The sequence below is a fragment of the Myotis yumanensis genome, unplaced genomic scaffold (assembly GCF_028538775.1).
Source record: "Myotis yumanensis isolate MYYU_CA2020_CCGP unplaced genomic scaffold, mMyoYum1.0.hap1 SCAF_13, whole genome shotgun sequence".
Lineage (NCBI taxonomy): Eukaryota > Metazoa > Chordata > Mammalia > Chiroptera > Vespertilionidae > Myotis > Myotis yumanensis.
In genome coordinates, this window is record NW_027223764.1 from 13512681 (window position 1) to 13584769 (window position 72089).

The window sequence follows — 72089 nt, forward strand, 5'->3', positions numbered from 1 at the left end:
CCTCTTAGGTCATTTATCTTTAGCTATTTAATTGCTCTGTGATCATCTAAAGGCTCTTATTATTGCTAATTAAATAGGTGTGACTTGCTCAGAAAACACTTGGCTTTCCTTGAACATCTGGTAGGGATCCAAAATCGAGGCAGCTCTCTTTTGCTTTCATTGTTCCTTTATAATTGACTCCTGTCATTAGTGATTCTGAAATTGTAACATATGCCTGCATGTTCTGGTTTATTAAAGTTGTGGAGGCCTTTACAGAGAGCATTTGGCACGTAAATAAGTGCACACATATTGTTGTTTTTGTTGTTGTTTTGTTTTTTGAGTCCAGGCTAAGGGCTTTAGTTGGTCAGGGATGGTCAATTGAGCATAAGATATAATGGATTTAGAGTGAGTTTTCCCAGGAAAGTAGCTTCACATAGAGAAAAGCCCATTTCACCAGCACAGAATGCATGCACCCCAGTCAAGTCCAGCCTTCCATACTTCTAAGTAGGCTTGTTTGAGAGGGAGTAGGTGGTTCTATTCAAGCCCACCCACAGTGTGGCAGACTGACTGCTTGTTGGTAGAAATCCAATGTATTAAATCCTTTCTGCCAAAACAGCAGGGAATATAGAGATAGAGATTTTCTGATCCATGGTCCCAGGCAAATATCCCAAATCTTCAAGAGAGGTACTACTACAAACACCATTTAAACAGAGAGAGACACTGAGAGCTAGAGATAAAGTTATTACCCAAGAGAGCTAGTATGGAATTCAAACCTCAGTTTCCAGGGTTCTAAAGCTCAATAAATACAACACACTCTATCTTTCCTATCAGCATTACCATATGCAGAACAATCAATATTCCAGGAACTAGTTAAAACTGTTTAAGATCTAACCACATTTTACCTTTCCCCCCCTTCTTTTCCACGTTCTTGCTATCCTTTGCTAGGCAGAAGAGACATGAAGAGAAAATGTACGGCCATTCATATTTGTTATGGTATGTCATCAAGGTTGCTCTTTAGGACTAAGGTATCCACTAACCCAGCTTCAGGAAATGCTGCTCATGGACCTCCACCGAGCTTCTCCCTTAGAAAATGCCCTTGGCCAAAGGGAGCTGTTTCACCCAAGTTCAAAACCCCTCCACTGCACCCTCCATCTAATGGCAAGGCTAATGTAGGAAATACAGGTCTGGCCAGTGCCTCAATTAGGGATATCTTTGCCTATCCCAAATTTAGAGCTCCCTCTGTGATTAGCTGAGGCCTCTGTTGTAACTGGCTAAGAGTTCAACTTACTCCTCTGCCTGTCCCTGTGTTCCTTACTCCCAAGTAGGTGTTCTTATTGAATACACTACACCAAGTAAAAACAATAGCATGCCAATGTGACTCTGACTCTTATAACTGAAGAAATCAGAAATGGTCCTAGCGAACACACTAAAATGGTGTTTAGGAACAGGACCACCCCGCAGCTGGCAGGGAGAACCCCACCCTTGACGGAAGGGGGGATACTGACAGTCTCTGACATCTCTGCAGGGCATGTGTTAACCTTTCACAGTGGGAAATGGGATAAAAACATTGTAAGAGGGAATTTATTGGCAGGTTAAATAGCTTGGGTGTTTGAGAAGGACAGAGAAAGTAGTTACTGTAGGAACAATTGGGGCAGAATGGTTGTGGCTAGGGTTGCTCAATGTATCTAAGAAAGATAATGAAACGCTGATGGTGATTAATCACCAGTGTAAAGATAAGGGCGGTTGGTTTTTCAATTACAAGTCAGAAAATACCTAAGGATCAAGTCTGCTACTCAATTATAAGGGCAGAGAAGTCCAGAGAAGGTTAAATTATCAAAATATCAAGTCTGCTCTGCTAGGGCAGAGCCCTGAATGGTGAAACCCTGAGAATCAGATTGTAGAGGATGTAGGAATGGCCCCATTATATATACATTAGTCCCAATGACCCATTGGGGTTTCTATAGATCTAGAGATCCCTAATAATCCCACTTACTTTACATTGTTGCTGTGAGCATACAACTGAATGGGTAATTTCTGAGAAATGATTTTGCACTATGTTCAACACATCATAAACACATATGTAATGTGATTTATTGTTGAGATATTTAATTGAGCTGGGATAAAATCTCCCTTTTCATAGTTTGATGTTGATCTTGCATGCCAATTACCTTTGAAAAGGTAAAACAGAACAACAACCCATGTGGGTTCCCTCCCTGCTCTCTCTCAACAAACTTTGGTTTCTCTTTTGCTTAAAAAGAAAAGGTAAAATAGTTCATTCACTTAAGTTTATATTTTAAGTGCTTAATCTATTTTATTAAAATTCACACAATGATGAAAACGACTAAAAGCTGTATTTGCTGATGTCCTCACACTTTGTAAAGCTTCCATGTAAAAGAAGGAAACTGGGCAAAATTTTGTCTCCTGCAAACAACAACAACATGCTGAAGTCCTAGGAGTTAGGACTTTATTTGGAAGGTACTTATAAGGGATATTCTCTTAAAATGAAGTCATGAGGGTGGTTCCTAATCTGATATGACATCAGTACTTATAAGAAGAGAAAATTTGGACACAGATACATACAAAGGGAAGATGATATAAGACTCTGGAAGAAGACACTATCTACACACAGGCCAAGGAGAGAAGACTGGACCAGATCCTTCCCTCTGGGTCCTCAGAACCAACCCTGCTGAAACCTTGATCATGGACTTCTAGCCCCCAGAAGTGTGAGACAAACTTTTGCTGAATAAGTCACCCAATCTGTGAAACTTTGTAATAGCAATGCTGGTAATCTCAGACAAGGAGGCATTCTTGATTTTCTGATGAGGACCATTTTATTTTCCTCTTAACCTTGGGAGGGCAACTAAAGCCACTTTATTCTTGTTAGATGCACTTGAAGGAATTAAATCCAGATGGCACTTCTTGAGGCACAAGAAAGTTTTCTCCTGGACGATCAGAGCTAAATATTGGACCAGGAAAGAAAACAAGGAGGAAAAAAATGTTTCCTCAGCAGAGACACTCTATGTTTCATCGAAGAACAGAGCTGCTGATCTCTTGGTATATTTATGTTGATGTTTGCAAACATTTAATTGGATCTTTTTATTTTTAGTGTAAACTTCTGCCTTAAAATGTTTTTTTCTTGGTATTCGTTTGGTACTTCTTCTTTAACTATATCTTGGGTATTTCAGTAGAATTTCAAGTAAACAATGTAATCACAGGAGATGAAGGAACCAATCTGTTCTGTTGTATTTTGTTATGTTTTCTTCCAAATTGGCTGGGCTCTCTTCTGGCTTAGACAAGTAGGAAAAACAAAAGATGCATCTGCCTCCTCTGATGAACTATTCTGATAACGTCACTTACAGCTTAGACAAATAAAGGCAGGTGCTGTTTACTTGTTTTAAAGATGAGAAAATAGTAGTTCAGATATATTTAAAAGTTTCCAGTGGCCTGTAGCAAGCGGATGGTGGAGGTCACTGGACTCCAGGTCATGGCCCCCATCTGCCTTCGGTAGAGACAGAATGCTGCTGCCTCCGTGGTAATAGCAGGAGGAATGCAAGGTCTTGCTGCAACCAAACTAATTTTCTTTATTCCATAGCTCAGCAAATACAATGCCATTTACATGGCGAGGGACCCATTTTTGCTGAAAGATTTTACTTTCTTCACAAAAAGGAAAAAGGAGTTTCTAATAAAATACTAAAAGGATGAACTAGTTTCAGTTTCTGGATGGGACTTTTTCCAGCTCATTGTGAATAAGCAGACATTTTTTCTCTTAGATGTGAGTGATCTACTTTTGTGTTTTGCTTTTACCATTAACATTGCATAATCAATATTTACTCTTTCTTTCACTTGTTCAACCCCAGCTCCACCCTTGTCCTTATAGATATAGTGAAAGATTAAACACACTCTTTACCCTTACAAGTCTCACATTCTATGGAGAGTAAAAAGATATTGACAAGAATTAACATTGATACCTCTGCCTGCTCAAGTCCAGGAACCTTAGGACACATGAAAGAAGGTGGAAGTGGGAAAAGTATGAGAAAGCAATTGTAAATGGCTGGACTACTTACAGGGGAGGGATGCCAGATAGTACACTGGAGAGAAGAGTAAAGATCAGATTATTAAGCTGAAAATCAAAGGATTTGGATGTAAACAGTAAGCAAGAACTTTAACCTCTGCTGCTTGCTTTACAGCCTCTGTAATTGGCAGTCAATGAAAGTAGCCAGCTTTCTACCCTGCCCCATTCTGACATCTGGTGTAGTTACTCTACCACAGGGGGCAATAGAGTGATTTATTAGAAGTATAGAAATTTGATGACCATGTTTTCAGAGTAATTTTCAATTTATGCCTGACCACAAGCCAGAATATATTAAATTAAAATGGTTCGAGGGAATCTAGGATAATTTACTGCCTTTTAGTGTTTGCTAGGGCAGTGAAACTAGATTGCTCTTTTCTTGTTATTCTGTCCCACAGGTATTGTCCTATTTGGGTAATTTGAATATATATCTATCTGTTTCTGAAGTCTGAGTGTTGCAATTCTGATGTGGTTTCTAGGTCTAATATTATATAATTCTGTAGGGTTGCTATTTTGCTTGCTTCTCCTTCACAAAGTATGTGTTTTTATCACCACAGGGCTTGACAAATAAAGTCCTCAAGGCTTGTCTGCAATGATGTCTGAATATCAGAATCACCCAGAGGTTTTTAAAAGCCCCGATGCCTGGTTAAGAAGTACAAATTGCCAGCTATAAAAATAGTCTCAGGGAGGTAAAGTATAGCATAGGGGATATAGTCAAAAATATTATAATAACTATGTATGGTGTCAGATGGTAGTAGGCTTATCAGGGCGATCATTTCATAAGGTATATAAATGTCTAATCACTATGTTGTACACTTGAAACTAATATAATATTGTATGTCAACTGTAATTAAAAATAAATTTAAAAATTAATGAATAAATAGAAGCCCTGACACCCAAGCCAAATCAATGATAAATTAAATCAGAATACCTGATAGCTGGAGATGGAACAAAGGTATGTGTATAAGTATATCTATATAGATATTATATCTACATATAATATATTTATTTATATTTTATTTCTCAGGTTATTCTAATGGACAGTTAAGGTTAAAAATGACTTCTATGTGGTCATCAGCTATGAATATATATATTTAATATATATTTAATTCACACACTAGATGTTCACTGTGTAGCAGCTATGCACCTGTTAGCAGAATGTTAAGTAGTAATTAGGCCAACAAAAGGGAAAATACAGGGTCTCTGTTCTCTAGGAGTTGACATTTTTAGATTGAGGCCTAAGTCAAATGCATGAAATGATTACATGAAAAAATCAACATATAATGTGATTAGTTGCTACATATATAAGCTCATATATATATATATATATACACACACACACACACACACACACACACACACATATGCCCTTATTAATGTAAAGGGTGACTATACATTTATGTTTGTCCAGAGACAATAATGGCTTACACCTGTTTCCATGAAATAATTATTAATAGCAATCCATGCACTTTCAAGTTTCCAAGTTTAGCATATATGATCCGCCTAAATATTAAACAATGAAGCAATGAGGAATCATGGAATGGACCTGGGGAAGAGGCAGACATTGATGGGCAAGTGTGGAGGAACTGATCAGGAGAAAAGTGAGAAAAAGATAAAGCAAATCACATAAATAAGTACTTAGAGTTAGGAATAATCATGGCCAAGAGGAAGACAGTGAGTGGGAGTTCCAGCCAGCACAAAGGAGATTTGGGGAAATGAATCCATCCCCAGATATTGTAAGTTAAACACATTGAAAGCCAAAGCAAATTTGTAAGGAGTTTTCCTTATGCAGAAAAAGCTGTTGTCAGTATCTGAATGTGGGGTTCCCACAGTTAACCTCTCATGCTTTGACTTTACTCAATACAGTTCATCCTCTATTTTTCTTCCCTCCTCTTTTCTTATGCCCTTTATCAGGGCTACCTTTTATCCATTCTTTAAATATTAACTTAAATGTCACCTTTTCAGGTAGACATTCCCTAACTTTGAGGATAGGTTACCTCTGTGAGGAGTCAGAACTAAATCAAAACTTTGTCCTGGGAGTTAGCCTGGACCAGTGGGGGAAAATGCAATTCAGGACTCATATAGAGTTAACCTCCATTCTCATTTTTCTTTCATGTCTGCCTAAAGATGGTTTAAAGTTGGTATAGCTTCAATTTATACATAAGCCCTTTTTGTCTCTGTAAAGCTTAAATTCTTTTTTTAAAGCAACCATTAGGATCACCTTTTATATTCGGAGCAATAAAAATTCATTTTGCACAAATAAAAGGCAGCTTTGGCTACTGCTTTGAATTTTTTTCATTTTCTTGCAATAACTGTTTTCTGATCAGACTTTCATTCCCTGAGTGTGTACAACCTATTCTGGATTCCTGTTTTGGTTTGCTCAGCACCGACTGACCCTCCAAGGCTTTTAGAGGATTTTTGCATGATATGAATGTGAACCCCAAAATAATATGATTTGTTGAGATATTTTCAGCTCTGTCACTGACAATACAATGACCACATTTGTAATATGTTGACTTTAAGCAACACTTTGGGTGAAGTTGGTATTCAGTAGGCTGAAGAAGAAGCAAGAAGGTAAGTGAGTAACCAGGCATCTATTATGCATGATAACTTTTCAGGGTCAATACTTCTCCTTTACAGTCAAGATTAACATAGGAAGTCAATTAATTCAACTTACAGTTATTAAATACCAATAGAGTGCCAAGCCCTGTGCTCAATCCTAAGAACCCAGCATGGATCCCTAATCCCTACTGGACTTCATGGTCTAGCTGCCTCATGTTCTGCACAGAGATCTATATGAAGTTGTTAAATTATGAAACTAAGCTAACTATTTCCTACAACTCTGTCACTTTATACTCTTTCCACTGGCCCCATGATAAGCAGTCCATATGATGTGAAGCAGCTAAGAGTTGCTACATCCACAGCACTGGAGCTATATTATATTTATACAGAGCAATTCATTCCTCAACAACTTCGACAGGCATAAGTTCATACAGTTATTTGTTCAAGGATGATTTCTATGTTGACATCTCCAAGGACGCTTAATAAAATCATTGACTTCAATATGAAATTCCCCTAGGAACTTGAGAGGCTGGCAGGGTATAAGACTGTAACCAGCTGAAACCAAGGAATATCCAGGGCCTAGCTTGTCACAGAACATCTTCCTCAGGGGAAGATTGTCCCTGGGGTGAGCTGGTGTCTCTAGAAGATAACTTAGCTTAATTACTCTGTGTCAGTGAATAAATCATTTGTCATAAACTTGCATGCTGCATTGCTGTATTCAGAGGGTAAGATCAGACCAATCTTTTAGCTTGTTTTCCTCTTTGTTTTTTTCTATTTTTCTTTTTTCATTTTGTAAGCCTCTCATCATCTCTTAGACTTTAATTTTGTTTTCATTTTTAACCAAACTATTAGCTGAACAAGTAAATAGAAGTCAAGCAATTATTGTGCATTAAAAATATAGGTTCACTTAAAACCTATGGCACATAGCCCTAGTCAGTTTGGCTCAGTGGATAGAGCATCAGCCCATGGACTGAAGGATCACAGATTTGACTCTTGATCCCCTACCCTGGTAGGGGTGCATGCAAGAGACAATCAATCAATGTGTCTCTCTCACATTGATGTGTGTTTTTTTTCTCTGTCTCTCCCCCTCTCTTCTACTCTCTCTCAAAGTCAATTAAAAATCAATGGAAAAATATCTTCACATGAGGATTAACAACAACAACAAAACTATAGTGCATAAAACCTATACAATATTAGGTAAAGCCTGTGATGATAATGAATTTACTTATTGGAAATTCTTCTCTAGAGTTGGCTGTCCTTAAATTTTATTGGCATCTAGCTAGGCTTAAGGGCCAGGCTTATACTATAAGTAGCAATTGCATCAATAGCAATTCCTTTTCTGTTAACACATATTAAAAAATAGCACCATGAGGTATAGGATGTGAAGAGCCCCAATCAATCAGAAAATACAAGAGCAATAAAGTGGCAAAGGGATAATTTATTTATACCACACATATCCATCCTTCCTTCTGTATCTTGGGCAGTAGCCTAAACTGGGGATACAAGGATGTGTGACATAGAAACCTTTCTCCTCAAGGAGGTCATAGCCCAGAGGTGAACACAAACACTCAAATACGAAAGATACAGATACTGTAGGGTAAGGGGTGGCCATGGAAACGTAATCTCACCTAAGGAAATTGGAGACGTTTTCTTGGAAGAAGAGACCTTGGAACTCAGATCAGAAAGCAGAATGATGAAGATTAAAATTCAACCAAGAGGCAGGAAGAGGGAAGTGTTTTAGGCAGAGGTATAAACACAGAGTGAAAAGAGACCATGGAACAAAGAGAAGCATTAAAAAGCTCACTGTGGTAGGAACATGGAGTTGAAGGGGAGGAATGGGAGTGATGTGGCTGGAGCAGGCAGCAGGACCAGGTGACATTGGTCACTAGAGAGGCTACTAAGTGGAGAGTCACAACACCTTTATGGAGCTCATGTAATAAAAATGGACTTTCCCACATATAATATCATCAGCATATATTATAAATAGCAATGCCCATTGTCCACTCCTACAGGTGAGTATGGAGGAATGGAGATGAGGGTTGCAAAGGTCAAGGCTGGAGGAGGAATGCCTTCTACTCAAAACTGTGCCATTTCAGAGCATGTAGATCTAAGAACTAAGCCAGAGGGTAAATCAAGTCGGGCAAAGAAAAGACTCTAAATGTGTTGGGAGTTAGAAATACATATTATTGCAAAATAACATTCCTAAACAGGGAATTTCATAGAAAAAAAAAGTGCATGAAATCCATATTTTAGAGGACACATCAGGTAATTACTGACTCATAGGCTTGTGAATGAAAGAGGGGCTATGTAGTAAATCTGACAAACTCAGTGATCAAAAGTAACCTCAGAGGATGATATCATGGTCATGGGAAGTATTCATACCATAGGCCCATGAGTTCCTGGGCAGCGAAGAACCAGATGGAAGACATGTGAGGCCCATGCTGGGGATTCCAAGATATAATGAATGGAACTCTGAGGAGACTGACAGTTTTCTGTATCTGTGGATGGCAATAAGATGCAGATAAATCCTATTGATTTCTGTGTCTATTGATTTATGTGTCTACCTCATTTTTAACCCCATCCGGATATATTCTGGAGAGAAACAGTTTGTATTCATCAAAAGTATTGAATCCCTAAGATAATCACAGAAATAAATAATAATAATAATATCATTCAAGGTATCCAGATAGAATTTAGATTAGAAAAATATTTCTGATTCTATGTATCTATTTTGAAAGGAAAACCTTGTTTCTGAAAACTATGTCTTTCTGAGGCCCACATATAAGCATTCACTTATAAAACCAGAAAAATGTGAGTTAGATATGAAAAGTGACCTTAGGTGTGGGGTATAGTCTTGGTTTGAGTACACCAATAACCCCTTAGCGATAGCCCTGGTTTATGGAAAAAAAATAAAATGTTCTTCCTTAAATATCCAGTACCCCAAGTTAGGGTAAACTCTTCATTCAAAAATACAAGTAATATCAATGTCCTCTTATAATTCTGAAAAGACAAATGTACTCTTGATGGTGGGTAGTATCTGCTATGACACAATTCAAAATGTTTCTCTTATTTTTTTCCTTTTCCTCATATTCCCTCTATATCATATATTTGATGGTGTTCTCCAGCTAGTGTGTCTGGAAGATCTCTTTGTGGGTCCCTCTTAAGTGTCAAAGATCTCTAGCAGGTTTTACTACATTTTTATGATACATTCAGAATTAGTTTATGGACTTCAAATTCTGACAGGTTTCTTGGGTATCTAGAGGCATGAAGGTAGGTAATCCTATGAAGTTGTAAAGATTGTTGATTCACTTATTAAGAAAATACTATTGACAGATCATTAGGGTTCAGTACTAGGGTAGATACAGGGGATACAGAGGAGAGTAAGCATGGGTTGCATTCCTAATGTCGTAAAATATAAAGGGATGATAAGGAGGATTGTTAAAATGGTGATGAGGATTGACTAACCTCTTACCATGTAGAGATAGTGTCTTGATGAATTATAAATATAATCAATTCTTTATTGACCACAGTAATGTATTAGGTAGGGGAAATATCACCCTGTAGTGTTAAAAAAATTTAAGTACTGACTGTACAGGTTTTTATAAGGACTTGGCCACTTATTGGCTATGCGACTATCAACATGTTACCTGGTAAGTTGGGCTACCCTCTCCAGGAACTATGGCAGGTCATGAAATGATACACATGTACTAAATAATGTACTTTCTGAAATGGTCCTTTTATAAACATTCCCCACGAACCCGAGGGAGCCAAACATTAGGGTACCCTGACTCTCATTAATACATGACCTCTTATGATTAATATAGACAAACCAATTCTTGTCAAAGGCCTTGTAAACAACATTTCTATTTACAGAGTCTTAAATAAAACAGATTCACAGCTAAGAGCTTTTCTGAAAGGAAAGGTTATTGAGCCAAATGCTAGCCAGAAAAAGACCAGGTCTAGGGGCATGAAGTCTTGACCACCAGCAGCAGAGGTACCTGGAGAAGGCAATACCTCTGCCATCATGGAGTTGATGGACCCTGTTATACATTCTGGCTCGGGAAAGAAAGATGTAAGATGTTTTGAAAAAAATGGCATTATAGATAAAAGGTGAAGTGGGGGCAGTTCTATGATAGGTGCACAACCTGTAAGGAAGAAAAATTTACTGCTTTTCATTAATGGCAGGTGTCCTGAAGGTTCATGCATATGTAGGATGCAATGGCAACTGGTAGTCACTACAGAAGTTGACTCAAAACTCCAACATATATGCAGGAATGGGGAACGTCTATTGTTAGTTGACCCACAGCTATCGACCCAGGAGTCTCTTTCTCTCATTCTCAGGCCCATTGTTATTTAGTTTAGGACATCTCAGAAGTCATCTATTGTCAAGAACAATGCATACATACACATACAAACACACACACACACACACACACACACACACACACACACGGGCCTAATTAGTTCTAGGAAAAAGGCCTAATAATGTTTTGTATATTAAAAAAAAAAAAGGATGCTACTGTCTCACTGCCAGTAGACATTTCTTTTGAAGATTTCTCCTAATAGTGGGGATGAGCTTGCTCTGAATAATCTATACTTTCTAAGCTAGGTAAAAAATCTCTGGAAAGAAATTGGTTGGCCACTATCTGTATAGACTGTGGCATGCCCCCTCCGCGACAGTGAGTAACAAACTATTTTTTAATGGCAATTGTCTACTGATCTATTCACCTCACCATGCATACACAATAATAAAACCTACATCTAGCCCTGGCTGGTTTGGCTCAGTGGATAGAGCATCGACCTGCGGACTGAAGGGTCCCAGGTTCGATTCTGACCAAGGGCATGTACCTTGGTTGCAGGCACATCCTCAGAGGGGGGTGTGCAGAAGGCAGCTGATCGATGTTTCTCTCTCACCAATGTTTCTAACTCTCTATTCCTCTCCCTTCCTCTCTGTAAAAAATCAATAGAATATACTTAAAAAAAACACCCTACATCTAAAAACAGGTCCTGGGGCTCAAAGTCATTCATTTGCCTGATCTTTGACATTTGATTTTGGTTCCTTACATGGACACTTGTTCTTCTATTGGTGACACATTCAATCACAGTGACTATTTGCTTTTCCAATTGAGTGCCATGGACTTTCTCATGTCTATAGAAAATCTGAGTCACATTCACCACACATTTGCAACAAGTAAGACAGGGATGATTAGTTAATAACAATTATTTTAACATTACCTTAGGAGCAGTTTTAATATATGGAACAAAGTCTTCTTGTACTGCAGTTTAAAGTAACTTCAGAAGGAATATCTATTATCCATACTATTTCATAACCATGCCTATGACTTTTACTTTTTAAAGCACATCATGTCATTTTCTTATTAGATTATTATGGTAACAGGCTTATTATTCCCACTTTCTAGATGAAGGACATTAAGTTCAGAGAGGGTGTGATTCACTAGCAGCAAAGCTAACATTAGAACTCTGGTTGACTTGGTCCCAGTCTTGTGTTCCTGCCTTCATATCATATTGTCTCCCATTAATGACGTTACTTTTCATGATGAAACAGACATAATAATGATAATGATAATGATGGTAATGAGATGTATTCAAAGAGTTCCTGTCTGACATTTTTGTTTTTATTTCTGCAAAAGTAGCCTTTTCTTTATGCCCAAACATCAATAAAAGGTCATGTTTCATAATCTAGAGAAAAGAAATTGTTCTTTCCATTTTTCCCTAGGCTTTTTTCTTCCACGCTAAAAATATTTTTCAATGCTGTTTTCTTAACTGTGAATAAGGTTGCAAGAGTGTATTCAAGCAAAACAATGATAATTGGCTACAAACAGAATCCAATAACCTCGTCTCACCCGTATTGTTAAAAGAGTTAATTGGACCTGCAAATACAGCCACCAGCTAAATATATTGTTGTATGCAACCAGGAAATTCAATTTTCTCCATAACATCCCTCTCCAAAAGTGGCATATATAACAGTGGAGGGAGTGAGGATTCTGCAGTGTGAGTCCCAAAGTTTACCCATTTATCCATTCCGTTCTTACGTTCTATGTAATCCTCTCAATATAGAAGAGAGAGAGAGCTAGAGAGCAAGAGAGAGAGAGAGAGGGAGATAATATATATGTGTAGATCTATATAAATTTTCAAGCAAAACATGTAAAAGATAAAAAGAAATGTCTTTTACACTGCAGCCAATCTCAGCCCTAATCAGAGGATGCCCCCCCACCCTTTTCTGCCCAGACATCAGGGAAACATCGCACCTAACATCTATTCACATTAACCTGGATGGGATATGGTGACTTTTGTTGTGTCACATCAGCATATATTTTTCATTTTAAAAACTTAAACTATAGTGAAATCTTATTTTTTTTCAGACCTTACTGACTTAAAAGTATGGCATTCCTATCCATTGTTACCTCATCAGAGGTGCTACAGACAGACAGGATGCACCTAGATCCATGGTCCTACTGCACTGCTTACCCACATTGCAACCTGGGCAAGTCAGGAAGCATTTTGAGCCTGATTTTGTGTACTTCCAAAAGGGAGGCATAATCATGCTTTTCTTTTACTAATGAGGTCATGAATGGATGTGAATGGATTTTTAAGATGTGAAATACACACACACTTGGGAAAATATCAACTCAACTCAACTAATAATGTAAATAAGTGTAAAAGAGAAAAGTTCTCTCCTTATGACAAGCTTTTTTGTTGTTTTCTTGTTATTTTCAGGTTTAGTTTATTGGTTATGTAGATTAATTTTCCTCCTTAAATTTGAAAACTGTTGACTATTTTTTCCTTCAATTTATTTTTCTTCTTTCCTTCTTTTCTTTCTTTTTTTCTACCACCTTTCTTCCTCTCCTCCTTAGACTCCAATTATATGTATGAACAAAATCTGCTATTGTCATGGATTCTTTGGTTGTTTCTAGTCCTTATTTATGTCTCCTGGTTGCTTCAATTTAGACAATTTCTGTAACTATGAGGTCAGGTTCATTGTTCTATTTTTTTGGTTGTTTTGGGTTTGTTTGTTTTTTTCTGTGTCTTATGTACTGATGCACCAGTGATTTCTTTTTTCTACGTTAAAATATCTTTCATTTCTGGAAATTCTAACAGGTTACTTTTTACATCATCCATTTCCCTCTGCATTCTACTTGTGTTTTCTCCTTAATTCTTTGAGTATACTTATAAATTATATGGTGAAGCCCTTCTCTGCATATCCTGAATCTTATCTCTCATTCTCAGGTTTCTACTGATTGATTTTTCTCCTTATGAAGTTCTTATTTCTTCTTATACCTAGTCATTTTTGATTGGTGGCTGTATATGGTGTTTTCTGTAGTTTTTTTTGCTTGATTTTATTTTCTATCTATATTTACAGATTAGTGCACTTTGATCTAGAAGGCAATTAAGTTATTATGGAGCAACAATACTTTTAAGGTTAATTTTTAAGTTTTGCTAGAGGTTTAGAGCCTCAGTTTTTGTGCTAGTTTGACAATACAGACACGTCTTGGCCTCTGTTGTATGTACTAGATATTTAACAATGATTCCTCACTCTATGAATTGTTCTACTGTTTGGTAATTCTTTGCCAGGCATTATGGAGTTCACATAGATTACATAGTATTTATCCCCAAATTAAAGGGACTTGAATGTAGATTTCTGATCATTTTTTTTTTCTCTAGGAAGAAATCTATCTAGCACTCAGCTCCTCAAATTCTACTTGCCTCAATTACCCTGAATTCTAAACTCTAATCTCAGAGTTCAACTCAGCAAACCTGCCAGGTTCTATTGGATTTCTCCCTTGAGCCCTCAACTTGTGACCTGCAAAATATTTCTAGCCAGAACAATTATAGGACTTAATTATTAGGTTCTCTTCTAGCAGATGTTATAACATTGCACTGCCTGTTAGTATCTGGAAATAGTTGTTTTACCTATTTTGTTCTGTTTTTTCATTACTAAAAGCAGGAGGGTAAGTGTAGTTGCAGCTACAGAGCAGAAGTTCCAGTACCTCCTAGCTGATTTTTAATTCCTTGGTAACCCCCTGCCCCAAATACTTTAGGTAATTAATCATTTAAAATGCACTGAAAGATTTATTATAACAATAATAGCAAAGACATCAGTCTCTTGCTTAACCCTCCCCCATTTTCCATCAAGTCTTCCATAAACTATTACTTTTTCTTTTGAAACTGTCTCTTGAAACTGATTACCCAGTTGTTCCCTGGATTTTTCTTCCAATGTTCACACTGATTTGCTCCTTTGGGTTAAGAAAATTTCTCCTGCACATTAATAAGTCAGTCTTACTCTCTATACATTAACAATACTATAGTCAAGGACAAAACATGTAGCTAATTAATCACTTCAGCATGTACCAAGACCTCTGCATCAGAGTTCAGACACGCTTTCAGATGAGAGGTGGTAGAGCATAATGGTGGACAACCCAGGCTCTAAATTTAGAAAGATAACTCCATCTCTAGCATTTACATACTTTTTAGCTTTTGAAGTTGGAGAACTATTTAATTTTCATTTGTATAACACCTATAGTGAGAATGCCTACATCACAGAACTTTATTTTCTGAGAAGTCAATAAGATAATGTCAGCAAAATACTTAGCCTAGCATATGATGTATCTAGTATATGGTGCACACATATTTTATTAGTATGGTAAAGAAGTAGAAGGAGAAAGTGGGGGAAAGAGGAGCAGGAAGCGGAAGAGAAAGAAGGAAAGGGAAGAAAACAAAAAAAATGCCAAGAACTATCAAGGAATATGTAAAGGGGAGGGAACAGGGTGGAGGAGGATAAGGGGAGAAAGAGGGAACATCTGTAATACTTTCAACAATAAAGATACTTTTTTTAAAAAACGAGATACTTTCCAGAAATAGCCTCATTTCTTTATAAAATACAAACCAGTAAACTCAAATTCAGAAAGGTACTCTGAGATAAATGGGTTTGATTATGAATAGGTTATAGAAGTTTCAGGTAAATGTTACCTGAGTGTTTCCCCTGCCATTAATCTGCTTTAAAATTGCAAGTATTAATTGATTGTAGTATTTCTATATTTTGGCTGAAAATACAGAAACCATGATCAAATGGGGGGAAAAACCAGTAGGATCTTGTAAACATAGTTTTTTGAAAATATTTTTTATTGATTTCAGAGAGGAAGGGAGAGGAGAGAGAGAGATATATAAATATCAATTATGAGAGAGAATCATTGATCGGCTGCCTCCTGTAAGCCCACCAACGGGGATCAAACCTGAAACCGGAGCATATGCCCTGACTGGGAAGCAAACCATGATCTCCTGGTTCATAGGTAGATGCTCAACCACTGAGCCACGCTGGCTGGGTTAAACTTAATTTTTAATATGAGAGTTTACCTCTGCCATTACAATGGGCATTTATTTAGGCCACGACTATTGTACCATATAACTTGTCTTCTCTACCAGGGAAAATTGGGTCTGTCACTAGCCAATCACATTAGTGCAATACTTTGGTGATAGGAGAAATTCACTGGGACAAATATCTACCGCCTCTTCTGACATCTTTTTGTGGGTGAAGGTAAGGAAAATTGCATGATAAATTTAGTCACATGTAAATGTACACCGTGGCCCTGGGACTGCCACCAAAATCAAGCCCTAGGAAAATGACAGGATGCAAAGTAAAGGAGATGTATGTTTTTAGTAGCTTCCTAAGAAATAGTTAATCTTCAGGGAGTATAATAGAAAAGTTTTCTGAATCAGACTGATCATTCAGATAAATAAATATCATTAACTTCAGATACATTGAGATTGTCTTCCTTCCTCTGTCTTCTGGCACCTCTTTTTTCCTTCTGAGTGCTGTTAAGGCTCCAAAGTATGACACAGAGTCACCTGCTCTAAGTACCCAGATATTCTGTGGACACAGTGGGTGTACTTCACAACCCAGCTCACAGGTAAATCACAGCCAGGGGTGGCTATGCAGCTACATCTTTCTGAGGCTCCCACAAAACTTCCGGCTAATGCTTCAGACATAGAACACATACCCTGTTCCCAAAGATACCCTGGCCCCTGAGTACATACTAGGTAACAGAATCAAGGCTTTATGCAAGTGGACAACTACATAATGACTGTAGGCATAGCAACTATGAACTAGCAGCTCACAGAAAATCTACACAGTTGATTTCCAACACATGAATGTTGAACTGATCTCAATTCTCTATAGAAGAATGTAACCACCATGCTCACTAAACCTCCCCTCCAGCATATTCCTGGTCAAACACCAAGCCACAGTTTCTTTCACAATAGCTACAATAAAACTTAGGAAAACAACCTGCTAGGACTAAAAATATAAAGCCCTCTAGAGATGATATTATAGTTTAACTGGTTCTCTATATTCCCTACTGAATAAAATTAGGTTGCTGCATTACACATGTCAGAACGAGAGGTAAGAACTTAGATAAAATCAGCATGCTAGCTTTGGTGGTCATTTTCATAATGAAGTAATTAACTTTGGTTTTCATATCACACACATGCATAGGCATACATGTGCATGTGTGTGTATATATATGAATATGTGTATATGTATATATTCATATGCGTATGTAAATATCTGTGAGCAGAGTAAAAACAGCATACACAAAACACCAGAAAGAAGGCCAATTTTTTGAAATAAGTGTGTTTTTTATCACAAGTGTATGACTTGCACATGATATTCAGAAAACAAAGCAACACCACCTACAGATAGTCCATTTTAACATGACATCTATTCTAATTTCAAAAAGGGCAACTTTCCCTGGGGAATGTACATAGGTCTTTCAATAAATCTCTGTTGCAACATATACCTTTCTGACATCACCAACACCAAAAGGTACTTATGAAGAATTACATTATGAACATGTGCTGTAGGGCATACAACACAGTTGCTGAAGGGAGAAGGGACCAGGATCTGTTTATTGATTGTTTTGTGCCAGGAATTTTACAGTTATTCTCATAATAACACTGCAAGATGGTTCATTTCATAAATTAAGAGAGGAAGGCTCAAAGACATTAAATAAATTGCCTAAGGATACACAGCTGGTTTATTACACAGCAGGGATCCCCATGAGTTCTCTGTTTATTCAAAAGTCTTGCATTCTCCAATGCATCAAGATAAAAATAGAAAGAAGGAAGGTTCATTGCAGTAGCTTTATTGTATATGTCAAAGCCAAAATTGCACTGGGCAATATTAAAGAAGCAAGGACAATTTTATTTGAGGCTATTGCAGTAGGGAAAAGAGGCCAGGAACTCAAATCCACTGAAACAAAAAAACAGTGTGGTTTTGAGGGCTGGGATGAGGAGAAGATTATAGCCATCTGTGTTTGCTAGTTGGCTTTACCCAAAAGAAAAGTAAAAATTTTTATAGCTTCATGACAAAAGGTAGCTTCACTACAAGGGGCCAGGCACCACCCCGCTAGCTCCCTCTCTTCTGCACGCCCCCCTCCCGCCCCAGGAAGTTAGGCTCCGACCTTCCCACAGAAATTGGGAGAGAGGGACACTACTTCCTTGATGATATTTCAAAGGGATGGATCCCAGGTCCTTGAGAAAGAGGTTCCTCGGTTGTAGAACTGACCAGAGATTCCTATGAAGATTTATATTTCAAAGGGGGCAGAGAAAAGGATTAAAATTACAAGTTTTTAAAGGGAAATCAGCAGCCTAGAGTCAGGAAGAGTCCTGTTTAAAGTTAAGAAGTGGACTGGGAGATAGCCTGGTCAATATGAATACATCTGCGTCTGCTTCTTTATCCTCCCATGTGCCTATTATCTTCTTCTCTGTCTCCTGAGTGTCTATTTTTGTTTACCTATCACCAATCATTGGTAAAGGATAAAAGAGAAAATATGACTTATGCAAATATGAACACTTTAGGAGCTCACCGGTACTGCCTGAGATGATGACACTAGTGCCCATAAAGGGCCTTCTCTCTTGCATTTCTTCCCATCTTATGTCTCCTAAAACTGTCTTTCAGTGACTCCTCACATCCTCCAAGGCATGTGGGATGTCTAAACATCTAAACCAGTGGTGCTCAACCTTCCTAATGCCGTGACCCTTTAATACAGTTCCTCGTGTTGTGGTGATCCCCAATTTCATTGTTACAAATCATTACAAATTGAACATAATTAAAGCATAGTGATTAACCACAAAAACAATATGTAATTATATATGTGTTTTCCGGCGGTCTTAGGCGACCCCTGTGAAAGGGTCGTTCGACACCCAAAGGGGTCGTGACCCACAGGTTGAGAACCGCTGATCTAAACAATACGTTGTTGTTATTGTTGCCCATATTTTCTATGGGTACATTTCATTGTCTTTTCCTCCAGTGTTCATAGAATTAGAACTCAGGTAAATCATGTCGATGTGTGTTTAGATTTATTTTTAGGTATGCTTCTTGCTTTCTTAACTTGAGACTTGTTATTAAAATAAAACTGCAGCTTGGCAAAAAGAGGGTTTTAAGAGTGTCTTATAGGCAGTCCCTTCCCTTCCTTTCCATTCTTTTCTTCTCTCTCTCTCTCTCTCTCTCTCTCTCTCCCTCTCCCTCTCTCTGTCTCTCCCTCCCTCCCTTTCTCTCCTCTCCTCTGCCTCATCTCTTTCTGCCTCTCTGCCCCTCTCTCTCTCTCCCTCATTCTCTTTCTTCTTTTTCAAAAATATATTTTTTATTTATTTCAAAGAGGAAGAGAGAGAGATAGAAACATCAATAATGAGAGAGAATCATTAATGGGTTGCCTCCTGCACACCTCCTACTGTGGATTAAGCCCTCAACCCCGTCATGTGCCCTGACTGGAAATCGAACCATGACCTCCTGGTTCATAGGTTGATGCTCAACCACTGAGCAACATCAGCTGGGCTTTCTTCTTTCTATTTCCAAACTCTGGTCCACCTTCTCTGAGTTCTTTTTAGGGTCCTAGTGAACTCACAGAGAGCTCCTACATGAGAGAAAGCAAGGCAGAAGCAGACTAACCTGAGCGGGCTGCAGCATTTGAAACACCACACTGTTTTTACTAATCAAATAAACCCTCTGGGTAAATGCTGTTACCTTGAAAATATGATCTTTAGAAGATGGATTTTTGAAAAATGCGCATATAAGGCTATGAGTAGTGAAATGAACATTAGATATAATAGAAAATTAGAAGGGAGAGCAAACATGCCAGTGGCACAGGAGCCTGGATTGCTATCTATCAAGGGAGAGTGGTATCCATCCTATACTTAAACAACAGTGCAAATGCTGAAATATTCATGAAGTGGTTGGAGGCGGAGAAGCTGAGTTACAACCCAAGACCTAGTTTGATGAAGGCTATGCTGCCAGGACAAAGGGAGAAGAAAAACTGGGCACGAACACAGGCAAAGATCCATCTTTTTTTTTTCTTTCTGTTTTTATAAAATGAGAATGTCAGAAAACAGAAATATAAACACACATGCTTTCTATAAGACATTGGAAACTTTCTGTAGACAGGAAGGAGATAGACTCAGTCTTTCTGAGACTTTTTTATTTCAGGAAAATCTAGACGTATTTTTGTGAAAAATCAGTGGGAGTCCTGTTGGTGGTGGACTCAGAGAGGGTGGGGGTACAGCTTCACTGTCTTATGGCATTGGCTCCTTGCCCATGCGTGAGAGCTAGGATTCAATCATCACTACACTAGACAATGTTTTCCCTAAGAATGAAGGCAAATGAGACACTTCGTTCACACAAGATGTGCCAATGATGCAGGAGGAAAGACCGGTGAAGGACCAGTCTGCAAGGTCCTCAGGAATGAGGCTCTTTGCTTTTAGTTATCTCATTGACCTCTGCCCTTTTACTACGGCTAACACTCAACTAGCAAGACTTGCTCTGCTCCTTTTCCTTAAAATGCATTTCTAGAAAAGAAGCTGAGAAAATAGTGACTATATAGAAAATAATGAATACTAATTAAGTTTCCAAGAAAACTGGCCAACAATACTGTTGAGCTCTTTATTGTGAAGATCTATGAAAAAGGCAACCAATTGTGCTGGATAATATAAATTGCCTGGAGTGCTAAAATGCCCATTGAACATTTCCTTAATAAATGTATAAAAGACACCCAGCTGCTTGCCATTAGATATACTTTGCTCTTGCACTCTAAGATAAAACACTTGCAGTAACCTTCACTAATTTTTACTCAATTTTTATATAATTCAGTGTGTCCATATTTGGCATCACAAATTATTAAACCTTAACATAAAACTCTGTCCACTACTTATAGGCAAGAATATTCAGTAAATAGATGAACGGGGGGGGGGGGGGGGGGGCAGGGGGGGGCGAGGGAGGGGTCATTCTGCAAGTTAATGTAGTCAGTGTCTGAGTATGCTTCCATTGGGAAAAGTAATTCATTTTTCATATGCTCAGAGTTAATTGTAAGAAGAGAACTTAAGGGGAGTCCCAGTATGAAATAATCCTATATAATAAAGAGGTAATATGCAAATTGACCATCACATCCTTGCACAAAATAGCCACCCCCATGTGGTAAAAGATGGCCACCCCCATGTGGTCACAAGATGGCCACCACAGATGGCCGGCAGGGGAGGGCAGTTGTGGGTGATCAGGCCAGTAGGGGAGGGCAGTTGTGGGTGATCAGGCCGGCAGGGGAGGGCAGTTGGAGGCAATCGGGCTGGCAGGGGAGCAGTTAGGCATCGATCAGGCTGGCAGGGGAGTGCTTAGGGGGTGATCAGGCTGGCAGGCAGAAGCAGTTAGGGGCAATCAGGCAGGCAGGCAGGCGAGCGGTTGGGAGCCAGCAGTCCTGGATTGTGAGAGTGATGTCCCACAGGGATCAGGCCTAAACCGGCAGTCGGACATCCCCCAAGGGGTGCCAGATTGAAAGGGTGCAGGCTGGGCTGAGGGACACACCCCCATCCAGTGCATGAATTTCATGCACCAGACCTCTAGTAAAATATATAAAGTTCAAACAGAAGTACATAAAGAACAAACATTTTAATGGCCACTAATGTCTTAATTAGGAGAAACCATCACACTGTTAACAAATTACTATCTTTGGTGGACAGAAGCACACCTAGTGGATTTGACCATTGCTTTCTTCTGCCCCTATACTTGAGATATGTACTCATCTCTATGATACGTATTTATGATTCATTTGTCACCAAGCTTTGTGTAGCTAGAAGCTGGTGGGTGCTCACCTGTTCTTTCTATATTATATTCATGCAACTGCCCTTGAAAAGTGCTACTTGGTAGCCTGTGGTCTTAGCTGACTCTAATGCACAAGTCGCTGCTTGGTTGCTCAGAATCAACTGCCTCTTACCTCTTAATTCCACATTAAACCGGCCTGCCTATGGCTACCTTTTTCCCACTTGTCTCCTGATGAAATTATATTGTGTCATGTAGATAACAGGATGTATGTGAAATGTTACATTCTTTTTACAGCTCCTTGCTTCTGGATGGACTGAGATGCATAAGCATAGTTTATTATACTATTGGGAACTACAAAGCCCTCCCATCTTTCTCATTAACTCACTACAAGGAAATACAGAGAGAAACTTATATGCCACCACTTAAAGCATGCAGACTTCATTTCAGTACCTTCAGGGATAGTATTTTTATTTAAGGAAGGAAGGAAAAAAGGAAGGGAGGGAAGGAGGGAAGGAGGGAGGGAGGGAGGGAGGGAGGGAGGGAAGAAGTAAGAAGATATTTATGTATTTCTATCCTTTATGCCCCTGGTTATGATGCAGTTCAGAAGCAATATGCCCTCTCCATTACACTCCCAGATCACCAATCAACCAAAAAGTCTAAAAGAAGTGGTGAATATAACTGCTTTCACTTATTTACTCTGGAGAAAGTCCCTATTTTAAGTTTGAAATTAGAAACTTCATCATTTTAGTGGTTGAGTACAGGTATCAGAGCTGCTTTTCAAGCTTTTGGGGAAAGCTACAAGATGACTGATGTCCCAGTTGTGGCTGAGAGGCAAGAAACCTGCCCCCTCTTTGCTCTTCCCCACCATTTATAATAATTTCTTCAATCATTCTCCTTGACTTTATGAGCTGCTAGTTTCCCATGAGGACATGCTTGATTCCCCTCAAGAGCTCTGTGCTCTGGCATTGTTTGCTGGCTTTGTTCCAAATAGCTTAGCCCCAAACAGATTCAAGGTGGGAGGGATAGTGATATATACTAAGGCTACTGATTTGATTTTTTATGGGGTTTTAATAGTAGCCACAGAGCTATATCTGATTGCTGAACAAACTTTATGATAGAGGTTCTCATTCACACTCTGTGATGCTCACTGGGAGCCATAAGGAGCCATGATGAGCAATGGCACAGCTTACTATGGAGATGCCTGCCCCTTGGGGCAATAAAATAGTTACCCCCAATTCATTGCTTTCTTCTATAAGACCTCATTAATCTGAAATTTAAGGTTAAAGAAAAAGTGTGAATCCAATTAGAGGAGAGCTCCTGGTGAGAACCGGGCACTTACTAAAAATTGTTTCACAGCATTCAAGACCAGAGAGCTCAGAGAAGGCTTGTGAAATTTAATTTCCTCATTTGTTTGTCATTTCTCTCCTCTCCTCCCTCCACTGGGCCCCTGTTCTCCTTCTAATTTGTTTACTGTGAACCTCTCCAATTTCATGTAACCAGGCCCCCCAATGCCTCGTCTCTGCTGTGAGGTATATACCACTGCTATTAGGAGAAAAAGACTGGTCTGAGTCTTACAGGAGCATCTCTGTTTGGTATTTTTAATAATCTGCTCATCTTCAGAAGAAAGTTCATTAGCTTGATGAATCAACAAACCCTACCCAGAACTCCTGAAGCAATCTTCTCTGTTAATATTCAACATCCCAGTAAATAGCACCAACATCTTCTTTGCCATCCAAGCATAGATATTTATTCCCATTTTCTCTTTGTCAGATCTTACATCTAATTTTAACCAATAGTTGTTGATTTTGCATTCAATGTGACTTCCCAGGCTGTCAATGCTTTGACAATCACAGAAATTCATATATATATAAATTCATATTTATAAATATATATGTATATTTTGTCAATTGATTTATTGCAATATCCACAAAGCTGTTGACTCCAGTTTGTCCCTTATCATCAATATCCCTACTGTACCAGTATGATTTTACTAAAGCAAACTGAATATTGTGTCAAGTCTTTTGTAAAATTCCAAATGTCAGGTTTCCTAAATCTCAGTGTATAAAGCTTAAACTTCTTAGAATGACAGAGAAGCTCTTCCTAATCTGTCAGCTTTCTCTTATTATATGCTAGACTTTCCCCATTCTACTCTTTGGCTCCATGTTCATGTCAAATGCCATGCTTCCCAATGACTCTGCACCAGTCCATGCACTGTTTCTTTTTATCAGAACACTCCACTCACACTTCTTTCCCTGGCAAATAAAAACAAAGACCTCCAAACAAGGCTCAAATATCACCTTCTCTTCTTCCCACCTTATGCACTAATGACTTTTTCTTCATGTTTCATTTTTACTCTACATTACGTTATTTTCTAATCCAATATTTTCTGATGTTTCCATACGACTGTGAGCTCATAATAACAGTGAGTTTAAAATATATATGAGGATACTTCTACTTCTCACCAAAAATGAATAACCAGAGCCAAATTTGCCTTACTGCACAAAATAACTAAAACATTGGAAAAATAAAATCTATGAAACAGTTTCCATTCATTGGACACTGGGCAACTGAGAACAATGGTCCCTGAAAATAAGAAAATGGACAAGGTTAACTATGGAGAAGGTTATCAGCTTATTGCCTGGAGGGCATGTCTAAGCCAAGGCACTGGGAGGGGAAACCAAGGGCTAGCCTGGCGGCCTCCTTGTGCTGAGGAGGCAGAGCTGGGAGTCGGGGAAGACCAAGTCAGCTAGAGTTCATACAAAGGAATACAGGAGAGGAGAAACCACACAGAAAAGAATCTGTTCAATATGTTTTGTCTTTTTAGTGAATTGTCATTACAATGTCATTATAAAATGGCCCTCTTTATCCTTGGTAATATACTTTGCTTTGAAATCTAGTCTTACATAGATTTAGCCATGTCACCTTCAGTGTTTTTTTTAATTGGTGCTGAGTGACATATCATTTTTCACCCTTCTACTTTTAACCCATTTCTCTTTATATTTCAAGTAGATATTCCTCAGATTTATTGAGATATAATCAACTTACAACATTGTGTAAGTTGAAAGTGTCCATTATGATAATTTGATAGATATTTTGCGTTCGTAGAATATTTAAGATCCCCTGTCTTAGCAACTTTCACATATATGATACAGTATTGATAACTAGTCAGTGCTGAATATTAGATCCCCATAACTTATTCATTTTATTTCTGAAAGTTTTCACCTTTGACCAACATCTCAATATCAAATACCTGCCTTGCTTTTGAGCCAAGCTGATAATTTGTCTTATAACTGGGATGCTTAAACATTTAAGTTATTGTAATTATTAATAAGATTGGGTTAAAATTCTACCATACTCTTTGTTTCCTTTTTATTCATTTGTTCTTTCCTTTTTCTGCCTTTGTGGGGGCTTTGTGTATGCAAACATTTTCTATCTATAAATTAAGCTTGTGGCTTGCAAAGTAAAATTGTAATGTAAAATGATTCTCTTTGTTATGATTATTTCCCTTTATTATGATGATTAACAATATGATTACTATTCTAAAAAATCAAACATTTGGAAAGTAAATTTTCATCAAGAAAATATTTGATTCCTCACTTAATAGAAGCCTTAGTCCCTTTTAAGTCTAACCTACAGAGGAAAGAATTAATACTGCAGCAGTAAAGACATACATGATGGAGACAGAGACAGAGACAGAGACAGAGACAGAGACCTTGAGACAGATGATGGGGAGAGAAATGGCGAGAGAGAGAGTGAGAGAGAGAAATAATTTTGACATTTCGATCAGTTGGTTGGAGCATATACAACATTATGTCCCAATGTCTTGCCAGCTTCTTTTATGTATAGCATTAATTTCTCAGAAACGTTATTTTGATTTGAGCACACATGCTAAGTCTTGGTGACTTCATTCCAACCCCATCCACATTTTTCTTTAAACGAGGCTTTCATTCTGTTTCTCTTCCCTCTGACATTTTCTGCGTGGCAATCTTACAAAATTCTAACTTGGAAGAGAGATCACTGTTGTTTTTATATCTTGCCTTACTCTGAAATAAATGATCAGAGCAAATCAATATAAAGTGGGTTTAAAAAAAATCAGAGGGAGACAGTATAACTCCCTTTTTATAGCCAAAGCCATTTGTACTATCTGAGATCTTAGCAAGCCCACTGTCAATGAACCACTTCACATCACTTAGCTTCTTCTCTAAGGAGCTGAGCATCACTGGGAACTGGGATCAGTGTGCATAACAGCGAGCACTATTAAGGCACTGGTCCATAGTCTCAGAACTGGAGATGGTTAGGGATTAAGAGCTGCAGTCCATCCATCATGCTGATTTCTGTAGCTTACTGAGTTTGGATAAGCTTTCTGATAAAGGAAATATGATTCTTTAAATATTATGTACTTACATATGTTAGGGACTACATTGCATCCCCCCAAATTCATGTATAAGTCCTACCCACAGTACCTCAATATATGATTGTATTTGGAGATGACCTTTAAGAAGGCAATTAAGGTAAAATTAGGTCATATGACTGGATCCCATTCTGATATGATTGATGTCTTTATAAGAAGAGGTTATTTTGACATGGACACACATGGAGGGAAGTCCATGTGAAGACACCAGAAGATGGTCATCTACAAGACAAGGGGAGAAGCTCTCAGAAAAATAATCAAACCTGTTCACACCTCGATCTTGGACTTGTAGCCTTCAGAACTGTGAGAAAATACATTTCTTTTTTTGCATTTCTTTTAAGTCACCCAGTTGTGGTATTTAATTATGGCAGTTCTAGCAAACTAATACAACTTATTTACTACTAGAGGCCAGGTGCATAAAATTCATGCACTGGGGGGGGGGGGGGGGGGGGGGGGGAGGTCCCTCAGCCCAGCCTGCACCCTCTCACAGTCTGGGAGCCCTCAGGGGATGTCCGACTGCCAGTTTAAGCCCGCTCCCCGTGGGCCTTAGTGCTGCCGTAGAGGCGGAAGAGGCTCCCGCCACTGCCGCTGTGCTTGCCAACCGTGAGCCTGGCTCAGAGCTTCTGGCTGAGCGGCACTTCCCCTGTGGGAGCTCAGTGACCACCAGGGAGCAGCTCCTGCATTGAGTGTCTCTCTCTGGTGGTCAGTGCACATCATAGTGACCGGTCATTCAACCAATTGGTTGATTTGCATATTAGCCTTTTATTATATAGGATACCCTTTTATTATATAGGATATTAAACTGTGCTAATTCAAGCTTATTAAAATATTATCTTTTAAATATTTGTCCATTTTCTACTAAGAAAAATTAATGGGGAAATAATGTGTGTGTTTTTTTAAAAATGATCCTGGGACAGCTGGATTAATCCATGCAAAATAATGAAGTTGAACCCCTTCATTGCACATGCAAAATTTTTAAAAATATATTTGTATTGATATCAGAGAGGAAGGGAGAGGGAAAGAGAGAAATAGAGACATCAATGATGACAAAGAATCATTGATAAGCTGCCGCCTGCACACCCCCGCCCCCCAGGGATTGAGCCGGAAACACAGGCATGTGGGGAAGAGAGAAAGTTCCTAATTGAATGGGGAAGTATAAATGTTCCTCCACAGTGGTGAGTCCCACTACTTTAGTATTGAGCCTGAAGTCCCCAGGTTTCAGAAGCATAGTTCATGGTAATAGGAGGAGAGGAGAAAGCAATGGAAGAAGTGAGGGTGGGGATAAAGCTAAACTTCATTCACTTCTGTTTCGCTAATGCTGAATCTAGAATGAGCCATGATAAAGGTGGGTGCATCTACATAATACAACATTGTTTGGGTAGATTTTAGAGAGTGACCCCTTTTTTCCTCCAAAGTGTGCACAGGGCTGAGATGTGGTTTTAAGACACAACAAAAGTAAAAAGAATGCAGATATTATTGGGCCTAAGCTGAAGCTCTCATTACTCTTAACTCTCCAGGTGAAAATTGTGAACTCAAGTGAGCTTCATCACTTTTGTAATGTTATTATTTATTTGAGAAAGCCAAAGGCAAAGGTAGTTTGGAAATGCCATGGGGTCATCGATCACATATATTCTGAAGCACAGTTTTGAGCAAGGAAGTTTGTCAAACTTTCACTTATTTGTCTAAAAACATTTTTTGCATAAGTTATTACAGCACCATGGGCCACCATTATTAGCTATTGGGCATTGCTATTGTTTCTAGATCCTAGAACATACAGAATAATTTTCTTACAGGTTTCCTCCTGCAACCAGGGACCTCCTGGAAGAACTTTCATCCCAAACTCCTGATGGATTTTACTACTGACATAAAGAGAATGTGCTGAATCTTAATACCACCTAACAATGATTGAGTACTTCAAATATGTAAAAATCTGTATTTAGCACTTCACATATTCTATCACCTTGGATTCTCATGACAACCTCTTAAATCTTAAAAATAAAGATAGATATATATTATTACACATATAGACATATACATGCACATACATACATATGCACAAATACATGTATAATACCTATCTGTACATATTCACATGTGTTTCTAAAGCAATTATATGAAAACACATTCCTAAAATTCTAGGACTTCCATCAGCTATTTTGCTCTATATTTATTTCCCATATGTGCCTCTTAAATTTTACCTACTTCAAGGGAAATTATTCTTCTGGCAGCCTTACTGGAGACATATAATACAAATTAATTCCATTCACAGTGCCCCAGTGAAACCTCATCATAAAATCATATTTCCATACTTTCAGACTATGATCAGTAATTCTGGTAAAGAAAAATATTTAAACCTGGTATGTTTTATATAACACATCATTTTGGTAAGTTAACGACAAATGGCATGGATTGACATTTGATTCCACATCTAGAATATAAATTCTTTGAAGTGAAGCCTATGCTACATACTTTTTTATGTAATTCAGGGTTTCTTAACGTTGGCACTATTGACATTTGGAGACAGATAATTCCTGGTTGTGTGGGGCTGTCTTGTGCATTGTAGTATGCTTAGCAGCGCCTTTGGTTTCTAACCAGTAGATGCCATTAGCACTTCCCCTACAAATCTGTGGCAACCAAAAATGTCTCCAGACATTGTCAAATATCCCCTGAGGAGCAAAACTGTCCCTCTGTTAAGAAACACTGATGCAAATACAATCCTTCGCATAGTGACGCGGTCATAATTTCAAACAGAAAATAAAGAGACATTTGAATGAACGTTCTTCCACCTGTGGAGGAATGGCATAGGCAAGAATGGCTGGCAGGACAGCTACTGAAGGTGGGAACTGTGCTTCTGTTCTGATGGGTTCAGGACATGCCACCCCCAAATATGACACCTTGTCCTATTGAATGCTTTAAGCTGAAGGAGTATGAGAGGACCCAAGATGGCAGCGGGATAGGTAGAACTTACACTTAACTCCTCTCAGGACTAAACTGGAATTACAACTAAATTATAGAACCTTCAACCTGAATAACCAACTGAAGACTAGCTGAAGGAGTATGAGGAAGTGGCAGCAGCAGGTAAGTCTGTCCGACCATTCCCCTTTCAACCTTCTCCCCTGGAGCCAGTCATAAGACCCTTAAGTGAAAGGTGTGCATTCTCCTTGCACCTGGAGGGAAGAAGCATAGAAGAATCTGCAGAACGGGCCTTGTTAAGTTCCCCACTTTACTATGCTTAGCTCAAACACTTCCCTCTATTATATTTCTCCATGACTGTCCACGCTTCATCAAACATAGTGTAAAACCAGTTAGGCTTAATTATTTATTCAGCTCTTCATTTCCTTATGAAGGCCCCATGTCACATAAAACTTATATTGCATAAATGTACTATATATGCTCTTCTCCTGCTAATCTGTGTTTTCCACTTTAATTTTCAGACCCAGCCAGAGACCCTATGAGGGTCAAGGAAAACCTTTTACTCCTCTATAGCTTTCATCTATTGTAACTCCAGGGCTTAGCACATTGTCAAGATCAGAAATTGAATTATGGGTCAATTAATAAACAAATGAACATCAACAAAAATCTTCAGCTTGCAGATGGGACTTGATAATTGCTTTCAAATTCCTTATGAATACTTTCAATGGGAGAAATTTAGATTTGTTGTGTTTGATGTTAGGGGTGTTCTCCCAGAATAGTGAATGTAATTTGAGGCAGGAGAGTACAGCTTTGAATAAGGGAAAATGCTATGTACCTTTGCTGATTTAATTTTACCTTTCACTATATTCTTGCTTCCCTCAAGTAGAAATAATGTATCCCTCGATCACTATTGTATTTCCCTTGCTAGCAGAGTAACTGCTAAATATTAGACAATTTTTAAAAATTACATACATTTGTAAGTGAAAAACTTCAGAGTTTTTAAAATATAAAAGTAGGCAGTTCCCCATCTTTGGAATTATTTTAGCACTCCCTGAATGGTGACACAATGTGGATCTTATAGCAAAGATGCTGACATTAGGCAGGGATTGAACTATATGAGATGTAGGACTATTTGCTCATTCTGACTATGGTGTTTTAGAATTCCATTAAATGTATGCACTTGATTTGTCTACTCTTTGCACAATTGCTAGGAAAATCCTTCCCACCATCTGTCAAACTTTCCTGTGAAAAAGAAGCTTCTTGGACCATGTCATGGGGTCATGAGATGAGCCTTTTATTATGGCTTAAATACACTGGAAAGCCTTTTCCTTTATTCTCCTTCCAAACCATCTCAGTCTATTACATAAGTTTCAGAAGTTTTAGGTTTCCCAGACCTGAGGTAGGAGCTGGTCTTACTTAGAGGCTAACTGAATAAAACGTTCTTCCTAAATGGTGGCTGCTTATGGGGTTTCTGTCAGGGTATACTCCACGGGAGCCAGGCCACCATCAATAAAACTGATGTTGTTAAATGTTCCTGAAGTGCTGCTCTGAAGTGCCATAGAAATGTTGGGTTTTGTGATGTGTGTGCCTTTTCTTCCTTGTGGAAGCATTAGGAGAGTAAACAGAGAGCCATAATAGCAATGTCTTCAGGGCCTCCTCGCGCCTGGAGCACCTTTTTCTGGGGGCAGAATCACTCTGGTTGCCATTCTTTTCTGGTGGAAATATTGTGTTATTGGAAGACATCTCCAGAGCAGCATTGTGTGTTGCCACAGAAGAGCGTCTTCGTTTTAAAAATAGCATCTGCTGAGGATTTCTTAATCCGCCGAGAAATGATCGCGCACCATTTGGACATTTGCCTGTTTATTTCATCTCTTGTGCACGTACTTCTCAACGGCAACGTAATTTACTGTTTTCATTTTTTTCTTAATTTAGAAATATTATCATCTTTTGAGAGCAAATCAAAATAACAGCTCATCATAGACAGCAGTTGCTGAATGCTGAAAAACGTGCAAAGGAGATTGTAGTGGGTGATAAAAATGGTCACAAGCCTTCGCTCAGATGAAAAGGTCGGGTTCAAATCTTCAATGCTATCTGCTGAGCTGTGGGATTTGACTTGCCTGTGGCAGAGGTGACCTTGTTGCAGACTCTGGGCCCAGGCCCCATGATGCCTTGCAGCCTCAGCTGTTGCTACTTTTGCATTCCTGTACTCTGAGTGAAGAAACTGAGGCTTACAGACAAATTTTTGGCAATCCTTCCTCCGTTATTTTGGATGTGTTTCTCATACGGACAATTTTTAATTGAAAAAAAATCTAGAATTAAACAAGTATACTTAATGTATATTCAACCAAAGTTAAGGAGGTATGATTCACAATATAGTCTTTCCTATATTCATGTGCAATTGGACTTTCCATGTAGGGACAAGTATATGGACTTCCTCCCAAATTACTTGACTACCTGTATTTTTTATTTGGAAGATTTTTTTGTGTATGAGAGAGGGTTTTTTGGGGGGAGGGGTGCTGGGATAGGTAGATTTTGCTATTCTCACTTAGCATTTATAGTTGAGTATGCAGAGTCATGAAATAACGACAGACATTTCAGCCACCTTCCCAACAGACCCTGAATTTCTATGTGCCAACGAAAAGGGTCCTGCCATTGCCCAAGAGGGTGAGTTTATGTTAAGGGAAGGCCTGATTGTCTTCTCAACCTTCTTCCTATGGTTTTAGTAGTTTATTAAAAATCAAGTATCACACTAACAGCAAAGCTTTCTGTAATCTCTCCAACTAATTAGAAGGACAACTGAAGGACTAAAAATCACTAATATTGTGATGGCCTAGATTACATGACCCCAAATCTGGCCATCTGTGCTAGGTACACTCAGATGTGACATCATATTTAACAAGTAAACTTTTAAATTCCCTTCATGAGGTATTTAATTCTCAATAAAGTACATGTTTACCCAGATTATAGAGTTTATCATGGGTTGAGTTGAGATGGGAAACCACAGCTTCTGGTTTCAACCGGTCCCTCCCAGTCTGCCAAATCACACCATGAACAGACTTCATGTATCCTTTGCGGTGGTGAAGAGAAGGGACATCAGAGTGATACATGAACAGTGAGTTGTTTTAAAATGGGAAAATAAATTTCTGAAATAAAATGTTGTATGAAAGTCATGTGTTAGGAAAGCATGAAGCTTGCTAATACAATAATGACCATTAATAACTGTACCTGTTAGAAGACAGGCATTGAGCAAAGTGCTATCATAGTTATTGTGTCATTTATTCTACACAATGACCCTATCATCAAGGTCCTATTATTATCATCCTCAATTGATAAATGAGTTAACTGAGGCTTGTAAAGAGTGAATTGCCTGTGTAAGATCACTGAGCTTGGGATTCAGATTTGAACAACCTAACCACTACATAATACCCCATAGGCTGGAGTTAGGAGTTCTGGCTCTTTCAGAGAATCAGGTTGTGAACTGACCCCTACCTGCCTTTTGTTTTCTCCATTGAATTAAATAGATGATGCTTAGCTCCTTCCCACCTCGACAAGGCACCACTTCTATGAAAACATGCAAACTAAGGTAGTAGGATGGAAAATCAAATAATACCCTATCTTTTCTTAAAGTGTGTGTTGTTTTTGTGTTCAGTGACAACCCCAGTCAAAAAGAAAACACTTCTCACAATCAAATACAGAACCACTGCTCTTATACCTGAGGTTTATCATGTATTATCAGCATATATTTTTATTTTGCCAATATGGGTCCTATGTACTAATTCCTCACACTATTAATAGATACCCCTTGTGAAAAAAAATCTATCATCAATAGTTTTAATGTCTCTTTAAATTAAATAAAAATGCTTATAGTAAGACTTATCACTGCATTTAAAGTGTTTGTGCTCATCATGGTTCTTCAAGGAGTCTAATATATGCACTGATGCCTAAAGTTATTTAAGCCAACAAAGCCTATTTTTAAGGTCTTGCATTGGCCCATTCTTATTCAGAGCTCATAGATCTGTTGGCAGCATCAGCTTGCTTTATAAAAAAATCAGCTAGTAACACATAAATTCCAGCAATCATCCTCAGAAGGCCATGAATCTCTGTGCCAAGGAAAGTTGCCCAGCAAAGGAAAGTTGTGTTTATGGTAATAGCAGGGTCTGCCTGTGCTCTCAAATTTCCTCTCCTATAGATTAGCAGTTAATTAAAACTAAACTTCTCAGCAATAGACACATTTTTTTCAGTGATTCTATCCTAAGTAAGGGGAATAGTGAGTCACTAAGATTCGCTATTCCCAAAAGACCCTGGATTTCTATGGTTTATCAATCACAAAAGCATTTACATTGATCCTTCCATCCCATTAAGAAGAGGAAGAGTGATGGAAACCCAAATATATGTCCACATTGGCAACGACTTAGTAGAATATGATTTGGGGAGCACTGTTTCCATTCCAGATTGGAGTTAATATTTACTGAATACCTACTATGTAGCAGGCAACATGTTAAGTAGGCACATGTATAGGTGATATCTCATTGAGTCCTGGTAACTCCACAAGATAGGTCTTGTTATTTTTCTTTCAATAAGCATCTAATGCTTATCCTCCCTGTCCTCCAGTTTCCATCATCAGTTTGCTTGAACCTTTTCCAGCTTGTCTGCTGCCCAGTCCAATTTCAGTGCCATCATCTATTTTAAACTTTTGTTACAGCAGCACCCCACTTCCAAGTAACAAATGATATTTCAACAAGCTATTACTGTATAACAACCTACTGCAAAACTCATGGCTTAGATTATAAACATGGTGGGCCAGGACTTTGGGCAAGGCTTGGTGGTGTGATATTTTTGTTCACATAGTTTTCATGTATATCAATAAATTGTATTCATCTACAGAATGAGTTGGTCTGAGGGGTCCCTTGTACTTGGGTGTGATGGATGGAATCCTGAGGTCAAATGGGAGTCTCAAGGAAAGCCCATGTACTGTCTATTGCTTCTTTAGGATGGATGTTTCAGGTGTGGACTTCTTACTTATGGAAGGTACAATGTTCCTAATGACTTAACATTAGATGACTAAGAACATCACTTATCCATATACATTTAGTCAAGTAAGTCACTAATACCATACGAGATTAAACAGGATAGAATTTGATTCTACCTCTCTACAGGAAAAGTATCAAATGATTTTTAGCCATCTTTAATCATAAAAGAGTTTCCTTCTAGACTGTTTTTATATGGGAATGTAAAGTGTAGGCTTATTCTAGATAAAAATGTCAATTGCAAAGAATTTTTTGTTCTCTAGAGAATTTTCCCTTCTCCAATCTTTTTTTCTCTGAAACCCATGCTTTCTCAACTCTATATATTTGTTGAATAATCAATGTTGAATTATCAGTTGGCTTATTAATGTTAAAATGATTAAAATCTGGCTAAAATAAGAGTTTTAGATACACTTTTTTTTTTCAATCTTGTTCAAAAGAACAAATTTTCTGACCCAGGTAATGAAAGAGACTAGAAGCGGCTGCCTTCAGATGAGGCGTAACCCAGGGGATCAAATGATGGCATTAGGTCTCAGTATTTCCATCTTTTGACCCTATATTGATTCAATCTCAGGTCTCTGCAAAGGAAAATTTTCTGTTTTTTAGGCTTATATATTCCCAGGTTTAAAATCCATTAGTAAATATGTCTATTTGTTCAATAATTAAAAAAATGGGATTAATTCTGATATGACCTAATCCAATCATTATAAACAGGAAAATAGAATAATAAGCCTAGATCACCTGCTTGTAAGAACACACATTCCTGGAGAGTGTGTGTGTGTGTGTGTGTGTGTAAAGTCATCTGAATTTGAAAAGCAGGAGATGCGTACAGGTGCTCTCACAGAAAAAATATGGGTATTTTTACATAAAGAATAATGCCTTGATGCAAGAGGCAGATACAAAAACTTCGTATCAAACTTATATTCTTCCTTAACATGAGTAACTCTCCCTCATCTTCTCCACCCATTGAACCCTACCCAACCTTGTCTAAAATGCCACTTCTTCTATGAGTCTATCTTGATTCATTCCTCCCCTCTATTACTATAGGGGGTGAACTAACTTAGATGTCCTCCTCAACTTAGGTCAAATTAAAATTTAATGTTATCAGATAGCTTTATATTATGAGCTTGTCTGACAGCTGTTCTTGTACATATCCTAGATTTTTCACAAGTGTGTACCATTCTTATCAGTAGAACCTATGTTTTAGTCATCTATGATGTCTTTGCAGTTGCATTGTAAAAATCTCAGTGACACCATGGTTACAAGATAGAAATTATAATTATATATTTTATATATATGTTCTTAATATAATAGTATTATATTTTTATATTTTACATAAGACATTTATATAAATACTAGAGGCCCAGTGCACAAAATTCATGCACTGGGGGTGGGGGGTCCCTCAGCCTGGCCTGGGGGAGCAGGCCTAAACCGTCAGACATCCTTAGCACGGCCATGGAGGCAGGAGAGGCTCCTGCCACCACTGCTGCACTCGCCAGCTATGAGCCTGGCTTCTGGCTGAGCGGCACTCCCCTGTGGGAGCACACTGACCACCAGGGGGGCAGCTCCTGCATTGAGTGTCTGCCTCCTGGTGGTCAGTGCATGGCGTAGCAACTGGTTGAGCAGCCTTAGCATATCATTAACATATTATGCTTTGATTGGTTGAGTGGACAACCAGACACAACATATTAGGCTTTTATTAAATAGGATATACAACCAGCTGAAAATATAGTTTAGTTAAAAACTGCCCTTTCCTACCCCAAAATCTGTCCTGGGTATTAACTCCTTCACATGTGATTTAAAGAGGAAATATTGGTTAATTTAAGCCAAATTAGCCATTTCTATTCTTTTTTCTCTTTTTTATTCTTTTCTCCTGTGATTAGTTCAAGGTATCCTTGTGAGTGATCAAAAATGTGTAAGGAGAGATCTTCTGGAGTGGTCTCTGAGTAAAATGTCTTAGCTCTTAAAAAACAAACAAACAACTACAAAAACCTGCGAGGAAACAGTCCCATTTCCTGGGTGAGATGTTTTTATAACTGCAGGACACATGGAACTATAGTAGATAACATGTGGTCATTAAAGGTGCCGCATTGAAGGCTAAGGGAGACATGAGGAGGCTGGAAGAGCACAAGCTGTGAGGATGCCCTTACATCTCTGTCTTAATAATCCTTGAACTGTCAATCTCTTCACATGATGAATGTGTTCGTTGGTTAAGCCAGTCGGTGTTGAGTTTTCCATTACTTATAGCTCAGAGCATCTTTATTGATGACCAGAGTCAGAGATGGAATGCTGGGTTTATTGATTCCCAACCCAGGGATTTTTCCAAGAGATCTTGATAGTTAGTGAAAAAGAAGAACTTTGCCCGGGGTGTGGAAATGAAGCAATTTGGCCTAAGCTAGTGGAGACAGTGCCCATCTGGAGAGCCATGTCATAAATTTAATGCCTAGGAAAGGACATGCTAGAGTCTTTAGATCTTCTGGAAACAATAGGACAACATTCAAAACCTAGTTTCTGCCCTTTAGCATCTTTCATTCTTACAATAGGCCTATGAACTGACCTGTCCAGATATCATGGGACATTGTTCTGTTTCTTATCTCAGCTGTGCTGGGTATAAGGTAGGCAATAAATATACCATCACTTGATATATACAAGGTGATTGGCTGATTGTGTGACTCCAGAGAGAACAAATACCAGGAGGTTGAGAAGGAGAAGGGGAAATGCAGGAGAAAAATAAGATTGGCTAATTCCATTTTTGTGGTGGAAACATTACTTTAACATTTACCTTGAAATACTGTCAGGCCTAGTCTCAGAAATTGGCAATGACTTGCAGTTAGAGTTCTGAGGAGCATCTCTTTTATAAATTATAAATTATAAAGCAGAAGCTGTTCTATGTAACTCTGTCCAAATTGCTATCTTAACATGGTGATTAGTGTGTGTGTGTGTGTGTGTGTGTGTGTGTGTGTGTCCTGAACACATTTAAATTAGGAAGCAGAGAAGGGAGTGAGGAGACACATGGTTGGATGACAGTAACATTTCTTTGAGTAATTTTCAGCTCCTTAGAGATAAGGTATGTTTTAGAAACAAATCAGAGAACCAATTGACACATTTCAAAGGGATTTGTGGTACCATTAAAACCAAATGAAACCAAAAAGTAGTCAGCATCTTCTCATTTGTCATGTTACATTTTTCCCTTTTTATAAATTAACCACCACAATGGAATTCAACTGACCTGTAAATGATGGACAGATGAAACGGAATTATAATTTAAATTCCACAGTTTTAAAATGTGTTTTATTTACTGAAGGGAATATATAGATCTGAAATTGTTTTTATTTTTTTTCTTGTGAGCTGATTAGAATCTTCTAAAGTGACACAATTGAATGACTCCTGTGTTTTTATTATTTGTGTTGTATTCAGGATGAATTTATTCATTAGCTCCTTATTGAACACCAAAAACATGCTAAACATACTATTGGATGGTGGTGCATACACTTCCTATCACTCTGGTAGGAAATTACCACAAATGGTCCTGACTGGTTGCTTAATGGTTAGAGCGTGGCCCATGGACCAAAGGGTTGTGGGTTCGATTCCTGGTCAAGGGCATATACCTCAGTTGCAGGTTCAATACCTGGCCTCGATTGGTCAGGGCATAGGTGGAAGGTAACCAGTCGATGTCTCTCTCACATTGATATTTCTCTCTCTTTCTCTTTCCCTCTCTCCCTACTTTCCACTCTCCCTCTAAAGATCAATGGAAAAAATATCCTTGGGTGAGAATTTAAAATATTACCACAAATGTAGTGGCATAAAATGATACACATTTATTCTCTTATAATTCTGGAGGTCTAAAGTCTGACATGAATTTTATGGAGCTAAAATCCAGGTATCTGCAGAGCTGGTTCCCTCTGGAGGCTCCAAACAAGAATGTGTGTCTTGCCTCTTCCACTTCCGAGGCTGCTGTCATCCCTTGGTTCATGACTATATTACTCCAATCTCTCGCTTCTGTCATCTGACTCCTACTACCCACTCTGACCTCCTACCTCCTGCTGGTAAGGATCCTTGTGATTCTAACTGACCCACTTGGATAATCCAGTAGAATCTCTCCATCTCAAGATATTCAACTTAATCACATCTGCAAAAATCCATTTTTCCATAGCGGGGAACATTGACAGCTTTGAGGAGTCAGGAAGTGGACATTGGGGATGGGTTTCTTACAAATTATATAGTGCAGTAAGGGAACTAATATATTTAATTGCAATGCTTAATACAAATAAATGCTGAGGGATGTATGGACAGAAGGAAGGATGCTCATACCTAGCTGAGGGCACAGGAGAGGTTTCCTGGAGGAGGTAGTTGAACTGGAATTTGAAGGAGGAGAAGGATATTTGGCCTGAGTGGTAAGAACTGGCAGGATTTGAGTACCTTTAAGAAGCATGGAATTTAGTAAGTGATTTAGGAATCATTTTATGTGTTACTCCATTATAACAAATCATTGAAGGGAGACAGAGACAGGTTAAAGTATTTGTCCCCTATCAGACAGCTCATGAGTGAAACTCTGTTGCTGGACATTCCAGGCTGGGGTAATAGTGACCGAAAGGGCAGGGGCATAGTGATGGGAAGTGGCTTTACTTCCTGCATCCCTACACCCACCACCGAGGCCCCATGTCATACACAGAGGTCTCAAGACCATATCTAGGCAGGGGAGTTTGCTTGTGCAACAAGAAATGTAGAAACTGAAGAAATGGAAAAAATAAATTTACCCTCAAACTCTTAAAAACAGCTCTTTGTTTTTCCAGTTTTAAAAAAAAAGTGTCCTCTAGAAAGTATTTATCTTTCATAACTGAAGCTTAGTACTGCAATGTGACTTCAGTTAGCAATACTGTATTGTGAACTTGAAATTTGCTAAGAGGGTAATTCTCGAGTGTTCTCATCACAAAAAGAGGAAGGAAGGACGGAAGGAAGGAAAGAAGGAAGGAAGAAAGGAAGGAAGGAAGGAAGGAAGGAAGGAAGGAAGGAAGGAAGGAAGGGAGGGAGGGAAGGAGGGAGGGGAGGAAGGGAAAATGTAACTATATGAGGTGATGAATATCTTTTTTTTAATATTTATTATTGAGAGTATTATGTAGGTTCTCTTTTTCCCCACATTAACCCCTTCCAGCTATCTCCTGTCCTCTTTTTCCATTCCTCCCCCTCAGAGGTGATGAATATCTTAATTAGCTTGATTGTGGTACCTATTTTGTAATGTAAAATATATAAAAACATCAAGTTACGTACCGCAAATTTATATCATTTTAATTTGTCCATTATATCTCAATAAATCTGGAAAAAAATGAATTCAATTGGGTAGAAGAATTCCTGTCACTGAGCCAGAGAGCCTCTGACACGTGGGTCAAAAGCATCCTCATTTTAGTGGGAAGTCGAAGACCAGTCCACCATTAGACTATAGGAGACCAACCAGAAAGAAACTGAGCTAGACACAGTGGCTCCATGCACAAAGCTAATGTAGAACAATAGAAAGTTGGCAACATAAATTGTATCTAAGCAACCATTAAAGAGATAATGTGAATCTTTATTTATAGACATGAAAAGATGCACTCTCTTGTTAATTGAGAAAAAAAAAGGTGACAAAAGAGTCTCTGAGCATCTCAACTTTGTTTAAAAAATATGTATGTGCACAATGGGAGAATAAACAAGGTGTTAGCAGTGGTTATATTTGCTTGATAAGAGTGTAGATGATTTCTATGTTCTGTCTTTGTTAGTTTCTATGTGTTCTCTTCCTTTTTGTTTTTGTGGGTTTTTTTTTTTTTACAATGAACACAGATTTCATTTGTAATTAAAGAAAATGATGTCAATAAAGACTTCCTGAAAAAGAACTTAATTTTCTTATTCCCCTCCATCCCACTCCAATGCTAAATATACATACTTTAATTTTTAATTTTTTTAATCCTCACCAGAAGAGTGAGGGTATATTTTTCCAGTAATTTCTAGAGAGAAGGGAAGGGAGGGGGGCGGGATGAGGAGAGATAGAGATAGAGATAGAGATAGAGATAGAGATAGAGATAGAGATACAAACATCTATGTGAAAGAGGCACATAAAATGGTTGCCTCTGGCATGCACCCTGAGCCCGGTCAGGGATCAAACCTGCAACCCAGGTAGGTGCCCTTGACCGGGAATGGAACCTGTGAACCTCTGGAGCACAGTCTGATGCTCAAACCATTGACCCACACCAGCCAGGGTAATGCTGAACATATTTTATAGGATTATCTCAGGGATGTTTCTGAGAACTCAGGAAAACAACAGAAGGTTCCGGAGCAGAGCAGCATGAAGGTGAAAATGTTTGAGAAAACAAAGACGTCTTTGCTGCTTTTCTCAGTGCTGACTTGTGATTTCTCAGTGAGATAATTATAACAATGCAGTAGGGAGAAAAATGATACAATTATATTTAATTAGTTCTGCTGGCTATTGGCTGTTTTAACCTTCACCTGTGAATATTAGGAGTAGGCACATTGCATCTCGTATTGTAACCTGCATCAAACAGTTTTGTTCACTTGCTTGTTTGTTTTTACTCCTTGTTTGTTTTTCTTTCCCTTGGCAAGTGCTACCAGGGTAATAGATTCGATTACTGTTAAGCCTATTATATGATATATTATTTTAGCAGTGCCTGTAAGACAGTAATAAAGAGAAAACTCAATAGTATTGGCATGATAAAGTGGAAACTATTAATAAGAAGAAAGAGTTCATCATCGTCATTACACTTGAGTGTTGGAAAGAAGCACAGTAGGTTAGGGTTGGCAAAGTTGCATTACAAAGTCATTTAAATTCTATATGGATTTTTTAGTGAGTAATTAGTATAAATAATTCTGGCTACTTTTTAAAACCATGGATATTGACAAAAATAAAGGAGAAGATGAGGGGAAGCAGATGGGTCATTTAATTTATTTCTCAATTATAGTTGACACATCGGGCACAGAAATCTGCAAGTCATCTATTTCTTTATGGTCCATTTTGCAACTGCGTTTATTGTCAAACAAATAAATACATTATCTCATTAATAGAGCACTGAATAATGTTTATTCCAAAAAACACAGCCACACTCAATGCCCATGCTTCAAAGAGAACACAAAAGGGGAGAATGTTTACTTCATTGAATGCAACAGAGGAGGAGGGCCTGTGTGGAGTGGGAGCCTTAGGAAATAAGGCTTGATCACAGCGGAGTGTAACCTGTTGCCTTTCAGATATGATCTATTGGTCATCAGGACAGTTTCCTTCTCAGGTAGCCACACTATCAAATAGAGCCACACTTGGAAATCTGCATGCGTGTTCCAGTTAATGTGTAATGAGTCCGATATGCAGATGGATGATAAAGTTTATTGCACTCCATTTTAGGATCACTCTTTAACTGGAAATGCCAGAAACTCTGGGGAACTCTCAGAGCCTGCCTCTGGGCTGCATTTACAGCTGTAAAAGCATCACACGTTGGTTTAGGACAAGATAGGTCCTTTGTTCTCAAGTGAACAGATGGACTGTTACATCCTAACAGTTTCCCCATTAGAGTAGTGCAGTCGGTGGTAGCGGTTGTGGGGTGGTTGTTAAAGATTGGGTCTACCAATCAAGAAGCATATAAATTTTGATCACCTACTATTTTTTTTCACTTTGGATTAGGAACTTCTCTGGTTTATGAGTATTCAATGTTGGCGAGGATTATAGAAATGGACATGCTATTGGGAACATAGTGTGTTTGAACTTATAACTCATATATTGGTTCCATTCATGAATTCTCTTGACTATTATGTCCTTTGTTATCTGACCATGTGGGCCTCCTTCATTCCATAGCTGTATTCATGAAAAATCCATGCAAATTAAATTTTAGGAATGTTGAATCTAGCCTAGAGAGCCATACTAATCCACCTTCAAATCTCACTTTGTACATTTTAGTTTTGTGACCTTGTATCATTGACCTAATATTGCTGGACCTCAGTTTCCCCATCTGAAACATGGCGGTGATATAAGTGTCTGTTTCACTGGATTGTGACATTCAATGAGATAATTCCTTTCAAAGCTTAGGAACATGCTTGGCACAGAGTAGGTGCTAAAAAGTACTATTTTATATTAAAAGATAAATGTCTACATTATTGTATGTTCATATTGTATATTATAATATTTTCTACACAGCAAAAAAAAATCAAATACTCCTGTAAAGAGAAGAAATGTATTACATGTGTTATACATCATCTTCCTCAGGACATAAGTTTGGGTACTTGTGTTGAAATTTCTCTTAAAGCAAATTATTTGTATGCCAGGTAGGATATAGAAAAATCACTCATTTTCCAATAATGCATGCTGATACAAGACTTTACTTCACATATTTTATATCTCTGTTTTATGCTGAGATGAGTCCTATACAAACACTCACATTTCGGAAGTACTGCCAGTGGTCAGACTAGTGCTAAGACTTTGGCATGATGATAGATTTGATGTTATATAAGAGGTAAAAATCAATCTAGAAAAAGGCATTGAATACCAGCAGATGAGAATATCTGGCACCTTTTATATCATTTCTAAAACTTAAAGACTATGATTAGAGTGATCCTTACTGACACACCTATCACACACACACACACACACACACACACACACGATTTCAAGGTCTGTGCATTTTCAGAGATCTGGTGATATGTGGTTGCAGTGCTCTTACCCCAGAATGAGCTTAATGAGTATATGATGATGAGTCTAGAACAAAGAGAAAGGCCACTAGAAAAGAGAAAGGAGAAGTTAACAGGGAAGAGAGGTTGGGTCTAGATCCGGAGCTGTAAAGTGCTAAAAACAAAACAAAAAAAACACAACAAAACAAAACAAACAAACAAACAAAAAAAAAACAAAAAAAAAAAAGCAAGCCTACAGGAGGAAAATGTCTATTGACAATTTTAAAAAAAATAAATTTGATTACTAATTAGAGGCAAGGTAACTGAGGCCCCCATGAAATTCACAGAAAGCTTTAGGGGAGCTGTGAGCCCCCACAGGCCATGGAATTATTTGTGTCCTTCATTTAAGAAAATTTAGCCTAGATCTTTAGGGTCAGAAGCTCTGGCAACCCATCTGGTTGACAGGTATAATTTGATAACTTTCCAGGTATTTATCATTGAGAGCTTGTTGCCTCGATATGCCATATTATTAAAAGCATGGGTTCTCCAGACAATGATGGGAGGAAGGATGGATACAGCAGCTACTACCTCACAGAAGATGGAGTCACCTTCACAGAGGATGTGTTTATCTTTCAACAAATGGGGAGCAAAGAAAATGCAGCTCACTCTGAGCCCTGTCAGAAGTCCAGTCTGTAAAACTCTGGGCTCTCTCTTTGTGAAACCCCATTTTCCTGAGATTGCAGCTCAACTTACTCCTGAGCAAGCACAGGCAATCGCTCTCCTGCTCCTTGCTCAGTGGGGGTGTTGCATGAACACTGGTGACAGCTGAAGACAAGCAGTTCTGGGGAACAATTGTGAGAAAGCAGGGGTGGTTGGTAGCGCTTTTCAGGAGTGTGAAGGGATGTGTGGGTTCCTTTAAGATGCCAATCCCATGAGTCCCAGTAGGCAGCAGTTGGAAGGGTAAATGGGGAAACACAGGAGAAGGTCACAGTTGCAAACGAAAATGGGTGACAGGTGGTGGCTGCTTCCCTACTGTGATTTTAAACTCATTTAAAAATTATATAACTTGGCCATCAAGAGGTAAAGAGCTGAGGCTGGAACAGATGACTTCTAATTTTTAGTCCAATGTTGCCTTGTTCCACACATATCATCAGTTCCATCTAAAGTTAGAGCAAGGATTAGACATTATTTTGTTCATGTTTAAGAGAAAAAAAATCTTAGTATTTAGAAGTATCTGGTATAGTCATCCATGGGCATTTCTGCATCACAGAACTTCACACAAATAATCACTGAATCCCAGTAAACTGCACAACACCATTTATCATTTCTTCCCAGAAATGGATCTTGAGACCTAATTAAGTTTAGGAAACAGAAATAGAACACTTCCTGTTCACTACCATAGTTATACAACCACTCAGTTATTCTCTCCAAAGCAACAAATGTAAACAACCCTTCAGATGCTGTCAGTTATGGGTTTTATTAGACTATGCAACAGAAACCCTATTGTAATGGCTGAGCCCAATGGAGATGGATGCTCATCATGTAACAAGAATCCAGGGCTAGGGAATCCTGGGCTCCCACAGCTGCTCAAAGAACCAGGCTCCCTCTATTTCCCTGTATCTTAGGTGGTGGCTTTCTTTCTCAACGTGTAAGACTTCTCTTGCCTCATGTTAGCATTCCAGGCACAAGAAAAGAAAGAAGCAACATGAAGTGATAATGATTGCATTATAAAAGCAAAACATTTCCAGAAATTTCTGATAGATCTTCGCTTCTATTTCCTTGCAATGTCCTATGTCATTTGGTCTCTCCTACCTTCAAGAAAAACTGAGAAATTTAATATTTCAGCTGGGCACATCACAGACCAAAATAAAATAAAGGTTATATAAAAGAAGAGAAGTAGAAGGATATTGGGAAGGCAACTGGCCATGTCTGCCAGGACTGTGATGGTCTCATGCAGATGAGCTACTGCTATGGAGGAATCTAAGCCATGAAGCAAATGGTCTTAAGTTATTCATATACTCATTTATTCATTAAGCAAACGTTGATGGAGTTATTGTAACAAGGCTGCTGATGGTACCACAGTTACATGCAATCCCTTCCTATGAGCACTAGAGGCCTGATGCACGAAATTCATGCAAGGGTAGGCCTTTACAGCCCCACGACCCTGACCCCTGCCCACTGGTCGTTCCAGAAGGTTGTTCCAGAAGGTCATTCCGCTGCCCGGTCTAATTCGTTCCTCAGTGAGAGAGGGCAGACACACAGGTGAGTACACTGCACTGTGGTACCTGTTGTGAGAGGAGACCCTGGTACAGGTAAGGAAGCACAAAGGAAGGACAGTTGGGATCCCAGGAAGGGAAATAAATGAAGACTTCCCAGATGAGGGGCTCTTTAAAGAAACACACTTTACATTTCAAAAGGCTGGCCGTGAAGATCCTGTTAATTCAAAGGTGGAGTATTTCAGAGACGATGAGCCACTTATTAATTATGTGACCTTGCCCAAACTGCTTGATCTCTCTGAAACTCAGTTTCCCTTTCCTGTTTTTACCAACATCACAGGGCCAATATAAAGCTCCAAAGCACTAAACATAAATGAAACTGCCCGGCACCAGTAAACACTAAATCAGTAGTGATTGAACATGAGACGGAATGCAGATTCTAAGGCTATCTCCAGTTCTCAGCAAGAACAACGTGCTTCAGAAAGTCTCTGTGCCTTGTTAACAATCTCACAGCCAGCCAGTGAAAGAGCTGAGCTCTTTCTGGCCCAAACCTACCTGATTCACACCTTCCTCTCCTCCATCCCGAGATTTAGAAAACACCCAGTGGTATAATATAGACTACACTGTATATTGTGTCTGTTAAGAAAATGGGCCGGTTCACACAGTGTCTGTTAAGAAAATGGGCCGGTTCTGTAAAGTCAAATTAGGGCAATTTGGCCTTTCTCTCCCTTCACTTCACATTTAAGGGATCTGATTCCAACGACAACAATGGGGTCCCTCCTGTGTTGAAAGCTCTGTGAAGGATGCAAAGAATGCATCCCAGGGTGCTCTCTTCATGGAACTTTGATGCGGATGTGAAAGTATTTTGCTTTCTATGATTGTCTAGTGCATTTATAAATATAGGTTTTCTTGAGAGCTTTCAAAAAAAGACTTGAAGCATTATTTCATAAAATGTACATATACCAAAAGGGGCCCAAACTCACTAACCAAAACTTCCAAATCTATAACAACAAAGCCCAAGCAAAGCTCGATAGAGCCACCAAAAGAAAAGGAAGGATTAAGTAATAATGAGTAATGACAGGGATGAAATCAGACAATTTCAGAGCTGTGAGATCATGAGATATAAAACTCAGTAATGATCTTTCTCAGAACCAAGGCAAAAAAAAAGAGAGAGAAAGAAATAGGATAAATGACAGAGTTCTTATTGTATAATAAAAGGAAGTAGCTCTTCCTGTGTAATAAAAGGAACTGAAGCCACATTTTCATGTGTTTTGTCAACTTTAAAAATCACAAGAGTCTGTCATTGGACTCTTTATGGAAGAGGCACTGCATGGCCTAATTATGGGTATTTTTTAAATGACCTACTTAACAATATTGAAAAACTGTTTTAAAGTAGGTAACGTGTCCATAGGTATACCTAAGACCAAAAGTGGTTTGATGTTAAGATACAGTTTGGGAAAAGGAGCTTTTTGGGGGACACCTGTGCTCTGTCGCTCTGGACAAGCAGGGACGTATAATTGGGCTAATTCTTTGCTGCCAACCAGGCTCTAGCATGAAACTTTCCAGGCAGCTGTCTGGAGACAATGAACCAATTACATCCCAGACAAAGAGGCTGGGCCCTTTGGTCTTGCTTTTAATTGGCATTATTTTGTTTGCAAACATCTTTTCCCAAAGTCCATGGGTATTTGAGAAAGAAAGGTCATTTGTGCCAATTTCATTGAAATGATGCAAGAAGAGAAATACAGAAACCTCTGACATATGATCAGGTAACTATTGTTTTCAAATCGTATTTAATTTTACCCTTTTCTTCTGTACACGCCTACCGTTTTAAAGTTTATATTTTATTCATTTGGGTGAATGCCAAGTGCAATGTCTCCTCAAGAGAGAATTATTTTAGGAGAATACCCGGGGATGTTGGGATGTGTTTGTGAGTGCACAGCTTCTGTGTTTTCGTAATGAAGCATCAGAATGTCGTAGGGATAAAAAAGAAATGGGAATGGAATCCATTTTGTGTGTGTAATTGGAGAACTGGATACTGGAGAGACTTCCACGTGACCTTATTTGGCAATCAATGCCAAAGAGGGGAGTTAAAAAAAAAAAAGTCCACGCATTTATGAAAATCACTGAACAAAAATCTCAGCTTCATATGAATAGACATAGCATTTCTCCTATTGTCTTTTTCACATATTTATGAGGGGGGAAATCTCATTTCCACACAGACAGTTTTCTCAGAGCATTTTTTACTTACAACTGGCATGCAGATGGCTGTATAAACTGTTCAGCAGATTCATCACTATTCAGAACAGAGAAACCCTCCTGAGGGGGACAGCAGAATCACTGGCCTGCACCTTCGTAAACCCACATAACCCAGAGCTAGAAACTGCCTCCATAGGAAAGATCAGGGGTTGGGGGAGTGGGGATTCTTTACCATTGATGAGGAAAATAGGGCCCAGGGGCAAAACTGGGCTCTGTTTTTGGTCTCCACTTCTCCAGCTCTGCCCCTCAACCTCTTGCGACCTCTACAGCTGTTTGTCTAACACTATTTCAATGTCATCATCAGAAGAATGAGTTTACTGAAAAATAAATTATCATTGGTTCATACCTTTAGCATTCCTTCTTTTACCATCACACACATAGATTAGATAAATACATAGACCAGTCATTGCAAATTCAAGATATCTTGGGGTCCCACATACAAAGCCAGAAAGCCTTCATTCACTCTGTTTTAATGTGGCCATACTGTATTGTATTGTATTTCCACAAGCTTTTAAGATCCTAAGTGGAACCAGAAACTCTTCATAATGTTTATAAGATTACTCTAAAATATTTAAGGTTTATAGCCAGAGAAACCCTTCATATGTCAATCAACAAATATTTTTTTTTAAATATATTTTATTGATTTTTCACAGAGAGGAAGGAAGAGGGATAGAGAGTTAGAAACATCAATGAGAGAGGAACATCGATCAGCTGCCTCCTGCACACCTCCTACTGGGGATGTGCCCGCAACCAAGGTACATGCCCTTGGCCAGAATCGAACCTGGGACCTTTCAGTCCGTAGGCCGACGCTCTATCCACTGAGCCAAACTGGTTAGGGCGAATCAACAAATATTGATGGTCTCTTATATGAGAAAGACATACTCTTAGTTCCCAGAAGGCTTAAAAACGGTATCTCTGCTATCACAAAGCTTACAGAATACAAGGGGTAACAGGACAACCATAACACACTGGTTCTACCAAATGGAGCGCTAGGAGTTGAGCTAACAGGACCTAGTCATGTACCCATTCAACCACCATTAATTATTATTCTGGCCTGACTGCTGTAGTGGGTCCTGCAATCACATTAATGAATAAAACACAAGACCCCGGCCTTCCTTAAAATGCCAATAAAATGAAAAAGAAACAAGATAAATGAGAATAGAGCATGCTCCTAGGGAAAGTAGGTGTGGTTAAAGTTACAAGAGGGGAGGTAGGCAGGGCTGTTATCTAAGATGAGCTGGAGTCTTGATGCTTCTATGAAACGCATTTCTCCTGTGCTGGGCTGAGCAAGCTGAGCTTCTCTTACCCATGTTTCCTCTTGCAGCAACATAAAACCCAGCCATGGTCTGTGGTCCTGAAGAGGACCAAAGTTTTGCCACCCTGGAATACGCCTCTTGAGAAATTGATTTTAAGCTGGTGGTTAAGAAACAAAATACTTAGAACCTTTGATCTCACCCTTCCCTGCCTAAAGGAATCCAGATAGAAAAACCTGTTTAATATAATTAGATGTGGCAGACAGGGAGAAACTTAACACAGTCTATTTGTTATACTTCCATTTCTATTCTATGGTTTCTGGATGGCCTAGAAAAATTTATTTACCACATGTTTCCTATTTTTCATCAACCTGCAAATCACCTGCTTTTCCTTTGAAATCCCAGTCCCCTGCCTCCTTCTCCTTTGTCCAGAATGAAATATAAACCTCAACTGCCCAATGCTTCCGTAGTCTCATATTCATATGGTACCCCCAACATGTACATCCATGACAGGATTTGGCCTTTTTTCCCCCTGTTAATCTGTCTCATGTTAATTTAATTATTAGCCCAGTCAGAATAACTTAGAAATGTGGGAGGAAAGTTTTGTTTTGTTTTTATTCCTCATAGTCCCAATAAATTTTATCAGTTATCATTACCCATTCTTAAGAAAGTTTCAAGGAAGTCCCTTGGAAAAGCAAAATGTGAAACAGATGAAATAATACAGTATCTTGGAAAAAGCCAGCTGTTTGCTTGTAAAGCCTTTGCTTTCCATGTGAAGTAATATTCTAAACTATTTCTCTTCGGATGCTCTTGTTCACTTCAATAATCGTGCTTGGCTGAAAAGAAAGGCCAGTGGGATTTTGTGGAAATGGAAATTGACAGTCACAAAACCAGTTTTAAAAGCTCCATGTAAAAATGCTCAGGGACATTTTACCACTCAATGTTGATTCAAACTTACGTTTGTTATGGGTGGGGTGCCCTCTGCCTCCCCACCTGCGATGGGTAGAAGTGGAGCTCTTGAGGTGCCCTGAGAACAAGAGTTTCCTGAGGCCCCCTACGGTGGATGAGGTATTGTACAAAGCTTTACTGTTGATGTAGTACTAAGGGAGTTCCTCTCCAAGGTCCCATCTCCCTCCCTCTTACCATGGAAAAAGTCCTATCGTATCTTCAGCAGAGCTAGAATTAAAGCCACTACCCAGAGTCTTCCCTACACATTAAAGCACACTCCAGTCCAGCACCTAGCTAGCTTAGCTTGTGTTCCTAGCTGCAGTCCATTACATGTATGGTCCACATGGCCATGGGCCATACAGCTTCTAGGGCCACATGGCTATAATGGGAAGATGGGTAAGTGAGGGTCACAGAGCAAGACAGTGAAGGGAGCCAGAGCATACAAAAGGAATAAGAGAGAGAGAATTCGCTGGGGATTTTAACTGGGAGTCTAACCAATGAATCCCTCAGGATTTCACCTGCTTTCATTGGCTCCACTCTCTTAGCCAATGACTTTTGTTTCCCAGGGCAGACTGACAGGCAAGCACCGCCCCTACATCACCCCAACATCACTGAGCATGCAACCATTTTCCCCTTTGTTGGACCTTTTCCCCTAGTGATCTGCAGGAAATGGGCCAGTGGTTCCCTGGGGAGTATAAAGTTGCAGGTTCCTGGTGAAGCTGCCCAGATGACCATGCTTATAATGTCTGGCCTCCTCTTTGCTCCTTTCCTATTATTATTAATAACTAGTTAAATATGATGATAATATTTTCACTGGTCACTTGAACTGGGAATGAGCAAAGGACTTTTAATAATGCTAAATTTTTAGAGTCTGCTCCAGGGAAGGCTAAATACAAATATTTGTGTTTGTATCTTGAGAGTGTTATCCCTAGAGCTCTTTTCAAGCTTCTCATTATTTAGGGCCACTACAATCTTTTCAATCTGCCAGGCAATGAAAGGTTTTGCATCCAAAACATAAATTAGTTCAAAATAGAAACAGACTCATTAATACAGAGAGCAGACACCAGCTGTCGGAGGTGAGGAAGGTTGGGGGGCTGAGTGAAGAATGTGAAGTGATTAAACAACAACAAAACCCCAAAAACCCATAGGCACAGACAACAGTATGGTCATTACAGGAGGGAAGAAGAGGAGGAGGTAGAAAAAGGTAATGGGAGCAGGGGAGGCAGTAAATGGTGTTGGAAGGAGCTTGACTTGGGGAGGTGAACACACAATAAAATATATAGATGATGTTACAGAATTGTATACCAGGAACTTATATAATTTTATTAACCAATGTCACCCCATTAATCTAATAAAAACTTAAAACCATCAATTAGAATGAATTTTAAGATCTTATTTTTAAATAGTTTGTAGGTTCACCATTAGGAGCATTTTGCTTTAAGGAGACACATGTGTCATCCAGCATGACACTGACTCAGCCTGGATTGATTCTGAGCTGAAGTAAGAATAAGCAAGAACCAAACATGCCTGCATATGTGGATATTAATCTACAGATATATATATATATATATATATATACACACATATATAAAACATATATATATGTTTTATATATATTTATATATATTTATATATAATATTTATATTATATATAATATAATTTAAATATATATTATATATAATAAATATATATAATATATAATATATATTATATATAATATTTATATTATATATATAATATTTATATTATGTATGTATACACATATATAAAACACTGTAGGCCAAACATAGTTATAATGATGTCAACACAGCTCCCACAAGTCCCTGGCACTCAGAAGTGACCACTCACACCTAATATGCACACCATCTGACACACACACCAGTCACACCATGGGCAGACCTTCTCACAAAATCATTTGAAATATGAGCACTTTTTGCTCATATTTTTCCAATTTTCAAATCAACTTCTTCCAAAGAAAAGGCTATGATAGCTATCTTACTGAGTAGTTACTGGTGTATTCCAGTAATTACAAATGACATTTTTCTGATTCAAGTTCAATATATACTCTTTGGGTTCCTTCACCCCACTACCTTTTGCACCATGTTTTATTTCATAGCTATGCTAGAAGGGAGAGGATACCTTCTCCTTAATTTCTAACAGGTGGAGAAAATTTTAGATGTAATAAATGAAATTAACTATGAAAAGTATTCAAATGGCTACATTTTGAAATAAATAAGTTAGAATTATTTATTCTGCAACTGTACCCCCAAATTGTCATTTTGGTTAAGGTGGATATAATAGCAATGAAAATTTGAGCACTAGGAGAGGTTGGACAGAAACTCTATGCCTGGTGGCTAAAGGATGTAAACATACTTTATTACAAAATAATAGCTTAGAACCAACGCTGGTGACACTCAAGGCTCATTCAACTCTGACATTTGAGCCCAGTTAATTATGACAACTGTAGTTGGTGTTCTGGGTGCGCTGAGGGTCATGCAAACGTGGCTAAATCAGGTGGCTCTATCCAATGTCTCCTGGCTCTTCTCAGCAGTACTCTGGGGAAATTCATTAAAGCAATAATAACTGCATATCTAAACTATGGCCTGTGTCTTGGTTTAGTTACATGTTTAGTTATCAATTCATTCCTTGCAAATAGTATTGAAATTCACTGGGAGACAGTAGTTACTTTCCCCACAATCTGTAATAAACAGGTACCATCCTCAGAATAACTTCATGCGTAGCTCCAGCTCAAATTCTCTATTTGAGAATTTTGGGAATTAAAATAATGGTATATTTATTATCACTTATTAATTTTTTATTCGCTTGAGAACATTTTTCATTTATTTACTTATTTTTGCAGTTGGCTTCTGCCTCACACTCACTGATCTCTGGGAATCAAACTGTGATGTATCCATCAGCTGTGACTGACCATGTTGAATATCTTGCTATTGATTATAAGTTTGATACTTAAAATAAAGAGACACTTGTATTATTGAAATAAAATTAAAGAGTGCAATTTGTTTCTGAGATAACAGCCTGGTTCAATGAAATGAGTGGGATATAGTCAATGAATTGTTGTCTACAAATGCTCTGTGTCCCCTGGGCTGGGCTGCTGTTCCTGGTGGCAGGCTTCATTGCTTAATTGCTTTCATCAGCATGTCAGACTGAGGTTGAAAAACAAACACTGTGTTTCAGAATGTCTTCCCTTTTAATTAAGTGTGACAGAGTAATTTGCTTCAATCTTAAGCCAAGTCAGAATCTGACAATATTTTTCTTAAAGTGTTAAGCATGGAATAAAAGTATATGTCCTTGCACACTTTTAAACATGTAATGTTTAAATGATTTTTACAATTTTGCTCAACTAGCTGTTATAAATATTAACTTTTTAAACTGACATAATCCTTATATGATCATTAATGAACTATGGAAAATGAGGTCCAGATGCTGAAAATCATTTGGCAATTATTCAAGTAGTCAGAGTGTCTTTTCCCACGAAGAATTATGAAAGGTGAGGTGTCAGTCTTAGATAGGAACATATTTTATACATTCATCAGTAACTGGATAATCAGTGGAGTTATTTCTGATATTGGGAGTGCTGAGAATTCTTTACATAGAATAGTGAGTCAAGCCATTCAGTTCAACATATATTTATGAGGTCTTTACTGTGTTTATGGGAATCATCCCACCTGTCCCCATTCATACGCAGCCAATCAGTTACAAAACTGAGATTACAGATAGTTTCCTACAAATAAAAACACCTACCATTTACTCTAAATTCAATGCATACAGTCAGTAATACTCAATCCTATAAGCAGTTATAACAATCCTCATTTTAGAGCCGAGAAAAATGAAGAGTGAACAGAATGTTTACAAATCATGCTCTGGGACTTATTGAACCAGGATTCAGACAGAGGTTTGTTACCCCTTAACTGAACTCAACTCAATATGTGCCTGTGTGAATACACACACACACACACACACACACACACACACACACTCATGCACACATGCTGAGCAAGGAAGGTTGCTGTAGCGGTGATGCTAATTATGGTGAAGGAACAGAGAAAGAAGTGGATTCTAATAGGACAAGTTAATGAAGGTCCATTGACTTTCTCCTACCCAATTCTATAGGATTTTGGTGACTGTCACACTAAAGAGTTTTGAAGAAGACCTTAGGCTCCAAATTGAAAGCATGAAAGCAAAATTACGCTGTATTCCACCTGTCCAGAGAGAGATGCACTAGAAACTGGTCATGGTTATTGTGATAATTCAATGCCAACAGGAATCCCCAATTTGGGGTGTGGTGAAGAAGGGAAGTGTATTTAGTGCAAATAGCTTAATGGTAATACAGCATGGCTGTGGAAACAGCACCGCTGTGGAACTGCTCAAAGTGCTAACAGCACAGCACTGAAAACAGCAGGGCCAATCAGCAAGGCTGTGAGGCTGCCCTGGAGCCAGGCCCCTCGTCAGCCTGGCAGCTCCACTCCAAGATGGTCTACTCACCCCTCGTTGCCTCTTACTGGTCAGTAGTCCTTGGCTGAGTCCACCCGAGAAAGACAGCCTTCCCTGGAAAGTGTGCTCCCCCAGTCCTAGGGGAGCTGGCCTATATAGACAGAAGTTCCCGCTCCTGGTCCCTGATTGGCCCATCCTCATGTAAATGAGAACACTAAATCCTCACAGTTTGATTGGGCCAAAGGCACTCTTCTGATTGGTTAGAATACAGCCACTCTGATTGGTCTGATCTGTGCAGCTCTGATTGGATGGGGAAAGCCTCTGTCCACCTGGTTGAATAGGACTCCAGAAACTCTTTTTTATGGGCTGCCTCAGCTGCCGGAAACAGTGCATGCAGGTTAGGTTAGCTCAGAGGCAGGTAGGTTAGGGCAGAGGCGTGTCTGGGAAGTGCAGTTAGCGTGAGAGGCCCACGTGCAGAAATGATTGCTAGACTTTTTTTTTTTTTTTTTTAACTCAGACACCAGGAGCCCTTAGTCCTCAGTGTTCAAAAAACTAACCAAAGAAACCCAGTACCGACAGGATCAATCGCTAACTACAAGGAAGACTAGGAACTTGAGGTTATACTTTTTACAGACTCTACAATAGGGAGAGACTTGGGGGCAATTGGATGAAAACTGAAAATAGTGTCACCCTTGGGTAGTGTTGGGTAGTGGTGAGAATATGTAGGTACTCCCATCTTTTATAGGAATGTTAACGAGCTATCAGTAAAAGCTGTGGGAAGTTAATTACAACTTGATAATTTTCTGCCCTTTAATATTTAATGTTTTTCCTTCCAACCAAGTGAGAGAGATTTTTTTATTACGAAACCCAAATCTTCTGAAAAGTATATACAGTTGTCATTTTATAAGAACTGTATTAAAGCATTAATTGATGTCACATCAAGCCATTAGCAATATCAGTTCATATAAAACTCATTAAGTCTCAGTGAAAATCGGTGGCATCCCCATCGCGGCCAATCTCTCTTTTTAGGCTGTTTTGCTTTTGGATCTACAGATGGTCTTAAATCAGACCCTGTTCATAATCCACAAACTTCTTATGGAGCCTTCCTTCTCAAACACAGATTTGTTACCCTTCACAGACAATTACAGTGCTCCTCTCCTTCTACCAGGTTAAACTCATTAATTTTCTTTTCAGTCAAATAATACCAAAAAGGAGTGACAGTTTTAGAAACATAGGTCTTTTGTGTGTATGTGACCTCCCTCAGGACTGCCCTCTTGCAACCTAATGTCAAACCCATGCTTGTCATTCCACTATTAAGACTTTACTGAGCTCAGATTTCTCTGTGTATTCTGAGTCCTGGCTGCATTAGAGGAGCACAATGTTAAAAAAAAAAAAATGGAGGTGAATAGGACTCTTTTCAATATTTCAACTTTATTTCCACTCAGTCTTTATGTGAGATTCTCAGTAAGTCACCTCATCATTGTTGGACCTTAGTTTACTCCTCCATAAAATGTAAAAATTGTAAAAATAGTACTGAAAATTCATTATAGCTAAATTTTTATTATATTTCATTAAATTTAAGTACACTTCTATCCTAATTGCTTATAAGCTGAAAGAGCTCTCTCACTAGCTTTTATGTGGTTAAAAAATCATTTATTTTATTGTTAATATTGTTAATTAATAAATTCACATATATGTTAATTTTTAATGGAAATGAGACTCCCCTAGAATTGTGTCTGGTACACAATCTAAACAATTGTATGCAGTGGCCCCATTAAAAGTAAAAATAAAGAAATACTGTATAATAGGCAGGAATTCTTAGGTACAAGATAGGCATCCATGTGAAGAAGGGAGTATAAAAGAGTGTAATTTCAGGCAGATGGATAACGTTGCTGCACAAGTGGGAGAAAGGGCAGGAGGCCAAGATTGTCCTGGAGCAGAGATGATACTAGGTTCCATCGGGCATGCCAACTTGAATTTATATTGGCCAAATATTATTTTTAAAAGATTCTGAGGTTGCACCAAGGCAATAGAACAGTGTTCGATGGGTATTTAACAATGGGTGGAAGGAAGGAGAAGTGGCATGTATTTTCCATCTCTGATCCAGAGGTAACTCTATGTCCCAAACACTCTTGAGGACAAAAACCAAACTCATTTTCAGCAGGTGCAGATACCCACTTTGACACTCTTCTACGTAAGTATTTCTAGTTCTCTCTCTCCTTTGTTGTCAAAAGACTTCAGGTGATTTAAATAGCATAATAACTACTGATGAGAAAGTTGCTAATCATTATAATAGATAATTTACTATTTAGTTTAATAGATAATTTACTATTTTTTAAATTACTTCCACTTGAAAGCTTCCACCACCATCTTATCTCTTAAATAAACTATACAAGTTGCTTTCAACTTTTCCAAGAAAAAATGTTATACTATTACAAATTAATAGTAATTTTCCTTGAAGAAGACAAAAAGTTTGGCTGCTTAATTTTTAAAATTTAGAATATGTAAGCTCTTACTTTCTGATAGTGACTGAAATAAATACATACACTAATGAAAGGGGGCATGAATCAATTTTAATGTCTCATTGAGCTTCAAACTTTGTTATCATCCTTCTAGCACAATATAGGTGCCATAAACCACGTCTAAGTAAGCAGAAAAAATTACTTCCATTATATGCTTTCAGTTGTATAAGATTCTTTAGGTCTCTCTGTTCTATCATATAAATGTATTTTAATGTAAGTGCATTCTTAATCATAGCTTAAGAAAACTCATCTCACAGACTAACCTAAGCGCATTAATTTCTAAAGTAATGGCATATTTAAAAATTCATTAGAAATATGCCCAGTCAAGGTCTTTAATTATTCTACTTGCATTATTTTTTAAATGTACTCAGTTGCATTGTGATTATATAGAGCTTTTATAGTACTGGAATACATGATCTGATGCAAACTTTCCAGCTGCCATCTCCAGACACATTATCAGAAGAGTCCATGAAATAACAGAGTTTACCCAAGACAGAGGCTTTCAGGAAGCCACCTAATGAACAGCTGGGAGACACAAACTTCTGAAGGTGAAGGCAAATTTAATCAAAGACAAGAAGGTGGGGTTGTGAGATGGGAAATACAATAAATTGTCATTTACACACAGTACATCAGAGGATATATGATCCACTGAGGTAAAATGCCAACTTCCTAATTTTCATATTCATGGCAAATTCTCACTTTCAATGCCTTCCTTTCAAATGAGTCTGCCTGAGTTGAGGGAAGCGGTTGGTCTGGGTATATGAGTAATAAAAAGTTGTTTTAGATTTCTGGACATATATCCTCTTAGGGACAAACTGATTGATTTCCACAAGAAAGTGATGGGTACAGTTTCTGTTGAGATGCCCAGTCGCCTTTGAATCTAGGTGGGCATATAACTGTGTGTGACCCATAACGTGCAGCAGAAGGAACACTGCATGACTCTTAGGCCAACTGCAGCCTCCATCTGATTTTCTGAAACATCTTTATTGTGGAGCCTCAAGCTGCCATGTAAGAAGTTTAACTACCCCGAGGCTTTCATGCTTTGCAGAAGCCAAGCCAAGTAGCATCATCAGATGTAAACCTTAAGGTTGGCAGTGCTGGTCTTGGAGTCATTTCAGCCATGTGAATGCATGTGAATTATCCCTTTGATGATTCCAACCTCCAGCCAGAACCTTCAGTCTCTGAGACTACCCACTGAAGCCCCAGAAACCATGAAAAAAGATATGGTATCCCACAGAAAAAATAACCAAATTCTCAAATTACAGAATCCACAAGATTTATGAAATGACTATTTTAAGCAAATAAGTTTGGAGGTGATTTGTTACACAACAATTTGAACTAGAAAAGAAAATTTTGATTTGTAATTTGGGGACAAATAAAACAACTCCTATCCACCATCAGTAGACAAGGAATACAAATAATTTGAGTGAAACAGGTGATTTTTTTTTCTAACATTTTGGGGAAGGGGTTGGAGGTAGATAGAAAATAATAAACTTAGAAATGTTGGCTTGAAACAATTTGATCTTTGAATAGAATTTCACTTTATGTACTATTTCCGAAGAGCACATGCAAAGACCTTCTTGATACCATTTACCTTTTTATCTCTCTTACCAGATTTTTTTCATATTTAGCCTTAATTTTAAAATCCAGTACCCAAGATTTTGTACCACTTTCCAGAATGTTCCAAAGAATGCCATTGCTAGGCTCTTCAAGCATTTCACACCTGCTGACAATGAATGCTACCTTATGGAGCTGAAAGGCTTAAAGATCCCAAACTGTGATGTTTGTGGATTTCACATTTATTTTAGTCCTAAAAAGGGCCTGTAATTAAATCTTGGACTTTCACAGTGATGTTTTCTGCACCAGCCTGGACCTTGAGCAGCCAGGGATCCATTGTATCCCATTTCACGCCACGTCTGTGTACAGGTGGCAGGGTGTTTTAGACTTTTTTTGTAGGGCATGTTTTCTTTGTATTTGCAATGAATGTCTCAAGGTAAGTGTCACAGAGGCATTCTTTTTCTTTTTCTGAAGCACCAAGCCTCAGAAATAGAGCTGCTTTTTCAAGAATAAACAGCTGGTTGGTAACTTATTCGGGACTAGAACCCACACCATGGAATTTAAGAGGTGCTTTCACAAACATTTATTGAGCCCTTCCCCAAAGCCAGGTTCTGGGTTAGGCACTGGGGTTACAAAGACTGAAGAGACATTCTCCTTGCTGTCCAGGACTGACAGCTGCTACAGAAAGGAGACTTTGCAATCAGCATGGTGATAAAACTGGGGTCTGAACCAAATACAATGGGATTGTTACAGGGGAAGAAGCAAGTAACTCAGAGATAAAAGGGGAAGCTGGTGTTTTAAGCTGAGTCATTGAAAATAATGATGAGTCAGGGAGAAGCAGAGGGGCATTTAAATGTGTTCCAGTCTCAGAAAAGAAATCAGGCAAGGACATTAAGCATCCCGCATGTTTAGGGAACAGGAGGGCATTCAGTGTAACTAGATTAGGGCCAAAAAATACAGGTAGGGGGGTGAGCAGGCTCATATATAGATGTGCCTTTAGACTATCTATATAATAAAAGCCTAAGCGACCATTATGGCAGAACAACCTGAACAACCAGTCACTATGATGTGCACTGACCACCAGGGGGAAGACACTCAGTGCAGGAGCTGCCCCCTGGTGGTCAGTGCGCTCCAACAGGGGGAGTGATGCTCAGCCAGAAGCCGGGCTCATGGCTGGCAAGTGCAGCTACCACAGCATTGGGAGCTTCTCCCAATGCCACGGCAGCACTACTGAGCAGTGAGCAGTGGCAGCAGGCCAAGCGGTCCGGGATGAGGCCGGGATAAGCGTGAGTGGCACCCAGCCCCAATTCAGGCTCCTCCCTGGCTTCCTGCCGCTTGGCACACTGCTACATCCCCCGAAGGGTCCTGGTCTGCGAGAGGGCACAGGCCAGGCTGAGGGACACCTCCCCCTCCAGTGCATGAATTTCATGCACCAAGCCTCTAGTCCTATATAATAAAAGGCTAATATGCAAATTGTCCCCTCCACCAGGAGTTCTACCAGGGGGTGGGACCGGCTGGCCAACTGCCTGCAGCCCCTCCCCCTGGATGGCCCCTCCCCCGATCCTCCCCCCCCCCCGATTGGGGGCAGGGCCAGCCAGCCAACCTCCCACATCCCTTCCCCCCAGCCCACCCAGCCTGATCGGCCCTAATTGGGGTGAGCTGGCTGGATCCCACCCATGCACGAATTCGTGCACCGGGCTTCTAGTTATAAATAGATATCAATATAAATACACACACACGCACACATGCATACAAAACCATTCATTTATTTGAAAGGGTGTGGTTTATTATCAATTATGATAAAGGCCAAGAAAAGGACTATTGGGAAACTGATTTCTAATATAGTAAGAAGTTCACCTCTATCCTAACTTCACCTCTAGACAAACTTATCTTCATAATTACACTTGTCTTAGATGGAATTCTAGTGACCAGGTGATGCAATTCTGACTTGTATTTTGGAAGTCTCACTATAAACCCAAAGCAGCCCAATAGAATATTACTAATAACCATCATAAAATTAGCCCCAAAAAAGATGTGGTTGGTGAAATATTTTTCTTACTGTAACAAGTTGAGAACTATTTTAGTGCTTTTTATAGATAAGTGTTCTGGACAACTAGTTTCCATTCTGGCTAAAACACAGAAAAAGAAATGGAAGAAATAGTAGAGGATGAGGCCGATGGTGAGAGGCTTTGCAAAGCATATTACAACATTTGGACTACATTCTGCAGCCTATTGAGAGAGTGAGAGAGGAAGGAAAGGTGTGTGTGTGTGTGTGTGTGTGTGTGTGTGTGTGTTGCATGCGCGCGAGTGCAGAGCTCCACCTCCCCTCAATCTGGCATTAGTTCTTGAATTCTTGAATGCCGGGTGATTTTAGTTAGTCTAAAACTTTAGATATTGATATAGCCAGAAAATGCCCTAACAACCTATTTTAAACCTTAATGCCATAAATTTATTGATTTTAATTTTCTTTTAGCTTCATTCTTTTTTAAAAAAATATATTTTTATTTATTTCAGAGAGGAAGGGAGAGGGAGAGAAAAATAGAAACATCAATGATGAGAGAGAATCATTGATCAGCTGTGTCCTACATACCCCCTACTGGGGATCAAGCTGACAACCCAGGCATGTGCCCTTGACCAGAATGGAACCTAGGACGCTTCATTCCACAAACCAGAGCTCTATCCACTGAGCAAAACAGGCTAGGGCTCATTCTTAATTTTAGGTACATGTAGTTCTTTCTTCCTAATTCTTCATCACCCCAGTCTTCTTAGTCTAAGGCCAAGACTTTTCATAATACTATAGATCACATCTTTATTTTGTACTATGGAGACAAAGATTAAGGCAATAAACAAGCCAAAATATTGTAATGTCTCAAAACACTTGTCTTGTGTAAGGAATCACATGAGTGATCTAAAGTCATTGTACCACAATTTGTTAACAATCTCAGGAGATAAGGTACACAGAGAACACAGTGTGTACAAAATTTTAACATGGTCTGATATTATCCTGGTACCTGATGTCATTTGTAACCACTCCATTTAAGTCACCTAAAAGAATAATCAAGTTTCAGTGAATAAAACTGCTAACCAAAGCACTTATATGCCTGGGCACAGACAATAGTGTGGTGAAGGCCTGGGGAGGGGGCAGGCGTGGGGTGGAGGGGGGTCAATGGGAGAAAAAGGGGACAACTGTAATACTTTCAAGAATGAAGGTAAATTAGAAAGAAAAAGTAAAAAAGAAACTATTGCCTTGGACCCTCAGGACGTATTCTCTTCTCCCACAGCATAGTTTTCTGAGATATTGTCCAGTCTGCGGGCCAAGACTGTGACAATATACAGGCTGCATTCAAATCCATATAGGTTACATCTAAGACTTCAGAAACCTAGGGAATACCTCCATATGTAGTCTCTCTAATCTCTCTCTGGGAAGGAACTTCAGAATTGTTTATTTTCATGATTTCTAATCATCTTGTACCCGCTGACAGTTTTTTTTTTCTTTCTAAATTAATCCTGGACAGCTAATTCTACACAAATAACACACAGAAGCCCAGTGCACTAATAGACATCCCAGCATTCCCCTCAGGCCCCCTAGCTCCTGGAATGTGAAGCTGAAGTCACTTCACTCCTCTGTGCCTCACTTCTTGTTAATCTTTGACTAGAAACAACAATACCTGCCTTACTTCAGAGAGTGAGAAGAACCAAACAGGTAATTTATGTGAAAGTACCTTAAACTATCACATGTATCTAAGTTTTTATTAGAGCATGAAAATAAAAGCACACAGGTTAGAACATGTGTTTTTTTAAGTAACACATGGTGTTAGAACCCAGAAATATTCAAAAATAGAGAGAGTAAAATATTCTTGGCAGTGTATGGCATGTCCCCTTCTGGGAGTCATTCTTTCTTTCCCAAAGTCTGGGGATAAGAATGCTTGCTCTTGCCCTTGTGTGGGGGAGGGGAGTGCTGTGTGTTTGCCGCCCATCCTGGATTCTCTTTGTGCTCCCCTCTCCTCTTTTCCAAGTTCTCCATTCTTGTCTCTTGGTGCAGGACCATCCGGTTTCTATGGGACACAGAGGGCGCACTGTTCCCGGTTGCTGGATGAGGCTGGGAGTCACACACTCATTAGCAGAATCTGTGTCTCAGTGTCAGAGCCTTGCTGTTGTGACTCCTGACCAGTCTGGCGGCACTTCAGTGTCCTTTCTCCCTGGCACACTCTCTTGAGCATAAACCAGACTAAATCATCACCTAAGGGATCAAATTCCCTCAGGATCCGTATCACCGGGGGCTGACAAATTGACTACTATGAAATGTAAATGCCTCTTCCCTCTTTCTAGCCTATGTTGAATGGAAAACCCAGTGCTCTATGTAAAGAGACGGAGCATTTCCTAAATATGTCAGTAGACCAGTGAAAGAAGATCCTAGTGGGAAGAGTGGCTGTAACTTCCTATGCTATAATGTGTTCATTAAAGCTGACCCAGCTCTTGGCCACTGAGAGATGGAGCAGGAGGAAGAGATAGATACACAACCTCACCGGCTTCCTACAGACGTGAGGAGGGAACGAATTCCCTGCACCCCAGAGGCAGCCCTGGTGCCTCCTGATGCCCCACCTCTATGCACAACCATAAAGTCAAGGGTCTCTGATCTATTTGCAAGCATTCTGCTGCCCATAGAAATAATCCAAATTATGCTAAGGGAGAGGTGGTAACAACAGCATTTCTGTGTCTCCATCTCACCCCTATAATTGTGATGGCTCATGAAGACTCTGGCCTTCAGTTTATCTTTGGAATCAGCAGAAAACAACCGTTTTCCATTCTGAAGCAGGCACAATGACGGATTGGAGTAGTATAAAAATCACTGCCTGCTTTATGATGTGTGGATTAATGAAAGTATTAAACCATTCTAATGATAGAGAAGGAAATTATTTTCACTGTAGCTGAAAGAAATAAAACTGTTCCATCTTAAATTAAAAAAGGTCTAAAACTTTGCAAGCTCATCAAATGTGCGTGGGCAACAAAGAGGTACAAGTTTATAACCCATTCTGGAGCACCTTAATTTCTTAACATCCATCATTTTTCTGCTTCATTACTGTTGGTGTGCTTCCCAAAGGGTTCTGGGAAAACTAATTTTTGCAGAAAAGGATAATAAATATGGGCCAGGCTAATGTCATTTTTTAAATAGGAAATACTGGGATTTCCCCATTTTATTAGAGGCCGCACTGTTAATTTTATTTCATGGACACTGTTGCCTTTATAGCATGATTTGAATGGCGTGATTTATCACTCAAAGATTAAATCTGGACTTGGACAAAATCCAGGCAGTATCACTGCTGGGAAGGCCACAGCTTGTGTGCATACCCACAGTGGGTGAGATTTGGTCAAGTTACGTACATAGACAGAATAGCCTTGCACATGTAATAGAAATGTAAGAATGTTCAACACAGACTTTGACCAGCTTTGTTCAAATTCAACCTCAGGCCCTGGGCAGCCTATTTCTTGCTAAAGGAAGTCATGGCTTGGGAAACTGATAGGAACTTCTTGGGCATTTTTGCAAGCACGGTGTGGAAGTTCAGTCAATTCATGACCAAGGAGCTACCCTGGACCAATGAGCCATGGGTTTAGAAATACATTCTTTCATATTTCATTTCCTGGGCAAGAACTATAAAGAGCCATTTCAAATGCTCTTCAAAAGGTGTCTTGTGATTGGTCACCCTTATCAGTGGCCAAACCTTTATTTGAGGGGGGGGGGAGGTGGCTTTATTTTTTATTGTTGACAGTATTATATATGTCTCCCATTTTCTCCCTTTTGGTCCCCCTTTTCCCAATCCCTGCCCCACCCTAAGCATCTTGTCTTTATTTTGGCTTTATTTTATTTACCCTGTATCTCATATCCTCTGTATAAAATTACATTAAAAAATAAATGCACTTCTCAGAAACCTTTGTCATGCTTAGCTTTAAGAGAAACCCATAAAAAAGCAACAGTCTTCCATGTCTCCATGATGAAGCAGCACCCTACGTTTTGAGGATCAGGATCAATTACCAATGCCGATATGAATTTCTTTGCCTGCAGAGAAGGTAAAGGTGACCAAGGGAAGCTGCAGCTTTAAGGTTAATGGCACTCATATTATGTTGCCTGGTTAGTGCGATCAACATCCCAGTTTGTCTGGGATTGAGGAGCAACCTGGAAGACAGAACTTTCCGTTTTAAAACCTGGATAGTCCTAAGCAAACCAGGACAAGTTGGTCACCCTACTCTTGGTCAAGGTGTTCCCTGATTAGGAAGTAGGACCTCTATATCCATGGGAAAATGATATAAAAATGCCCCCAAATAGTTCGCTAGGAGGGTTGGAAAGAAGGCCCATTCTTATCTCTACCCCTATATTCTACCTACTGGAACCACAACACCATATAGTGACTGTTAGTTTAGACTACTCACAGAATGTCAACTCAATCTGGTGCCTCAACTGTGCCCTCCAAAGGCAACTCTTGCTGTAGATGGTTATACTAACCCTGGTGTATTTGGTCTTTTGAAGAGATGAGTGGTTTGTCATAGCTTAAGAGCCTTTTTATGGGTTGGACTTAATGTAAACACTGGTGACTTTGAACAGCCTACATTAGGACTATACCATATTTCCCATGCCCTGTTTAGTAGAACACCTGCAGGACCCTATTTAGCCATTTCTAAACCTGTGCAAATCTGGAAATGGGAAGAGGGTAAATCCCCAAGGGTCTGTCTGACCCATGGGGACAGGAGCCAATTCATCTTTCCTAGTTCTTGCACATAAAGTACTGAGGCTCATTCTACATGGATTTTCACAAAATCTAGTATGGAACCCAGCCTCATTTGCCCCTCGTGGTGAGAAGCTTGGTAACACACTGTTGGATTTGCGCCCCCTCCTCTGTTTCTCTCCCGTTTCCTTGGGATCAATGACCAGAGTAAACTACCTGTACACAACCCTTGCTCCCAGCTATAATTTGTGGGGTGTAGGGGTAAAGTTAGAGGAGCATCTAGCCTAAAAGCAATGCCTTGATGCTTTGTGCAAATAAGAACTCTTGCTTGCAAGTGAAAGAAGTTGAACCCAAACTGGTTTAAATATACAATGAAACTCATTAGCCAAATTAGCTGTTAGATCTAGGCAAGTCTGGAGCCAGGGGCCCTGATGATTTTATTAGTAATTGGTCCTGCCACGTCTTTCTGCTCTGCTTGTTTTCTGTGGGAGCTTTGTTTGAAGCAGGTCCCTATGCACATTGGCACCTGATAGCTACAGACATTGAGCTCAGAGTTTCCAGTTCAGCACAAAGAGGTAGCTTCTGTCCCAGAAATTCCAACAACAGGCTTGAAATTGGGTCTCATTCCATGGTCTTAGATAGCCCTGGGTTGTATCTACTTCAGAAAGAAATCATAGCCTGGGATGATATGATGCTCTGCGGATGGCTCCTGAATTACACTGCAGTCCCCGGAACTGAGGGCAGGGGAAGGGACACCATGTCCCTGACTTAACCACATGGTTTGAGAGCAGGGAAGAGCTGATTCAGTAGGAAAATTAGGAGGTAATGGCTTTCAAAGGGGAGATGGATACTCAGCTAGCAAAAACCACCAGGGTCCACTACAAGCTTGAATCATCTCAATCTTACTCCCCAACCCCTTTTCATATGTACAACTCAGGAGCTTGTGTCCTTCCCCTGCCCTGACCTCTGCCCCTGGGAAAACACACAGCCCTCCTGCTGGGACCCCCACTTCTCTTCCTGGGAAGCGCAGGTCCCTTTACAAACCCTCCATTCGTTTTGATATTTGCGTCTGTGCTCAGATGTGCTGAGCAACTTCTCTAACATCTGCTGAAAAGTCTCCAGTGCTCTCTGTGAGATTCTCCCTTTCTTTCCAGGACCATCATTCAGGGGAAGTCACTCACTTCCATCAATATCCTTTAACACCGTTGGCTTATGTGTGTGAGAGAGCATTCAAGCAACAGGGGAGGACCACCAAGGTCATCAGAACTTCACTGAGGCATTTTGTCAAGTACCAGGGAGTCTCCGTAATAAACACAGAAGCAGGCTGAGGCATCTGACTGCTCAATTCATCATGGAACTAAGAGGACATAGAGGTGGAGCGGTGGAGGGAATACTGAGGGGATAAGGAAGAGACACGTTGCTAAAAACATCTAGCAAGAGCCACTTATTTTTTGTGTTTACTGCACAAGGGTAGGACTTGAAAATGGATCAGTTTTTCAAGAGCTCCTGCAATAATTCTATCTTAAATCTCAAGGAAAGGCGCAGTCTCTATTCTCTGCTGTTTGTCAGCTGTGCAGTGGGGGAAACTCAGTTGTCCCTGATGGGTTCAGATAGTTCAACTATTCATATCAAAGAGACTGAAAAAATTAAAAAATGTTGCAATACCGTTAGGTTGTCACCCATGGTTGGTGCCCAAATGCAGAGACTACAGTGGAGTATTCCTTCCATTCCTGGGTGTCCTAGTTAACTTTACTTTCTGTCTTTGGGCTATGGCAAAATTCTTACTAGTCATTTCATAAAGCAGCATCATTTTGTCGCAATATGAATAGGGAGAGAGCATATTTAGGTCAGTGCATAAGGACTTATTCACACACACACACACACACACACACACCTAAAAGGGGAATCAATGTGTATGATTTATTCATGATAAGTTCGGAAATGTCATTTTCAATGTAAAAAATGCCTAGCAATTAGAGCATGATTCATGAATGGTCAGGTGGACAGGTATTCTAGTGGACTTGCCAGAATCTCCATCCCCTTTTTTTTCAATTTTTTAATTTAAAATAAAAAGTAGGTTTTTATTGATTTCAGAGGGAGTATGGGAGAGGGAGAGAGAGATAGGAACATCAATGATGAGAGAGAATCATCGATCTGCTGCCTCCTGCATGCCCCACACTGGGGATCGAGCCCAAAACCCAGGCATGTGCCCTGACAGGGAATTGAACCATGATCTCCTGGTTCATAGGTTGATGCTCAACCACTGAGCCCATAGGCCAGGCCTCCCTCCCTTTTAATAGCCACAGAAAAAGATGGATTTCTGAAAGTCTTAAAAAAGTTTGTCCTCTCTAGCTTAATTTCAGATCTTCATTAAATGGCTCTATCAGAGGGATTATGCCACCAGTCTATCTTCCATCTCTCCCTCCCTTCCTTCTTATTCTTCTAATTTCTTATCATATTCACATAGTAAGGGTGTTTTTCCCCTTGGAAGTCTCATTACTCATGTCTAGAAGATTGTTAAATAAATTTTCTTCCAAGGTACCACAGATTATTGATTTACCAGTACTTTCACTCCTATATAATGCAAGTTGACATTTCTGTAGCCATGTATAACAATTTCTTCATCATATTTCCAGCCCATGTGTGCTGTTTGCTCTCAGTGGCACTCATTGCTACATATTTTAATTTTTTCTCATGACAACACCGCATGTCTAGCTGTCAATGGCTACATAACAACCTAAAAATGTAGTGGCTTATTATTACTACTTATTCTTGCTCATGAATCTACAGGTTGGCTGGGCTGTTTTGCTGATCTGGGCCAGGCTCAATTGATCTCATTGGGACTTACTTATCTGCGGTCTGTAGTCAATGAGTATGTCATTTGGGGGATGTTAAAGCAAAAACTTCACTAGACAAAGTCCAACAGGCAAGAAAGACTTCATTCAAGGCTATTGCAATAGAGGAGAGAAAACAGAAATCAGCCTAAACTTAACTTTGCTAAAACAGAGAACAGGAGAGTTTCTAACCCCTCGGGTGAGCTAGAGGAAATGTACTGAAGGATGTTAGCGGGGAGTGGGGCGGGGGGGAGTCATAGAAACATCTATGACTAAAAAATAAATAATCTTCTCATAACTTTTGACAGGAAGCAGTTTTGCAACTTGGAGGAAGGTACCCATGGGAGTTAGGCTCCTATTTCCCCAAAGAGACGAAGGGGGAGAGAATTCATCTTCCTTGGTGCTTACATTTCAAGAGATGGCTCCCAGGTCCTTGAGGAAGACATTAAACTGTCTTCTCTGCTGTAAAACTGGCAAGAGGTTTTTAAAAAGCTTTCTATCTCAAAAAGGCAGAGAAGAATTTACAATTACAAGTTGTCTAAAGAATTTTTTTAAGAAAAAGAAAGTCAGGGGCCTAGAGTCAGGAAGAAGCCTGTCACAAGCTTAGGGGACTGAGGGAAACATTAGGCCCTCTTGTCTGAGAGAGTGGGGCTAGGATGGTCTTGGAGGAGACAACTTGGGTCTTGCTCCAAGTAGTCCCATATCCTCCAATAAAATCGCTCAAGCTCATTCTCATGTCAGATTCAGAGGTCAGAGAGTCAGGATAAAATTAAAAAGGCCTCTTTTAGACCTAGGCTCAGAGCTGGCCCACGGTCACTTCTGCATCCTATTGACCAGATTACAAAAGGATTTTATAATGGGGCTACAAAGTATGGCAAAAAATCCACCTTTAATGGTGGGAATATGGAGGTGTGGGACTATGAAAGTCACTGTGCTAAATGGTGTGGGTTAGAAAATGGGGGCGTTTTGCCACTCAATTAATCAATTTCAGCAATTCTCTTTGCATGTCTGTAATTGTGTATGGCATATATAAATATGCATTATTTAACAATATTTCCTGAAAACTAAGACTTACTTCTCTATAATAGGGAAAGATGGATTTGTGCAAAAACACATTCTGAAATTTTCTCACAACCACTGGTGTAGAAACACTTAGTAATTCATGAAATATATTTCATTGGTCACATATTATATTAGCTCAAATTCCAAAAAAAAAAAAAATGAAAGTATTCCCTATGTTCATAGCCAACATGTGCAGTCAAGTATTCAATGTTCTTTGCACAGTGCAGAGAGCATGCAAATGTACTTACTGCCTCTCCACTTCTGTCTTGTCCCTGTGGTTTCTCTCTGTACTGTCACCACTGTATCATCACTGCTTCTTTCTATTGAACACAACTCTTAGAGAATTCGGGGGTAAGGTGGAAACTTGTGAAAAAGTTTTCAACGTGATGTAATTCACATGACTACGAATCTAGGGTCATTCATGCTGGTAACTATGTTACTGATATTCAATTTCAACACCTATAACTAAAAATGTTGGACTTAGCTTTTTCCAGTTTTAACATTGGTTGTTTTGGGGATTAAGTCATAAAACTTTTCTGATGGATTTTGGAGAACTGTCCATCTCTTACTGAATGATTTTTTTATATATGAGGCACCCACTACCTCTGTTAGCACCCCCTTCAGATAATCCTGTAAGAGATTTATGATTATACACTAAATAATTGATTCAAAATATGTAGTCTTTAACTATATAATCAGAGTAGATAGTATGCAATGTGTTAGTTTCAATACATTATAAAGACAAAAATTTTAGTATCATTGGGAAACTAAGTATGACATTCAATGTCAATAAGTAACCTTAATATTCTAGTTTAAGCACAAAGTTTGGTTTTTTGGGTTGCTAAGGGGTTTCTAAGCAAGATGAGGTCTAATGGAAATAAGATAAGACCTTCTCCAGCATGGGCAAAAGCAGAAGCAAAGACATATAGGAGGAGAAATGAAATAATAATACTGAGGATTCAATGATTTGTGTCATGTATCAGATACTAACATTAGGAAGGAGGGACTAGACTTAAAGGAAAGAGAATAAATCTGGGAAAAATTCTCAGAACACAAGGTGTCATGTACTGTTACTCTTTTGTGAACTTCTCCTTCCCCTCCTTGTGATTCTTCTATGGCTGTTAATCAAGGAATGTTCTACATTTCCTTCCATAAGAAAGAAAAATTGCCCCTCACCAATCACCAGCCAATCACCAATCACATTTCTTTTAAGAGTTGATGTGGAGAGACCATATCTGAGCTCATGAGTGTTAAGGACCCCTTAGAACTGCAGCTGCTGGAAGTCAGGTGCTACCACAAGGGACAGGATCTTCCTGAGAGAGAAACCAAGCAGAAGCCAAAGAGCCAAGAATCAGAGAGCAGAATTCTGAGGATGTAAGGGAATCATTGGACCCAGCCTTTCCCACAGGTATAATTTCAACTTCTTTTTTTCCCATTAGGAGAATTTGATAGCTTTAACTACATTGAGCTAAAAACTTTGGAATCTCTAAACAAAAGGTAAATCAGGAGAACATGAATATTTATTAACAAACATCCAAAATAAGTATTGTGTCATTTTGTCTTATTTAGAAATGTTAAAGTGCACGAGAAGCTAGGAATAGATAAATTTTTCAATAATGAAACACCATTTATGTAACATGCACTACTACATTATTATTTCTTTCATAAGAGGAATTTCACATGCTGCTTTCAAGAGAGCTGCTTGCTCCCTGTGTTCACTTCTCTCATCCCTTCCAGCCCTCAACAGTCCATCAGCTGGTCAATGTGCTTGTCGCTCTTTCCCTTCATTTCCCCATCATTTTCCATCAGCCAGAGAGGATCTTCTAACTCTGAACTTGGTAAGTGATAAGTGAGCTAGAAAATTACCTTTAAAGGGGTTGATTATTTTTACGTGTCCACTGGATCACATTTTCTATTCCTCATCCCACACCAACAGTGACTTTCCTGCCTCTTGTCTTAAATAGAAGTATCCCTTGTTCATCATCTCTGATTTCTCATGATCATAACAAAAGTTGAGGTAAGTGCGAGTTTCTAATGAAAATGATCCTTTGTTGTTCCAACAGATCTTGGGCTCTGTGTAGGCACTCATTAAATAAGTGTCTCAGGAGTTATAAAAACATAGGTAAGCTTCACAGTAACAGAGCTTTAACAAAGCTAAACTGGGATTGAGCTTAGAATAACTACGTATGCTTTTTGGTCAAGAGCTGTTTCAGAAATCATCCCGGTGGGGAAGAGATTGGGTGAATAGGTTTAGGCTAAGAACTTTTGGGGGGAGTCAGTGAGAGAAATTTCCCACCACATCCTGTACAAATAAAGAATCCCAGCTAGAAGGAATGCACCAAATCCCATTCACTTAAATGTAAAGGCAGCATTGATCCAGGAATGATCTGCAACAAGGGTTAATCAACCTTCCCGTAAGTGAAAGAACAAATTTCAGACAATTTCCTCACTCCTTAAGGATAACTGCCAGATGACATTCTCTGCATTTTCCCTCCTCCAAACATCCAATTGCACAAATAAATTCTATTGTCATTTTTATGGAAGCATCTATATGAATCTAAAACTTTTATTATGTTAGCTTTTGCATTGATATATTTCCAAAATTGGCTCATTTTAAAGTCTTGTAAATCACCAGGCTGGGTTAATGAAGAATGGCAAGGAGGAAGTTTAGCAGAAGCTACAGGAACTATCCGTCAATCTTTGCTCTCTTCCTGACCATCTTAACAACTCCCCCTACTTCTTCCAGCTAAACTCTATCTGAGCTTCAGTTCAGAATCATGTCAGCATAATGTTGGAAAATTGTTATGTCTTGGGTACTAGAATGGATCAATTGTGCTTTCCAGAATATGTGTTGAGAAGAATTCTGAAGTCTTAGTCTAGGCTCAATTTGGAAAAAAATGCAGGGAGTGATATTCTTGACTGTCCTAGAGCAGAAGAGAATAACAACATGTATGCCATTCAGTACACTCTGCTGCCTCCACTGACAGGAGCCTGGAGCCTGTGGGAGCACTGTTATTCCCATACTGGCATTATAGCATTAGATCACTTGGAAGATGATTGATACTCAACATATATAACTATACTCAACATGATCTCTTTCCTCTCCCCGCCACTCTCTCTCTCTCTCTGTCTCCTACTTACCATACTAACTAGATACGATTATCCTTACATAGCTAGGACATGGTAGAACTGGGAATTTAAGCCAGATAATCTGAGTCTTTACTCCTAAGCCCTGTGCTGAATGGGCTCCAGAGTGTAGGGAATTAACACTGAGACACAGAAGCAGGATAGCCAGGTAGAGACCTTTCTTAGCCCCATAATGTGCTTCTTCATACCAGCCTCACTACTAACTTGATTCAGATCTCTTACTGTCTTTTCTACCTCCACAACAACACTATGGGATAGCTGCAATTATTCTTAAATATGCACCTTTAGAACTGCTTGCAAATAGTCAAAGTTGTGACCATTATAACCATAAATAACAAGGAGATATCCAAGTGTATCTCACCCTTTGGTTAAGATATTGGCATTTGGAAGTAGATAATAGAAACATAAAGGCAAACACATTTGTAGT